The 72089-nt window shown below is 40.0% G+C and overlaps 1 protein-coding gene across 1 annotated transcript; it reads left to right on the forward strand.

Annotated features, from left to right (window-relative positions):
• The first annotated feature begins 24274 nt into the window (after window positions 1-24274).
• On the forward strand, window positions 24275-51228 carry GNAT3 (G protein subunit alpha transducin 3). The gene is made up of 8 exons (XM_068400928.1): window positions 24275-24392; window positions 31178-31220; window positions 36331-36472; window positions 40733-40890; window positions 44826-44954; window positions 49168-49297; window positions 49504-49657; window positions 51021-51228. The coding sequence occupies exons 1-8, from the start codon at window positions 24275-24277 to the stop codon at window positions 51209-51211; spliced, it is 1065 nt and encodes a 354-aa protein (XP_068257029.1). The 3' UTR covers window positions 51212-51228.
• The last annotated feature ends 20861 nt before the right edge of the window (window positions 51229-72089 follow it).

Raw genomic sequence — 72089 nt, forward strand, 5'->3', positions numbered from 1 at the left:
GCGGGTGCACTCAATCCCCTCAACCATATCATTGATAAAGATAATAACAGAACTGGTCCCAATACTGAGCCCTGGGGAACACCACTTGTGACCGGCCGCCAACTGGATTTAACTCCATTCACCACAACTCTTTGGGCTCGACCATCCATCCAGTTCTTTACCCAGCAAAGCGTACACCCATCCAAGCCACAAACAGTCAGTTTCTCCAGGAGAATGCTGTGGGAGACGGTGTCAAAGGCTTTACTAAAGTCCAGGTAGACAACATCCACAGCCTTTCCCTCAACCACTAAGCAGGTCACTTTGTCATAGAAGGAGATCAGGTTAGTCAAGCAGGACCTGCCTTTCATAAACCCACGCTGACAGGGCCTGATTGCCTGCTTGTCCTCTACGTGCCACATGATGGCACTCAGGATGATCTGCTCCATAACCTTCACCCGCACTGAGGTCAGACTGACAGGCCTGTAGATCCCTGGATCTTCCTTCTGGCCATTCTTGTAGATGAACGTCACATTTGCTAAACTTCCAATCAACTGGGACCTCCCCGGTTAGCCAGGACTGCTGATAAGTGATGGAAAGTGGCTTGGTGAGCACTTCCGCCAGCTCTCTCAGTACTCTTAGGTTGATCCCACCTGGCCTCATACACTTGTGTGTGTCTAAGTTGTGTAGCAGGTCGCTAACCATTTCCCCTTGGATTTTGGGGCCTTCATTCTGCTCCCCGTCCCTGTCTTCCAGCTCAGGGGGCTGGGTACCCAGAGAACAACTGGTCTTCTTATTAAAGACTGAGGAAAAGAAGGCATTAAGCACCTCAGCCTTTTCCTCATCCTTTGTCACTATGTTTCCCCACACATCCAATAAAGGATGGAGATTCTCCTTGGCCCTCATCTTGTTGCTAATGTATTTATAGAAACATTTTTTATTGTCTTTTACAGTAGTAGCCAAGTTCTAGTCGGGCTTTGGCCCTTAGAATTTTCTCCCTGTGTTGCCTCATGACATCTTTGTAGTCCTCCTGAGTCGCCTGCCCCTTCTTCCAAAGCTCATAAACTCTCCTTTTTTTCCCGAGTTCCAGCCAAAGCTCTCTGTTCAGCCAGGCTGGTCTTCTTCCCCACCTTCTCATCTTTCAGCACATGGGGATGGCCTGCTCTTGCGCCTCTAAGATTTCTTTCTTGAAGAGTGTCCAACCTTCCTGGACTTTTTTGCCCTTCAGGACTGCCTCACAAGGAACTCTGTCAACCAGATGGCTTGGCATTTTGGGAGACAGTCACTGAAAAGAGGTGTAGCAGGAACAGGGTCTAGACAGGGACTCTACAGTACTAAATGTTCCAAATGAAGCAGCACAATGGCTTGCAGTTTTTGTAGAAATACCTGATGAGTTTCCCAAAAAGAAACTCTCATCAGATTGGACTAATACCAATAAACATGTTACTGACATAAATAAAGGTAAATTAGTTCACACTGAGCTTTGCCTTGCCAGAAATAGATTGTACTTGAGATAAATCAATAACAGCTTGAGTAGCTGCCCACAACTATTTCTGTTAATGCTGTTCTGAGAAACTAGACTGCCTTGATCTTCTCTTTAACAGAAAGACTTAGAAATTGCAGTTAAAATGCACAGTAATATTAACTCGCTCCTATAGATGATTAATTTAGTCATGGGCAATGTAAGCAGTTGCTTAGGAAAGCAGATATAGAAAAAAAAATAGCTGCCTTCTCCCCTACCTTGTTTATGATACTGGAGCCTTGCAAAAATGGTTTGTTTTTCTGTGATGGGTGGACTGGTGCGTAGTGCTGGGGAGAAGAAGAGGAGTCCCTCCCAGGCACCAGGGACCATCCTTTATTTCCCTGTCTCCTGGCACGTAGAAGAAGCAGCAAGCCCAGCTCCACACGTTTTCCTACCAGCTTCCTCTTCCCTCCTTGTAGTGGGAGTTGCTCAGCCCCAGCCAACCTCCACCCACCCCCCAGATCTATTTCTCGGAGTAGCAAAATTCAGTGTTAACTCCAAGGTTTGACCTGTCTCTGTTGCATTTATTCAAGGTGGGGAATGGCTGTGCCAGGTAAGTCTAGGGTCTAGGAAATCATTGTGAGACAACCCTAAGGAAAAATATTTGTGCCTCCAGAATAAACAAAGATGAACCCTGTGATTCAAGGTTTAATGTCAGAGCTCTTCCTATGAAATGCGTTCTATAACATGTAAAAAGGAAGATTCAGTACAGCATGAGGTAGGGGACAGTGTAACCTGTTTTTCTCTGAAATCTTCCCTAGAGGATTACATTGCCCATACCTCTCTAAGGGTAGCTTCAGACTTTTCATTTAATTTCATGTTTCCATTAGAGGACATAGCTCTTCTCTTCCTTAGAACACTGCTTCTAAAACTCATCCTAACAGAAAACTTTCTTTATAAATGTATTTAATATAGATGTGTTTGTGTGTCTGACTCTGTTTCAGTCAAACACTTTTCCAAACAAGTGAAACAACTAGGCTTGTGGATTTCAACACCTCCTTCTCTGTCTGCATAGAGAAATTGCTTCCCCATCTCTTTCTTTCTTACTAGGAAGTGTGTGGTTTTAGTTTAACAGTATTTTTATTTTAGAGCAATGATGTATTTGGTTTTTCATTTAAAATGTTAGCTTCAGTCGGCTATGTTATAAAGTCCAGTAAAAAATTCTGATTTTAGCTTTAAAAAAAACCTTTCTGTTTTTGTTTCTAATCTCATGTGTAAGCAAAAACCTCAGAGGCAAAATGAAGGAAGAAAAAGGTTTTGTAGCCTCCAGAGAGAGAGAAAGAGACAACCTTTATCAGTTTGGGGCTGGGGGTATGGTGATGGGTTGTGGCTTAAGACATGGGCATACATACTCTTCATATTATTCAAACATAAACTCTGGAAGGTCTTAGGAGGACCTGCACAGTGTATCCTCCCAAGAATTTAGTCATATATAACCTTTGTCCTCATCATTGTCACTGACTGGAAGGGCCCCATACTGAGTTCATCTGAACAAGCCACTAAGGAGGACGTGGAGAGCCCATAACCAAGATGACAATAGCATCCGAAATTCTGCTGCTGCATTGGAGCTCTCTAGTGGAATACATGCTGCAGAGCAGCCTCCTCTTACTGTGTGACAACTGCCTAACAAAACACACCAAAATGCTGGGCTTCATTGTCATTCTGAGGCCCGGTGAAAGTAAGTGACGTACAAAAAATGTTGGCATGTTCCACAGCACTCTCTTTTCCAATACCTATTCTGAGCTTAACCTAACTCACCTAAAGCCCTCAACAGCATAACCTGTCAGAGGAGCAAGGGGAAAAGGTTTCTGCTGAGATTGAAGGTAGGGCTTCTAGATGGCCAGCGCATCATGTAATTTCACTTACATTTTTAGAATTTGGTCTAGCTGGACACAGATAAACATCAAACCCACAGGATCAGACTGAGCTTGAAGAAGATTCAGAATTCTCTGTTTATTACATACTTTTGCTAGTTACTTCGATGTTAGCATCATTTGAATAGGCACCACTAATGGTCCAGACAGAAGTAAGATGGGACTGCTGTCGTTTAGGTAACTGAGATGAACAGGAGGCAGTTAGCACTCTCTGTCAGCCACAGAGGGGTACTGTAGGCTAAAACTCTTATCTTTTCTGCTACCCCTTCTTCATAAGAGAAACCCACTTAAGTGGGGCTGCTGAGGGAGCCACAGCCCAGAAAGGGCAGACTGACTCATTTTCCATCTTCTTCCCTTTTTCCACTACTGTTCAGTCGCGTCAGAGGCTCTAAGATAGACTTACCTGCAAGGTAGTTGCAGCATTCAGTGTTAGCTGGATGCTCGTAAGCACCAGGTCCCTCATTTCAGATCCAGCATCAGTACAGGGCTCTAAGAAGCCCCCTGTCCAGTCTTGGTTTAGCTTTGCATCCCTCCACCTCCTGGGTGTAATGCCATGAAATGAAGGGACAGAAACTGAGGAAAAGATATAGGAAAGGAAACAATACACAAAAAATTAGAACAAAGTGGTATGTGCATTTCTACTGCATCTGTACAATTGTGAAGAAACAAGACAGCAAAAGGTTCTGATTCATGAGACCGGCATGCGAGGCAGGATAGAAGACATGTACAGCAATATGCTTCATAAGCACTGTCAACAGTATTTCTGAAAGCTTTTTTGGAAGCAAAGCATGTATTTATGCTTATAAATTTCTTGCTAATCAGTTAGTTGCCATCAGTGTAAGGAACCAGCCTCTACTTTCTGTGAGCGATTAGAGACCCTGTCATACATCACTAACAATGCTTTTATGCCTGGTGCTACCATAGCACTTAAATGCACCAAGTGGGTATCAGTTCTTTCTCTGTTTAGAGCAGAGCAGAAATGCAATACAAACCAGTTCATAACTGACAAAGCCAGTGCTGCACTGATTATCTTTTCTGACTGTCACATGGGACATAGGACTTCCCTGAAATCCTGTTTGAACAGCACCATTCTTGCAAAACTCTCTCTCCAGGCTCTTAGAAATTGTCATCAACGAATGAAACAATTGGAGATGTGAGGGATGGAAGATTAGGAGCTATAAAATGAGCACATTGCCATAAATATGAGGAGAGTTCAGCCCACCACCTGTGTTTCGTATCACCACCTAAGCAACGTTCTAATTTTTTATTAAAGGCTCAACAAAAGAAGGAAACGGACAGAAAGTAGCTAAAGAATTTCCTTACCTTAATAGCTGTTTTGAAGTCTTAGATACATCCTTAAAAAGCAACACATCCTAGGAATTTCTGAAGCAAAGTTCCATTCACAGGTAATAAGGTAATAAGGCTCACCCAAATTTATTTGCTCCTATTGTGAAAAAAAAAACACAGGATAAGATTCAGATCACCTACTTTGGTGCCAGTGACAAACCTGAAAAGCAATTAAGAAGCTTGAGATGAATAAAGGGAATCTTGATGCTTACGCTCCAGCATGATGTAACTCTGAACATGGTCAGGTTCAGATGACATTTTTATTTTACACCATAAGGTCCTTTAAATTATCTTGATCAGAGCAGCCATGGAGGTTCCCACCTAATTCTCATCCCAGTTCAGACCTGAAAAGGTGAGCTTAACTTCAAAAAAAAGAAGGGAGAAAGCCCTTCTGCTGTTTTTGCTGGTTGGTAAGTACAAAATAAAAAGAAAAAAATGCATAGTCTTGAATGCCTATTCACTACCGAGTACCCAACCACTAGCTTCCAGAGCCATCTTACTTTATGATCTGCTTCTTACCATCTCCTTACCATCTTCTTAGTGGCTGACACACCAGAAGGCTGTGCTGCCATTCAGAGAGCCCTAGACAGGCTGGAGATTTGGGTGGGGAGAAATTTAATGAAGTATAACAAGGGCAAATGTAGAGTCCTGCATCTGGGCAAGAACAACCCCATGTATTAGTACAAGTTGGGGACAGACCTGTTGGAGACCAGCGTAGGGGAAAGGGACCTGCGGACCTAGGATCTAGGTAATCCTGCTCCGGCAGGGCGATTGGACTAGATGACCTTTCGAGGTCCTTTCCAATCCCTAACATTCTTGATTCTCTGATTCTGTGATCTTCTGTTCTTAATGGAAAAGTCTAAGCTAAATTTCACACTCAGCACCTCTTTGGAGAGTTCAGCATCTCTCCTGGAGGTGACTGCCTCCTACCGTTGATTGTACCACGAACCTGGGTGCCCAACTTCAGCGCTCTGACTCACCTCACAGGGCCAGGTGAGTCCTCCTACACACTAGAGTGGCTAATTCAGAAGGTCAGAGTCTGCATTTTGAATCTGGATCAGATCAACGACTGCATACTGAGGTAACTAGGGAGTCCTCAGTTATTCTGGATGAATTTCATACACAGCTTTCTGTTTCTTTGATACTGCTTTGTTCACTCTGGACACTCCTTGAGGCCTGGAGTCCTGTTAAGAGCAATGCATGACCACATGATTGGAGGCTATAGGAAAAATCCTCAGCCTAAAAAAGTTTCTGAAATCCTTGTAATTTTCTTTAAAGTAAGTAAACAGACATGTTTTAACCTGGCATACATCATTAAGGCATGTGGTACAATATACCACATGTACGCATAAACATATACAATACAGTGTAACATTCAGGAAGGAAAAGGAAACTATCATGAGGATCTTTGCAAGTAGCCAAAAAGACTATTTGAGGAAGAAGAGATCACTGAGCAAGCTAAATATGTGTAAAGGCACACATTCATGTGAACGAGGAAAGAAATCATGTTGAAAAAAAATCTTCAGATTTGCCCTAATTTTTATAGACACCACAAGTAATGAAATGTAGGAGTACACAGAACATCAAAAACAGTTCCATTCTGTCTCTCTAGGTTAAATATGGCTGGATTTAGCATGCCATAATGGTCCCTGGCAGAAATTAATCTCACTTGTTCCTATAAAACAAAGGGATTTCCATAATCTTCATATATAGCTTGTCCCAGTGCTTAACTACCAGTACAGTTAGAAGGTTTTCATAAGATCTAATAGAAACCTTCTGTATTATAAATTATGACTATCTTTTTTTGTTTCCCTGACCTGAACATCTGATCTCCATTCTCCTCAAAATGCATGTTTGGTATTTGTAGGCTATCATGACGATTTCCACACTTCATTTCCTCACACTTCATTAATGACTTGGATGAGGGAATAGAGTGCACTGTCAGCAAGTTCGCTGATGACACAAAACTGGGAGGAGTGGCTGACACACCGGAAGGCTGCGCAGCCATTCAGAGGGACCTAGACAGGCTGGAGAGTTGGGCGGGGAGAAATTTAATGAAATATAACAAGGGCAAGTGTAGAGTCCTGCATCTGGGCAAGAACAACCCCATGTACCAGTACAAGTTGGGGACAGACCTGCTGGAGACCAGCATAGGGGAAAGGGACCTGGGGGTCCTAGTGGACAGCAGGATGACCGTGAGCCAGCAGTGTGCCCTTGTGGCCAAGAAGGCCAATGGCATCCTGGGGTGTATTAGAAGGGGTGTGGTTAGCAGGTCAAGAAAGGTTCTCCTCCCCCTCTACTCTGCCCTGGTGAGGCCACATCTGGAATATTGTGTCCAGTTCTGGGCCCCTCAGTTCAAGAAGGACAGGGAACTGCTAGAGAGAGTCCAGCGCAGAGCCATGAAGATGATTAAGGGAGTGGAACATCTCCCTTATGAGGAGAGGCTGAGGGAGCTGGGTCTCTTTAGCTTAGAGAAGAGGATACTGAGGGGTGACCTCATTAATGTTTATAAATATGTAAAGGGCAAGTGTCATGAGGATGGAGCCAGGCTCTTCTCAGTGACATCCCTTGACAGGACAAGGGGCAATGGGTGCAAGCTGGAACACAGGAGGTTCCACATAAATACGAGGAAAAACTTCTTTACGGTGAGGGTGACCGAACACTGGAACAGGCTGCCCAGGGAGGTTGTGGAGTCTCCTTCTCTGGAGACATTCAAAACCCGCCTGGACGCGTTCCTGTGTGATATGATCTAGGCAATCCTGCTCCGGCAGGGGGATTGGACTAGATGATCTTTCGAGGTCCCTTCCAATCCCTAACATTCTGTGATTCTGTGATTCTGTGATTTGTTAGTCTATTTTCCGAACTTAAAAGGAAATCTGATTTTTTTTTCACTATGACCATTATTTTCATAAGCTCATTTTTTCCTAATGCTTAATACAACTTGTCTTTGCTTTGTTACTTAAACACCATAACCCCATTGTATATTCTTTATTAATTAATAATGGAAAAACACATCTAAGCTGTCAAAACTATTACAAATAAAATAATTTTCATGGTCATACTTTCAGATTGCGTATATTACATTAGACAAATACATCAAAACAATTTTGCTGTATATTTCTTGTAAAATTAGGGCATCGTGTAGGTCTGTTGCCCATTACATTCGCCTGGTGTTTACTTACAAAGTGGTAAGGTGAATGTATACAATGTTTTTGTCTAGAATGCTCGTGACATTTTCCACCAGAAAATGCGTAACAAGGAGAAAGAAGGCTATTTTTAGACTTTTGCCTCCATTATGAGCTTCTGCACTTGGCTCAAAGAGGCTTCTCTAAGGAGATGATAGAGCCGAGCACTGTCTCATATGAAACTCCTCTTGTATTTCAGCAGTGTAACATTATCTCTGGGAATGACTCTCCCTGACTATGTTGACTTGAATATTATCAGCTACAATTCCTTTCAGGTATAGTTATGCCTGTTCCGACAATTCTCCAACTCTAACACAGGCATCATATTCAGAAGACGTTTGTATATCCACTTTCTTCTTTCCCTTAGTATCTTTGGAGAACTGAGGCTTTCAACATTTTCCTGCCCCTAGAGCTATGTCTCCATTTTTTTTTCCATGTAATTTCCATGTACGCCCACACAGACTCGAAACAATTCAGAACTTGGCCTGTAGTAAAACAGATGTTCTTCTATAGTGGATTGTACGTCTGTGTAGTCAGACACAGAGTAGTCAATTTTCTTTGCCTGTAAAGTTCATTTATATTTCTTTTACTGCTAGAGAAATCAGTTCTGTATTATTTCTGTTGGTTTGGTTTGGTTTTTTTTTCCATTTTGAAAGCCAGGAGTTCTGAACAAATGTTTTAATATTCAGAATACAAGCCAGTGAAGCAGGTAGAAATTATTCCAAAGATGGATTTCATTCTTAGTTATTAATTAGATATAACCCCTGACAGAAAAATGTCCTTTCAAAAGTGAGATGTCCTTTCAAAAGATGGATGGTTAGACTATACAATTAATCTAGTAAAGTGAAATCAAATGCATTATCTTGCATGCAGAATAGGGGAAAAAAACAACCACCCCACACACAAAAGAGTTTGTGTCAACACAAAGATGCATGTGGCTATCATCACAGGAACATTCTCTATCTCCCATTGCACTTGAACACCGTTTCCTCATTTTATGTTCGTAGATCAACCACTGGACTATTTTAATGAAATATGTGTTTCTATCAATAAAATTCATCTGTCACTCCTATTCCAGTGTGTTGGAAATTATCACTAGCTTTGGCCATTTTCCAACTTTCTATCAGTCTTCCAAACTTCTTTGGAGCCACTCATGAGATTCACATGGACATTTTGCTCACCAGGTCTTGGAGTTTAGCAGGATGTCTTCAGAGTGACTGCCACTAACCACTGCAAGCAACCTCCAGTAACGATTCAAACATGTTCGTGCACTGAAGTCTGGAAAGGCTCCTAAATTCAAGATCTTTACACAGTGTTTTCTCAAAATGAGAAATTGAACTTTGGTTCTTGGAGTCTCTCTGGACATTGATGACTTTGTCATTTGTCCAATGACTTTGAGAAAAACAGTTCATCCTTGGCTTCTGTCATAAAGAAATCTTTCCCCAGATACTTGCATGTGAGAGGGACACTATTCAAATTCTCCCTGGAGAATTGCTGAGTTTGGAGTCATGACAAAAACGCTGGGGGATTCTGATGAAAAATATATGCTTCTGACGAGAATCCTGCTCAGAAGAACCTTTTTGGGAGTTACAGTGGGAGCACTGCAGATGGAGATAATACAGATTTTAGCATTCTTGCCGAAGATTTTTAGCAGCAAAAGATGAGACCTCTATACTATATGTTGAAAGCGTGAGAGGAAAATGAACTCTGGAAATTCCTATTATTTTTCATTGCCTATAAAAAGAACAGAAAGGGACTAGTTCAGATGCAGAGTTGTACACTGCATCATCTGTAGACAGCTGCAACTAATGTCAACAAATGTGTTTGAACGTTGTAACAGCAGTGACAGAACGTACTTTTATTAAGCATTCATGATTCTAATGAATTATCGGTAAAGAACACACATCATAAAAGTGAACAATAAATTATTATTTATATATATTCATATTTATTTTTGATGCCACAACACAAATGTGCACTTTTAAAAGAATATGATATAATCTACAAACATTGTTTTGTTTTCATAGATACAAACTTGTGCAAACAGGATGCTCAAAATGGCATCTTGAGCTATCAAATGGTGGTAAAGTAAGAGGATCTTTCAGTTCTTTTTTGCAGTGTCACATAATTAGAAATGCCCCTGGAGAACATGATGAGCATTTCCCAAAGTACACACATGTCAGAGAAATATCCTCTTCTGTCTTTGGGTATGTCTCTTGGGGATCTTTTAAAAGCTACATCTCTTCCTCCTACTCTTACAGTTCTCACACAACTCATGACATTTTTACCCTTGGCCACTGTGACATCTCTGGTACACAAAAAAAAGAGAGGAAAAGTACAGTATTACCCATACTGTAGGTCTCTCTTCACAATGACTTATCATCTGTTTTCCTTTGTTATTTGGTGTTCTTTCCCAAAAAACTCTTCTCAGTCTTCGATCTTGGATGTGGCAAGACACCTTTACAATTTAGCCTTACTATAAGAGGATCATATGTTCCAAGAGGATGATATGGGGAGGATGCTGAGCAGGTGACTGATCAGCACCTTGACCAGAAAATGCTAGTTGTGGATACTGATGCAATCACAGTCCAGAGGCAGACTAATAATTTCAAGAGAGTATCAGGGAGCTCATCATTCCTTGTTCACTTCTGAAGGCAGCATTTTCCCAGATGTTAACCTCAAGCATTCCCCACAAATCAGAAGAGGATATTATGAAATATACTGGTAGGCTGTCACAGTTTAAAGCTGGGCTGGCTGTTAAACCGATGGCAGATGCTCTCCGTTAACCTTTTCCTCCCCCTAGAAGGGGAGGGAAAAGAGAAAAGGGAGAGAGACGTATGAGTTGGAAAGTTAAAACAGTTTTGATAAACAATAACAATGAAAGAGTATAATAACAATAATGGGAATAACTAAATGTATGCAAACATATAAAAAACCAAGATCGAGCTACCCCAATGACAGTCACCTCACAACCTGGAGAAGAGGAGACTGAGGGGTGACCTCATTAATGTTTATAAATATGTAAAGGGCAAGTGTCATGAGGATGGAGCCAGGCTCTTCTCAGTGACATCCCTTGACAGGACAAGGGGCAATGGGTGCAAGCTGGAACACAGGAGGTTCCACATAAATACGAGGAAAAACTTCTTTACGGTGAGGGTGACTGAACACTGGAACAGGCTGCCCAGAGAGGTTGTGGAGTCTCCTTCTCTGGAGACATTCAAAACCCGCCTGGACGCGTTCCTGTGTGATATGGTCTAGGCAATCCTGCTCCGGCAGGGGGATTGGACTAGATGATCTTTCGAGGTCCCTTCCAATCCCTAACATTCTGTGATTCTGTGATTCTGTGAACTGGCGCTGCAGGGCAGGCTCCAGGACTAGACTCAGAGGCAGATGGGAACTGGATTCAGGAACACACAGATTGGGATTGAGGGCAGGAGAAAAACAGAGTCCTCTTCAGACGCCGGCCATAGAAGAAGAGAGTATGACCCTCATGATCCCTCAGCTTTAAACTGAGAATGACGTGTATGGGATGGAATACGTCATTGGTCACTTTTGGGTCCCCTGTCCTGCCCGCTCCTCTCTGGAGGTGCAACCCTTCTACGGCCCTTCACTTGGGGATATTGAGGTATTTAGCAGTGACCTTGGTTTCTATAGGAATAAGTATAAGCAAGAGCTTTTCTGCATGCCATTCGTACTGTTACCTTAGTAATAACTATAAACTTTGAGCATTATCAGTCCTAGAAGCAGACGCTGTCTGCAAAACATGCAGTTAGTTTCAGAAAGTGCAGTTACTTAGAAGAAACTTAGCTGAAAGGAAAAAAATTAGTGAAAGGAAAATTGGTCTGTTCTAGTCCAAACCAGGACATGGGCAAACTAGGAAAATAGGCTGCTCTGCTTCTCTCTTGATAGCGCTTAGGGTTGCAGCAGGAGTGGAAGGGAGCTGCAAGATGCCCAGACAGCACCAAAAGGACCACTTTGCTAAACAGTCTTTGTGTTCCTATGGTACACGGGTATGCCTTCCTTGTGCACACAGATCAGCATAGATTGTACTGTGAAATAAGTAAGATGCTGCAGCCGTCTGGAGAGAAGTGCATTCTTGAAAGTGTTTGACATTTATTGACTAATGCGTTCTAACAGTTGAAGACATTAATGAAGCCATAAGACAAATAATGCTTCTACTGACTATTTGTTTTCTAAGCCTATTACTATGCTGAAGGTACTCTTAATTCAAGGGATTTCAGCCGATGGGGAGAAAGAAGAGATAGCTATAATACAGGCTTAAAAATCCATGAAGCTAAAGCATCTTGGCAGCCAGCATCCTGACATAAAGGAACTAAGCAATACAATAATATTATGTTAGTACCGCATAACATACTGGAAAGGCTTCCTCTAAAGTTTGGGTCACACCTGTGATCTAAGTGATTCTTCTGCTGTGAGCGAAACTCCCATCTCCGGTGTTGCAGACTTGTGCATATTGTGGGCATAGAAACCACCTCAGCCTGTTCTCACACTCTAACGCTAACTTAGGAAGCACAGGAAGGTGTAATGCAGAACAAGGCTTTTAGAGTCAAGATCCAGAAAGGCTGATCATGAGACAGCTTGCAAACACTTTGTCCTTTACATCATGTCAGCTTCAGAACGTATGGCTTACACCTACAGTAACCGAGAACAATTATCACTGTCCACCTCAAGTCTGTATTAATAAACTGTGACAGCCTTCAAACCAGATTGTAAGTAATCTGCCTTTAGTTGTGCCAATTTTCTTTGGCAAGCCAAGTCTATGAATCATCCAGGGAATGTCATGAACACACCAAATTCTTTACTGGGACAGTCCTAACAATTTACAAGCACAGACAATCCAGTTCTAGGACAATTGCCAGACATTCTTGAATTTACTAATATAGCTTCTGCCTATAAATTTAGCAGATAACTGAGTGCAGGGGGCAAATACTAAGTGAGGAGACTTATTTCTTTCTGTCATATGCCACAAGATAATCCAGGAGAGCTGGTCATCTGGAAAAGCAACCTGCATCGCTAAGCTATATATGTAGGGAATGGTTTAACTACAAAGTGGAAATCTGAACAGAATATAGGGTTGAATATATATAAGGAGTTTGATCACAACTGCTTGGAGTCCAGCTCTGCAGTCTCTGCAGTTCAGAGGGACTTAAAAATTGGGCAGGCACAGATGAAATCTAAGACCCAAGCAGAGCACCACACTGAAGCACGAGGCATGACTGTTCAGCCAGAAGGACCATGACAGCTATGTGACCCCCCTGCCACAGAGCTGGAAGCACACAGGGCAATGCACGGCATCCAGCCAGCACTTCAATGCAGAGATGACTTTCCATCAGGTTGACTCTAGAGCAGCAGAGGGCATGCAGATAAATAAAGAGCCTGACAGAGTTGTGTGAAGTATCAGTAACACAGCTTGCCAGCTGCATGATGCTTTAAATAAGGGATGGGCACTACAATGACTGCTGGAGGAAATCTCACCCTGCACCCCATGAAAGCACTGCCACAACAGATTTAATAATAAATATGAAAACACGAAGTCAATTGCCAGAACAAACAAAACATCTGGGACACGGGACACTATAACATGGGATAACTCAAGTTATCCCACAGAGTATCTTAAATAGCTGCAGCCCTACCTTGCAGAATCTCTAACGAGAAAAATACTCAAATGAGTAAATTGGAAAACACAGACACTGTCTGAATGACTGGCAGATTCTGTTCTGCACTTCAGTTAGCAGCAGACTCAGATAAAGCCAACTTTGAGGCATGATAAATGCTGGAAAGAGAAGAAATTAAGGAGAGAGACATTTGCACAAAGTATCTGTAGACACCAAGAGAACAAGACCTCAGGAGACTAGAAAGTAATTCTACTTAAAGTTACGAATTTGAGAATAAAACTAGAAGGGTAATATGTAATTCTGGAAATGATCATGTGGTTTTGAGGAACAAAAACTTCACCTTTGAAGGCATAAACTAATGTGCTGCCTGAAGGCATGAAGGTGTTCCCCATCTCAACATGTTATTCGATAATTACCAAATTATGTTCACGCTTCCTTTTAGGCAGTTGAAGTTGGACACCATTGAAGAAGGAGACCCACTCCCAGAAGTGTTCTGTTATGGAACAACACTTAAACACTATTGGCATTCACAAAATGTCTGGCTAGTCTTGTAGGCTCTTCCATTTCCTTTGCACCTAAGTCCTGACCTCATTTCTTATGAGACCTGAGGATTCAGAGGTTTATTTTTTTTCCCATCGACTTATTGTATGTGGGCGGACTTCTCCACACATGTGGTTAGGATGTCCTTTCCAAAATACCCAAGGAGTCTGGTCTGTGCTCATTACATTCAGGAGAGTAGTAAAAACATTTTGTTTTTGTTTTTCCTTCCCTCTCTAAGAACAGAACATTTTTGGGGCGGAGGCCGGCCTAGCTCAGGAAGAAATGCTCAGATTTTAAGTTCCTCTTTAAGGGGAGTGGGAGCTGAGCAGAATGAGATAATTTCCGTTTTCCCTTGAATTCTTCCCAGGACAATACATATTTTTCTAGGAGAAGTGTCAGCTAGAATTGTATTAATTAGAACAGTCTTTTATAAGCAGAATGGAAGAATACAAAAAAACATCATTAATTCTTACAAATCCCAAAGAGTGAAAATTCCCAGTATTTCCTCCACATGCTACATGGGTCAGGATGAGGAACATCATGCCGCTATCTCACAGTATTTCGGGATGCCATCAAGACAGAGAGTACTTCAGGTATCTTGGTTGAAGACACTTGAAAGTTAAGCAGATCTGACCACAGAAGACGACAATGTATAGGGCTCAATCAGAGGCTAAAATGGTTACAAACCACAAAGATAATGAGAGACAACTTTGCTCCTCTGGAGAAATAACTTTCCTTCCAGAAGTTATACTGAGCAGGAGACAGAATTTTCCCAGAATAATTTCAATATTATAGACAGATTTCCCTAGGAAATCTCTCTCTCTCTTTTGCCTTACAACATTTTTCTGGCATGCTCCATTCTTTGAATTAATCAGGTCTAACACAGAGTTACAGTGAAATGTATCTTTAAAAAATTTACCACCATCCTCTCTAAAAACCTACCAAAATAAGGATCTTATTTAGTTATTATTATGGCCTGGAGTGTGAATGAAAGAACAAATATCATGCAACAGATGTTATCCAGCTTCCATAAGTATGTAGTATAAAAATTCATATAGAATAAATCAGATATCTTCAGATGCAGTGCATTATCTCAGCAGCAGAATAATCTCTTCCACAGTCTTTTCTATAGGGATTATTACAATACAGGAACAGCTCTTATGGAAAAAGAAATTTTGTGGACACGCTCCACTCAGCATAGTTCAATTCAGCTGACATCCTGGAAATCGCTCCAAGCTCTGAAGCTACCTACTTACGTCCTCTTCAGCATTCAGAAATCATATTTTATCCAGCCACTACACAGCTGTGTTACAGTACAGAGCTGCTTGTATTCTGCTGAAGAGACTGCAGTCACAGGCTGCCTTAGCTGGAACAAGTCTGCCAGATAAAAGGGAAGGAATGTTAGTCTCCTGGGAAAAACGTCTTTTTGTCTTTTCCATATTTTTTCCTACATGTTAGTTTGACACCAAAAAAAATGGTTAAAATGTTTGTTATTCAAGTAGCTCTACAAGTGAAATCACAATTGTGTTTGCTTTTACTCTTCATGCAAGGCACTGTGAGACTTGGCAGGTCTTAATATATGGGTGTACTGGGAATTCGAAATGTTCATAGTGGGATGTTGACAAAATATTTCCCCATTGTTTTAAACTTTTTTTTTTACATTCTATGTTGACTGTTCACCTTGTACTAGAAACTAAATCCTTTTAGCAGAGATAGCAGGCATCACCCATTTTCTCGCCTTTTTTTTCTTTTTTTTTTTTCCCCAAAAAACACGAGACGCATCTCTTGCAGGAGTCAGCAGGAGAGAGTGCCAGACACTCTGGTGGGGAATACACATGAATCAGTTCAAAGACCTCAAAGCATTTATTCGTTATAATGCATTATATTCTGAATGTTCTTTTTAACTTTCTTGGGTGAATCAACAATAAGCCAGGACAAAATTTAAACTCACCACAGCAAAGAGATCATTTATTAATCTTTGTAGAAAGGTCAGACCCTGAGATAGTTGCTGTCCTCGTGAGAAATCAGGGGGAATCAGCAGCGCTCAGTGCAGTTCATAGCTCTTTCAAATATATCACAGACATCCCGTAAGCGTGGTCTGGAGTCAGAGTATTGGTTCAGGAGAGACTAAGGGGTTTGGGCTTCTTTTATAGCTTTGCACTGGACGTTGCTTTTTCACTGGTGAGCCAAATCTATACATCAAGTTTCGAACTTTTGGAATGACCAGTTCTTAATCTGAACATAGTAGCTCAGCCACACATCTACTGTCACAAAATTGGTATAGGTTCACTGAGAACATAGCCTATGTTCAGCTGAAGTATTGGTGAGCTTGCCAAAATTATGTGCGTCTTATCTGGACTGATACTCAGCCAGCGAGCCCCCACCCAGCGCTCAATAATCTTTGCTCACACAATGTCACATATTCCATTGCATCAGCATGTGTTGCAGATATAGAACAGAGGACAATGAGCGTACTGAAGGTAGTACAGTTCACCTATCTCATAGTGAGTTTGAGATTTTCACAAAATGGGAAAAGAATTATTGCATTTGTTAATATTTTGGGGAAAAAAATATGTTTGACAGGATTGAAAATGTAACAACTCTTTATTATTTTAGAAATATTTCCTCTCGAGATTTGTAATGTTGTTTCTTTCCTTCTTCTGCTTCCTTTTCTTTTCACTGCTGTAACCAGTAAAAATGAATGACTACACCATTCCTTTTCCATTTCTTATATAACTAAATGGCTTTGCAAATGTTACAGTGTCAGTACTGCGATACTACTATAGAGCTAAGGAACAAGATTTCATTTTTTTTTCTGCTATTTGGTAATGTTTCCTAGACAGGAGATGACAAACTGGGGTGGGGGGAGAACCAGAAAATCTTAGACTTCACTCATTTATATCCAGTGCAGAAAAAGGAAACCGAAGGATTAGGAACGAGAAGAGCAAATAAAAAGAAAATTTTATATTTTTCAATATTTTGAGAAAAAAAGGCAAAATTTTCAATTTAAGTAAGCTATCAATGTATTCTTTGCTTTTGAATGTTTTTTATAGAAACAATATTTTCTTCCCCATGAAAAATGCAAGTTATTTTGTTTTCAGTTGGAAAATTTCAGGAGCCTGAGTTTAAGAATAATATTGCTTATAAAGGAAGCCACAGAGCTGAAGACTCTACAATCATATCCTTTCCCCACATTAATACAGTTAACATGAGTATTAAATCTGCAAAATATTCTCGTTTTGTCAAAATGTGGACATAGCATGAAAAAAAGAGCACAAAAATGTGAAGTATTGATAAATAGACATGTGTCTCAGCTGATATTAACCACATCATTTTTTTTTCTTGCCAATTATCAATATATTAGTTATTCTTACTTTGATAAGGTTCTTTTCCATGCCATGGAAAATACAGATGAAAGTTCACCTCACAAACATCCAGGATGATATCTAGAACACTAAGTTCAGTTATGTGATCCCTCTGAAACAGCTACATTAGAGTTATTTCAATTTGTGAAAAATCATGAGGAGAGATATGTAGATCTGATTTTTTTTTTTTTTAATTGAAGCAAGAGGATCCAAATCTTCCATTAAGAAAAAGGGAACCTGACAGAGCCAAACTCTCCTGAGAAAAGAGGTAACAGTCACATGATCCTGCAAAGGAAATTCCAACCAGAGAAATGGAAAAAATTCTTCACACTGAGTGTTTAAGCACTGGGACAGGCTACTTGGAGAGGCTGTGACATTTTCATCTTTGGATACTTCATAATTTAGCAATGCAAAGCCCTGAGAAACTTGAACTTTGCACTTATCTCTGCTTTGAGATGAGGGTTGGACTAGAGACCTCTGGAGGTCCCTTCCAACCTAAATTGTTCTATTATTTTATTCCAAAAATCTCAACTAGTTTTACTTTAAGTTATGAAGCTGGTCTATGAGTTCCGCAGGCCTCAAGGAGTTTCATATGACACTCTGCAATGCCTTTTTCTTAAGGAACTTCTATATTTTAATATAAAATCATTTCAGTATCATGTGTCTGTAGAAGGCACGTTTGGAAAAGATGAGCCATCCTTGCTGGTAAATGATCTATCTCAGGTATCGCCTGACTTTCGTGTCAGTGTATTCTGTTTCGACTCCGCCAGCATAGGTGTCTGAAGTATAAACGGACCTCCATCCCATAACATCTCAACCTTCTCTGTCAATAATCTCAATGTATCTCACTTTATAATTGTGCACATTCACAAACAGAAGTGCTTCTCATCCAGAATAGAACACAGGAGACCAACCCATGAACTTGATCTGCAACCACGAATTTCAATACATTCCCCTGCTGAGAGGACAGACAGTCCAGAGGAGGTTTTCTGATTAAGTCTTCTTATCTTATACATATAAGATAACTGAACAGAGGGTAATATCACGGTAAGATCTAAATACTCTTCTCTCCATCAGATCTTGTGGCCAGATTCTTAAAGATAGTGTGCCCAAAGAAGTGTCTGGATTCCCCAGTAGGAAACTGAGGAAGACCGAGCTCTGACTACCCTTGAGTCAACAATATTGAGCGTATCACATATGTGCACTGGCAGAATGGATGGCAGCAGTGCTACAGGGAAAATCAGAGAACCTGCAGAAACTGCTGCCAGTGACACTGGAAGGTCTGCTCCTATCATGGAGACAGAATGATGAATAACAGAAGTAATTCAGTCTCCTACTGTAATTTCTATAAACATTCACAGTAATATGAAGCTGGCTGGTAACACCAGTTTGATGATTGTCACATTTGCTTGGTCTATATCAGATACTTCAGTCCCATAGTACAGTTGGTGTTGAGATTGGTACATTTTCCCTTTGGCTTGAGATATAGAATCATCGAATGGTTTGGGTTGGAAGGGACCTTAAAGATTATCTAGTTCCAACCCCCCCTGCCATGGGCAGGGACGCCTTCACTCGACCAGGTTGCTCAAAACCTCATCCAACCTGGCCTTAAACACGGCCATGGAGGGGGCATCCACAACTTCTCTGGGCAACCTGTGCCAGTGTCTCACCACCCTCACAGCAAAGAATTTCTTCCTAATATCTAATCTAAATCTACCCTCTTTCAGTTTAAAACCATTCCCCCTCATCCTGTCACAACATGCCCTTGTAAAAAGTCCCTCTCCCGCTTTCTTGTAGGCCGCCTTCAGATACTGGAAGGCTGCTATGAGGTCTCCCCGGAGCCTTCTCTTCTCCAGGCTGAACAGCCCCAACTCTCTCAGCCTGTCTTCACAGGAGAGCTGCTCCAGCCCTCTGATCATCTTTGTGGCCCTCCTCTGGACTCGCTCCAACAGCTCCATGTCCTTCTTATGCTGGGGGCCCCAGAGCTGAACGCAGTACTCCAGGTGGGGTCTCACGAGAGCAGAGTAGAGGGGCAGAATCACCTCCCTTGACACGATTCTTGTGATGCAGCCCAGGATGCGGTTGGCCTTCTGGGCTGCAAGCGCACGTTGCCGGCTCATGTTGAGCTTCTCGTCAGCCATCACCCCCAAGTCCTTCTCCTCAGGGCTACTCTAAATCCATTCTCTGCCCAGCTTGTATTTGTGCTTGGGATTGCCCCGACCCACATGCAGGACCTTGCACTTGGCCTTGTTGAACCTTATGCGGTTTGCACAGGCCCAGCTCTCAAGCCTGTCAAGGTCCCTCTGGACGGCATCCCTTCCCTCCAGTGTGTCGACCACACCGCACAGCTTGGTGTCGTCAGCAACCTTGCTGAGGGAGCACTCAATCCCACTGTCCATGTCGCCGACAAAGATGTTAAACAGGACCGGTCCCAATACCGACCCCCGAGGAACGCCACTCATCACTGGTGTCCACTTGGATATTGAGCCGTTGACCGTAACTCTTTGAGTGCAACCATCCAGCCAATTCTTTATCCACCAAGTGGTCCATCTGTCAAGTCCATGTCTCTATGAGATCTATGGATATGATTCTTAAGAGGAGTTAGATATTTATCTGGACAATTTTTTGTGGGCTTCATGTCACACTCAAGCTTCAACAGTTTCAGTTTTGTGACTGAGTCACAATGCGTTGGAAGAGGACTACAGTGGCAAGAGGAGATAGCTTGAGAAGCCTTCCATGGCAAATCTACTACCCAAAGATTCTCCACCTGTTACACTCTACTGCTAGGCTGGAAGGCCAGTTCTGAAGTCAACCCTACCAGCTTCTTCCAGGTCCATCTTACGTTCTTGTGAGTCTCAGAGATGAAAAGCTCACAGAAGGATTAACATCCATCTGGTGTATCCCTTATAGCAGTTGAGCAATATGGGCATGCTTACATTGTACAAGGCAGATGACAATCCAAATTGTAAACATCACATAGTGAAGCACAGCCCTATGCAGAGATAGTACCTCAGCTCCACAAACATTTCAGTCCCATGACTGTGGCCAAGTGCCAGAGCCAATAAACCTTGACTCTTTTAACAGGTTTCAAAAGCTCTGGCTTTGTGCCATGTTAATGCAGCTTGCCATGGATCCACACTAATACCAGTGCTGACTGGGAGCATGTAAGGAGTCTCTGTACCTGCTTCGTTATGTCTCTAGAATATCTGTCATTCAGCAGGTATCTCTGTACATCAGTAGTTACAAAAATCTAGATGTGCTTGTCAATGTTCAGGCTGTAAGGGAAACTTTTTTTCCCCACGAAAACGTTGCCAAAGAGCAACAGAGTAATTCAAAGTTGTTTTGTTTCTTCTTGTGCATCAGAAGCAATTCAGTAGCCAACTGAAAGAGCTGAAGGGTTTCCTTTGATTGTAACAGTCATTGTAGTGAAGAGTTTTCAGGCTTCCTTTATTCAGGAGAACACTGGAGGAAATGTATTGAAAGTTCCTAAATTTAGAGAATTCTATTCTTGCTAAAACTTCCTCCTTTTTCATCAATGTCATTCCTCCAAATTTTATCAGGGAAAAGGGAAAACATTAGTTACAGTGAAACATGGAAAAGATGAACAGACTCCAGCCTGAACAGTTTGTAAATGCAAAGACCTAGAAAGAAAATAAGAGAGAAAAAAATTGAAAGTGTGAATTTCCTAAGCCATCCCTCTTTCTTTGACGGGGAACAGCATAGTACTTTCAGAAGAAACTGAAAATGAAGACCTAAGTTAATTGCAAGACTATATTAACAGAACAATCTATATTATTTGCCAAACAAAAATCCCAAACCAGTACACCTTGAATATGAGTTCCAAAATAAAAATTTGGAATTGGAAACCAGAATCTCAAATCCATGACTTCTGAACAGATTTGAAAAAGCCTTTCAGAAAGTCTCTTAGAACTCTTACTAGCTACAGAATGCCTTTAGTGGACACTATATTATCAGCACCACCTAGAGCGCATCACTAGAAACATCATTAGAAACTCCAATATCATAAAACTAATATTCTTTACAAAGCGTGATTGCATTTCAAAGGAGCATTTTCCAGACTTACTCTCTTTCAAAGACTTCCATATCAAATATACATGGGTGATACAATAGAAAAGAGGCAGGGAGAGACTATATTTTTATTATTGCATCTAGAGTTGGAGAAAAGATATCACAAAACATTTTAGATTCAACTGAACCCTATAAGGCAGTGTCTATTGCTTCTGGCTTAATCATCAGCAGAAATTTCCCCAGTTAAAATGTAGTTAGTGATGATGATGATGATGACGAGGATGACGACGTCCAAAGCAGAATAGAATCCTGTTCATTCTCCAGAGAAACAGAAACTGATTGCTGTGGTTTTTCAGTAAACTATTTAGTTAAGAGTTTGAAGGTAGAAATTAGCAAATTGAATGGATAAGGTGCTATAGATATTGCATGTTTATGAAGTAAATGTTTTTATCTCTATATACATTCTGTTTACAGCCTGTTTGTATCAGACACCTGCTTATTTAAAGCCAATTCCTGTATGGAGTCATAATAGCAACAGAGAATGTTAGGAAAAATGCTATGGGATGCCCACTTGATTTTCCATTGCTTTCCATGTAGGAAAAATTATTTAAAGCTTTCATTTTGATTTATTTACACTCATTTTCTTCCAGTATAATTGATTGTGACCTAGTTTACCATTACACTATTCCAGTTCACTACTGTAAAAATTAAATGCAAAATGAATAGACTTATACTAGTATATGCCTGGAACAACTCAGTAGTGAATTGTGCCCTTAATCTGGAGATGATGTTCATCTCCATGATTTGTGACTATATCAGTTAATTTGTAAATGCTGTTAGTGTTCAGAAATGCTCAGACAGACTTACTTTCCAAACCCACTGAAATCCATAGGAGCACTGTACTTGCCTACGGTTCTGACAAACAGACACCTGGCACTGATATTACACTTCCGAAGCTGCTTATTTTCATTTTTTAAACAAACCAGTTGTTAGTATGGCTGCATAAATATATTATTATGGCCTATTTTAAAGAATAAACAAAGTAGGCATATAGGTTTAACAAAACAGAGCATTCCCTTGCATTGCAAATGTATATGCAAAAATTCAGCTGTTAGCAGGCACTGATTACTGATTTCTGGCGGAGTAGTGCAAGGAGACTGAAACCAGGGCTTCCTGCTCTGCTGACTGAGCAGCGTGTACTGAAAAAGCACAACTTCAGGTCTTTACTGCAGTATGTGGTCTTAATTTTAAGTGTGAGAAGACACTCATTATTGACTGGGACGAGCACAGCAAAGGACCTGTCTTTTCTCAGAAGACAGCACTCTCCTGCTCTGATGGCACAGAACTCGTTAGGACCACTGATGATCTTTATTTCTCTCACTCCCATCTTCCCTTCCAGTACCGGTTGCCTTCCTGTTACATCTGGGGTCCACCTACTTCTTCTGTGTGAAAGTTTCTTTTCAATAGGATGGGATAAGTTAAATGTTTTGCCTCTGGCCCTCTTCCTTATTTATCTTCTGACCTAAAAATATGTTTAATGTCACTCAAACTGAGCTGTATGCTTATACCTCCCTTAAACATTATTTACAGGCTAAACCTTATAAGCTTACATACTATAAAGTCAGAGCGTTATTGAGTATTACTAGTCAATAATTGTAGAATTGTAATAAAATTTCATGTTTGTAGGCTTTATATAATTGAAATACTTTATAAAGTGAATAAGTGTAATATCACAGTTAATTATAGTCTTGCACACTAGTGAGATTTATTTTCTTGACATTCTTAATTTGAAGAAAAGGGACGAAAAATAAAGTATTTGGGATCTTAGTCCTGATAGTAATGCTACTCTTACTGACTACCATAATATTGCAGTAGAGTATATTTTCTCAATATACTGCTGACACCACATGCCAAGTAATATTTCCACCATATTGCATAAAACACTTCCATATTACTATTGCACTAAGAATAAACAAAGATGAAATTATTACATCAGTGGGAAGAATTTGACTTGTGTCCTTTCTAACACAAAAAAGGTGTGTTTCTTTCAGCCAAAACTGATAACTGCTAATAAAATCGTAGAAAAATGGAAAAGACTCAGCCATTCATCAAGGAATGGCTGCACAAGTGCATCCCAAAGGTGTTACAAATTGCACTAAAGAACCCATTACTATTACGAGAAAATAAATGTACTTGCCATAATATGAAAATGCAGCAAACGATCTGTATGTTAATTAATAATTCAAAATAAAATATATCTTAACTATATAAATCCAAATTCTGTCATTTTTAAATAAAGAATACATATATTTAGAGTTATGACTACTGAGAAAGATGAAAAATAAATTATGCAAATGCTTCAAAGACATATAAACCTTTTTTTGCTTCAGGGCATAAACACTGATTCACAAGCTGATTTTTTTTTCCTTGAGCAGAGTTATTGCCAATTTTATTTTTTCAAGACATTCTTCACATTTCTTTGAAGCGTGTGAAGCTGGAACCTATCCAAACAAGGACAGAGATCTGTCCGTACCTTGGTTTTGCTCTTGAATGGATCATTTTCATTCTATGACATCATAACAGTATGTTTTTATGTCCCTGTATAAATCCTTGACTATAGCATCTCCAGATCACATGACAGGTGAAAAGGGACCGTTTGATTTGGAGGCTGAACACAGAGGTTGAATGGGATTTAAAAATTTTCTTTAAGCACAGGCTGTTGTCCCTCTTCTGAATTAAAGCAACTAGTCTGATAAGAAGTAAATCATCTGGACAAACAGAGGATTTTTAACGCCTCAAGATGGGCAGCGGAGCCAGTTCCGAGAGCAAGGAGTCGGCCAGGAGATCCAGAGAACTGGAAAAGAAGCTCCAGGCAGATGCAGAGAGGGAAGCCAGGACAGTCAAACTACTACTGTTGGGTAAATAGAATAGAAGTTGCTCATAATTCTTTTCCATTGGGGGGTTATTTTGCTCTGGAATTACATTTCAATACTATGAATTTCCCACATCTCATTGTTTTATTTGAAGAAGACAATCCTGTAATATGTGCACAAAATGTTTTCTTGTTGTGGAGATTCATGAAGTCAGGAGGAACAGGCTGGAAATGGCCATGTCACTGCATGTATTCAATTTTAAATATTATAAATCCTTGACCTTGAAAATATTTGAGAAATGAGAACCTACTGTTAGAATAAATGTTATGATGCTTACTTACACAGAACGTAGCACAGACATCTTTTTTTTTTTTTCATGGATCTATGCGCATCCATTTGCAGGAGGATTAAGTGAGATAACTGGCTACATAGGAAATCCACAGGTCTCACAAGGTATTGATATTGTTTATTTTTCAAACTGTTGCACTTCATTTTTTACAGAAGCAGAAAGTGACTTAGAAGGGGTTTTTTTTGATGTATAAAAATGATATTGTGGAGAGTGGAATGGAAGGTAAAGAAATGAGATTAATACAGATGAATAGTCTCACAGACTACTACTTCTAATCCACACTACGATCAATTTATTAACAGCCAGGGGGTGTAATAGCAAAAAAAAATTATTTTTTTTCTTGATACAGCTTTATTCTTCTCTCTTTTTTTCCATGGTACTGCATACCCTACAAGAAATATCCAAGAGCACAATAAGACTACCACAGTCTTAATATTTTTCTTCTAACAGTATGATGATGGTCATGAAAGTTTATATTCGTTTCTCCAAATGAATAGAAAAACAGCCTTTGATCATTGAAATGTTTCTATTTTTTCCTTCATTGTAACCGCAATGCTTACAAATGCTTTTAAACTGCCATTTATTCAGACATAGCTAGGTCCCTTAGGTAAGGTAAATCAGCTTAACTCTGTTGTTTTGTAGCATCTTATGCAAAAAGTCTATTTATACCTGCTGAGAATCTAACTATTATTAATAAAGAAATAAGAGAAAAACACAACCATGCAAATTTCTCAAATAACAGTAAGAAAGTAGCATTTTGATACACTTTATATACCATCAGTATTCAGACTGTGGTTTACAAAGCTTTTCAGTCCAGTGGAGAATAGGAAGATTTTCTGTGCCACATTAATACAAAATATTGCCCCTACAGAGGCAAGCTTGAGTCCATCAAAAAACAGAATAATATTTTCATTTAAACTTTCATAAAATTTCAATACTTTCTATATATTCTTACAAAAAAAAATTGGCATATCAATTTAGAACCAGGGTCCATCTACTCCACCATCCTGTCTCTGACCTTATCCGACACTGATCCACGAGGAGGGTGCAAGAAGTCCTTTAAGAGGAATTTATAAGAGAAAGGGGAATTTATAAGATACAGAGAAATTCATAAAATAATCAATGTGATGATATATTTTGGTCTTCGAGCTTTCATGACTTGGCAGTAGTACTGGAGGCTGTCTTACACCAGGACACAAACTAAATTACCCCTCCCAGAACATATGTATGTCTTTAGTATTAAGGATTTTAGTTTTAAATATTTCCTAATGTAAACAATCAATCTTCTTCTGACACTATTCATATCAGTCTCAATATACCTTTAGCAAAATACTTTGAGATTAATTGCAAGCTATGTGAAAGAGACTTCTATTTCATTCATTTCAATTCTGAACATATTTCAGTTTTGTCAACCATATAAGCACTCTTTCCATGAGATGAGATGATCATCAGAATCCAAAATACCGAAGTCTTCTTTATTGAATATGTTTCTACAATATCTTCCTTTATTCATGTCACACATGATAAAGATTCAAATTTGTCAGTGGGTAACATTTTGGAAGGTTTTTTCTCCCGAGGAATTGATACAACAGATCATAAGGCCTTGGTAGAAAATATGTTGGAGAGAGAAAACAAAAGATTATAATATAGACTTAACAGTTTGAATTTTCTTGTTCTTAAAAAAGCAAGAAGTGAATAAAACATGAGCCTGTTTTGAGACTATTGCACAGCTAGAGCGAAAGTGTCTCTTGAACACCTGGAATCACAGCTGCTGAAACAATGTGTATAAGGGGCACCATATAGCCCCTTCCATAATCAACCAGTGAAAAGGCCAGATAGGAGAGGATTAAATCTACTATGTTCAGATCTGTACCTGTTACCTTTCTGTACCTCTGAGGTGATCTCAGAAATTATTAAAATTTTACACTTCATAAATCAAGGCCAGCTCCACTCAAGCCAACCAGCCTAGTCTTACCCTAGTCCTAGGTTTCTGTTCATTCGGACTGTATGTTGCCTCTATGTTACAGACCAGATGTCACCATTGTTTCTTTTGCAGTAGGCAGATTGGTAGAAAATACTCAGAAAAAAATGGATATGTATATCATAGGTTTTTCAGTGACATCATTATGCTCTTACCCTTAAAATGTAACAAAAAAATGTGTTCTGACTATTGCCTGAGAGGACAATTTAATATCTAGGCTGGTCTTTCTGTGTCCTCCAATAGGTCCCTTTACAAAAAAGAAATTATATCCAGAAAACAAAGACACCGCATTTGTTTATGTTAAGTTCCATGACCTGGGCAAACACATTATCTGTGTTGAGGTGATAATTTACAGTTTATATGACATGCACATAAAAACTGCACATATAAAGTGGGGGAGGGGGAAAATTATGCCACTTTCTGACGTTCTTCACAAGCTGTCCAGGAGCCAGGAGGGTTAAGTCCTCTCTGTTAGGTGTTCCTATGTTGTCAAGGCCACTCCTCCCACCCCAACCTTGTCCACAAATCTAGCCTCTACATATTTATACTTCCAAAAAATCTGGTTGTTTTATAAGTCTGGAACAAACTCCAAGGTGAAAGTTTTATTTCCTTTGTATCAGGGCTATATCTTGCCTACCACATCACACGCAGTTTACATACTTCGTAGGAGGCCAGCTTGCAGTTTCTTTGTGTGCAAAGTACAGCGCACATTCGAAACGTGGCCAAAACAGCTGATGCTCACAGTGATGTTTCACAGAAATAAGAACTTAACTTCAGTTTACATAATCATTAAAACTTTGAACTTATTTATTTTCAAAGTATTACTCCATGGCCTCATTGCCTACAGTTTTCAGTGGCAGGACAAAACTCATCCACATTCGAGCTGGTCATTCTCAGCTCACTTTACTGAGAAATACTCACTCTGAGGGCACAACTCACCCAATTGAATTTAAACATTTGCTTCAGGGTGACAAAAACTGAAGCTGTTTGTTTGCTTGTTTGTTTGTTTTTGTTTTAGTAGCAAATATTTTTCTCCACTGACTACAAGAGGTCTCTGATACGTAGTCTGAATGTAGAAGTTTATAGTATAGACATTTAAAACCAGGTAAAATCAGGTATTGTAGTACTGAAGTCAGGCTTTAGTTCCTGTTATTAACACCTGCACTGGAAGCAAAGACTTTGAGCACAAAGACGACCCAATAATCCTACTGATTGGAATAGAGTGATTTTCTTTTTGGGGGGTGGGGCAGCATTTGAGAGCCTTATTCCCTCAAGAGAGTTAGATCTTAGATCTTTTCTCTAGTTTCTTTCTCTCATAGGGAAAGTTTGTCGAGTTTAGTAAGATGACCAGGAAGATAAAATTTCCAGCCTGGATCACAGTTTCCAGAGCTTTGAATGGCACAGACAAGACTCAGGCAGAGGTGTGAAACCTTTTCTGATTTTAATTTGAAGATTTTCTTTTCCTGCTTTTTGCTGGCTTATATCTATGTCAGTAGCTTTTTTCTGAATTTTCTTACCTTTACTTCTGGAAAATTTCTTAAACCAAACCTTTACTTCTACCCAAATAACAACTGTAAAGAGATAATAGCTCTTGATCTGAGACACAAAAGCAGCTTAATATATAAAAAGAACCTTCTTCAAAGGCTCAGCAGATGCTAGTCTCAAAAGGGGCTTGTACTCTCCCCAGTTTCCACAACTATTCAAACAAATTCTGCTTAGAAAAACAGTAACATCAAGTTACAGCTGAGGTCCTGGGTTCTGTTCTCCTTTGAATTTGAGAGATTCTCACTGGCTTTCAAGGCACCTCCATTTTTTTCTCTATTTCTCCACTGGCAATATGTCTTGGTGGCCTGCAGGGAAGAGGTTAGGCAGTCCCAGAGCAGCAGGGAGATCCATGTCAAGCTGCTGGGGGATGGCTCCTTTGCAGCTTGGTGCCTGCAGCCATGCTGCACAGCACTTCTTCGGTCTCCTCTGCAGCCCCAGCATACCCAGAAACATAATGGGCTTTAGATGTGGGGGAGTGCAGTTTGAAATGATGCTCACATGCACTTAGTGCCATGGTCTAGTTGACATGGTGGTGTCAGGGCAATGGTTGGACTCGATGATCCCAGAGGTCTCTTCCAACCTGATTGATTCTGTGATTCTGTGAAATATCCAAAGCAAGAAGAGAGGCAGGTTACAGTCTGCCAGAGTGCTGTGTGTACAGCACCTTGCAGAAGGTGGATGTGGCATGCCCTGGGGCAAGGTGAACATGATCTCTGGGGAGAAGTGTGGGAGCAAACATCCATTGACCTTACTGGCAGTGGGGACATATTTCAGCTCCCAGGACCGAGACCAGAGTTTCAGGCACTGACTGAGATTTCTGTGCCTTTATCCATCTCAAGGAAACTTGGCATCCAAATAGAGACAGAGAAATCAGGGGTAAATTTGAAAAATCTAGATGATCTTAAATATGTGAAATGCAAAATATGGGCTATGGCATGTTATCACTGGTCCCTATCAGGCTGAGCTACAAATCTTCACGGTTACAGTTTTTCAAAAGCTAATTAAACTTTCTAGCCTTCAGGACAGGACTAAGTTTGGCCTAAGTTCTTTTCTTTTATTCAGAAAATCTGGGCTCGATTGTAATTGCCCTTTTCACTTCCTCTGAAAGAGAAGCTGCCTTCAGCTCCCTGTGCAGTCACGTAAGGGCTATCACGATGCACTTTTGCTGCTGTTTCTGCCAGAGGAAGGTTACTGCGGCGGGTGGAAACGCAGCCCTGTCCCTGCTCTCCTGCCCTGGGGCCTGGCCAGAGGAGCAGGCTGCACAGGAGGGGGAAGGAAGAAAGGAAGCAGGTGCAAAGTAAATTGTTTCTGACCCATTCCCTGGGGTGCAAATGCTGCTACGACTAACACGATACTCCAGAGTGAAGCCAAAGTCTGAGAGTCATCTGTTGTTTAGATAAAGGCATTACTGGATCATAAATTAAAGATGAGCAGAGGCAGAAAAATGTACTCAAAAGATACAAATTATGCCTCCCACTCTATTTTAACTTCGCCTTTCCGATCTGGAAGAGAGGTTCTTTTCTATATTATGCTTCCTGGCAACTTTCCATGAGGTGAATGTACCAATTCTCAGCACAGCTTTCTCTCTTCCCTACAAAAAGTGTAGCAAATGCCACCTTGCTGACAGGGCTTTACCAAGTTCTTCAGAAGGGCACTGAAGGGATAATAGATGATCTAGAGCAAATTTGCATTTTTTCCAAACTCTGGCAGATGGCAGCATCAGCCCATTTTGCATAGGCTCGTTTTTCTTTCGCACTTTCTGCCATTCACATCACGGGCTTTAGAAAATGCTTTGCGTATGGTTTGCTGTCTGTTGCGATTCATTTGAGTAAATTAATCCCTGTCATTTAAATGTTATTAGCTTTACAAAATCTGTTTGGAAAGTCTGTAATCAGTTTATTCCATTCACTGAGAAGCCCGCAGTTAAAATAGCTATGCCCCAGATTTGCTCTTTTGTCAAAAGTATTTGACACTATCCCGTGAGGTAAACGATAATCTGCAAAGAGAAAAGCAGTGATGAATCCTGTCCCATGGATTCACAGCTGAAATTAAATCCTCTGATCAGGTCCTTTCAAAATCTGACTCTTGTTTGGCAGTTCTTGCCAAGCCTCACCACTCTGACAGACAGAAGTTAAGATGATAGTCACTGGCACTGGTTTCCAGTGGAGAAGGTTTGCATTGTGATTACTCACTTTGCGTGAGATAAGGAGGGCAGATTAATCGTACATAATCTGACCAAGTACATAATCTGACCAAACCTATGCCCTGATTCTGTAACTGGCTGTGCAAGCAAATGCCTGTACCTCCCCGCCAGCTATGGAGATTTCCTGCAGAATCACTCCCAAGCTGGATCTGTTGCATTGCTCTGCAGGTTTCCCACTTCCAGCCACGCTACCTCATAGCAGAAGACCACAGGGCAGAGGAACTGACAAAACACCAGAGTCAAGACATTTGCTCACGTGCTGACTCTGTATCATGAGCTAGACCATATGCAAGTCTCCACGCTCTGTTTTTCCAGTTGCTCAGAGGTTGGCTTGGCTTACAAAACGTCATCATACACATTGAACGAGCAGCTACTAATCATGTAATGAACAGGACACTGTCAGAAGCTGTAGCTTGTTCATGTCTTTCTGCCCATCTGCCAGGGGTGAAATAAAAATATAACCCATATTTTATTTCCTTGATAATTAAAGAGTCTATATTTTTCTCTTAATTGACTGGATGTTCCTTTCTTTTCAAATATCCCTTTCCTTTTCAGAATTAACACTTTTACCAAGATTTCATTCTGTTTAAGTCTGAGTGGACACTAGGGAGGCTTATAGTTAGTACAATACGGATCTAAAACATCTATATTTCTCTTCATAGATACAAAATTCTGTGTTCCAGAGAGTTATTTTTAATACTTGCTACTTATTCATGTATCAATCACATATTCTCAACATTCCCCTTCTGCAGGTGCTGGAGAGTCAGGAAAGAGCACTATTGTAAAGCAGATGAAGTAAGTATATGAATATTCATATCCATTGGTGAATTTGGTATTTGTAGTATAAGCTATCTAGCTAACTTCTTGTTACAATATTTGTGCTTATTTGAATCGTTAAAATCAAGTTCTCATTCAACCACATAAAGAAAAACACAAAGTGACTAAGACACACAGCTGGACTGGTAATCAAATCTGTCTGATCAAATCATGCACTGGCCCAGCTCCTTACTGAAGACCAGGGAAGGTTCTTCATTGGTTTTGGTAGGAGTTACAGTACTGTAGTGAGAACAGGAATGCATAAGACAACCAGCCATGGCAGACCCACCTAGCCTAGTATCTCATCTCCTGCAGTAGCTAATGAAGGAGGTTTTCAGAAGATCATCAGACCAGACAAGCAAACACAGTGATACTTGCACTGGATACCCTGATAATATCTGATGATCTGTGACTCAGGCAGCATCATGAACCAGAGATGGCATCACTGTGTTTAATAGCCCTCAGTTAATTCATGCCTACATTTCTCCTGAATCTTTTTTGAACCAATGTAAACTAATAACATCCACAATATTCTACAGCAAGTAGTTCCACATTTTGATTACATATGATGTGAATCATCTCTGGTTGTTCAATTTTAATTTGGTCCCTGTTAATTTCATTTGATTTTACTGGATTGCAAGAGAAAACACTGAAGTATCCACATTGTATAATAGCACAAAGTCTTTTTTTTTCCCCCCAAACTGGGCTCTGTAGATCATTCTTGGTCTCCACAGTCTTATTCCAGCTGCTGCCAGTGGTCAGAAAAATTGTTCTCAGGTCTCCCACAGGCCAGGTGAGAACATATTTAGCCACCAGCCTGCACAGTGAGCAGCTGCTACCCATCTAGCATGGGTAGGAACAGTCATGAAAACTGCTTTTAGCAAGGAAAGTATCACCCCAAGAAGTTTTCATATAATAATAATTCTGGGAAAAAAACAGGCTGTACAAGCTCAAATGCAGAAATCCCTGCTCAAATTCTGACTGAGTATCTGGTTAGGAAGATCTTGTGACTGGACCATATATCTACTGCAAGAAATACTTGTAGATGGTTGTTCAAAGTGCACATGGTGCTACACAGATTGAAGTCAGCAGCTTTATTTCCCCTGGCTTCAGAGGAAGGTCAAATTTGTGTGTGTTTGTGTCACTATTTACAATTTACTATCACAATATTTTCACATGTAGTAAATCAGGTTATAAGTAAATTCATTCATGTTATTCTTTTAAGGGTAACTGGAATACTAATCATGTATCTGGTTTAAATATATAATCCACCTGAGTTCTGGAGATCATACTTACACAGGCAGCAAAAATACTCCTTTACCGTGTAATCTGCTAAAATATTGCTGTTGTATATAGCCTTATTTTCATAGACAGTGTCCAGGTCTGCTTCCTAGACCTGTCCAAATACAGAAAAAAATACGCAGGCATCGTAACTGTTTAGACATGATGCCACTTTGTAAGCACCAATCTCTCCCAGTGTAAAAATCAGACTGTTTTACAAAATCAGCAATAATACTCCAAATTTAAGTTATTCTAACTATTTCATACGTTCACCAATGCATTTTAAAGAGTGAAGTAAAAGATGTTATGCCATAAGGGCAATTTTCTACTATTTAAGCAGCTCATTTTGTAATAAGACAGATTCAGAACCATCCATCAAATACTTCACTGACTTTTTTGTTCCAGTTAAATGGTGGATAATTTTATTTCTGTTTTGATTTCCAGTCAGGAGACCCTCCCTGTTCAGCAAACCATTGAAATATATTGTGCTGAAAGCTACCCCAAGTAGAAGCAGATTAAAGATGTTCCTCTGCATTGAGCACTTTAAGAAGGCTGATAACCCTTAACAGCATCGAGGAGGGGGCAGAAAACTGCAAAGCTGAGAGTTATCTTTAAAGCCCCGTGTGTTTGTGAGCTGTCAACCTGATCATAAATAGGAGTTATTTTTCAAGAAAACTGTTCATGAAAATTATCATTTTTCATATCAAATGTCATCTTTCTGTCACAACCAAGACATTTTTTTTAAAAAAAGGGAAATTTTCCAGAAAAAAAAAAGTCAATTATTAACTTTTTCAGTGAAGCACAACATTTTCTAGACAAGACAGATAGCTGCTTCCCAAAGAAGTAATCTTGCTGGAAATACCATTTTCCACCAAAATCAGGGTAATTGTACTCCTATTAATATAATTTTCTAATTAATAAACTTCATTCTTTCCAGACTGATGATTTCAATCAAACTTAAACGCTTCCACTATCTTTGCATAATATCTTCTGATGCTCAAAACATAGATATGCTGCAAGGCTCTAAAAAGGCTAGGATGGTTATGAGGGATAACTAAAAAGGAAAAAAAGTTTCTCTGGATTTCTGTGCTTCTGGCTAGATAATTTCCAATGTGTGATCTAACATTTTTAAAACCAAGTTGAGTATTTCTGTGCTTTGCTCTAAATTAGCAGTACAAACCTACTATAAATAATTCAGCAAATAAAAAGCAGGAAACAAAATATTTCATAACTCATCATGCCTGTTGATATTGAATCAACTCCACCTATCTGGTGAGAAGCCCTCCTTGCATGAAATGAAAAAAAAAAATGGAGAATAACGTTTTCCTGCAGTAGAAACATAATTTAGATATTATGACTAGTAGCCTGACACCTCATGCCTTCAGCATCCTGCATTTATGTTTTAACGGTCATTTGTTTTTTCAAGGAAGATCAGGGAACAAAATTTTCCATTTGCTGAAATGCTCCTTCTGGCCATACAAGATATCAGCCCGTTTTACAAACCTTCATTAAGAATGACAGATCTTTAACAAAAGCAGCAAAATTCACTACTGATTTAACAGGCTGGCTAACATACATCCTGCCAGAGGACATAAATATATTATTTAAAAAAAAAACAACAACAAACCAAAAAAACACTCATGAAAAGCCTCAAGCACAACCTAGTTTTCTTTCTGTAATTACAGAATCTAATTTCATTTCAGAATCTTATATTCTCTTCCTTTCTTTGTTCTTCAAAGGGAAAGCATGAAAATATAAAATAGCTATTTGTGGACTGTGTTAGGGCCTTTCCTTCTCTCTCATCACAGATTTTTTCAGCCAAAGGCAAAACACCAGTCTTCCCCAGAAATCCTGTTATGGCCACCGCTGTGAGACACACAAAGTAATTAAACCAAGTTCATGTACTTCATGGGATTTGAGTTTCTATATATTTCATGCTATTACTTATAGAAAAGCTGCTGCTTTCACAGGTGGTAAGGGTAAGAGCGAGAAGAACATGCTTCAGTGCCAGTGCAAGGTTCAATATTGATGGCAGCTGAAATTATTTCTTGTTAAAGGTGATTTGACCCACTAAAGGAGGCCACCTACACCACTGGGGAGCTCCGTGCTCCATGGTGCTTCACATACAGGACATTGCATGATGTCCTGTTTTGCCCAAGCAGCAACACAGATTATCCAGTGCACTATCATGGAACTACATTAGACTCCTCCAAGTGAATAAGCCTCCCCTCTGAACAATTCTTATTATTTCACTCAAATCATGGTGTTGACACAAGGATACATAGATATTTCAGAGGATGGCAAAAAAAAAAGGTTCACTAGTATACCAGACTGCATAACACAGCTCCCCTTTATCTTTCTCCCAAGTTCAATAGGATTCCTTTGAATCTTGCAGATTTGTTCGAGTTCACGCTGAAAACAGCATTCAAAAAAACAAAGTTCCAAAACGCAGTTTATAGATTTGCCTGGTATAGAAGTGATTCGGGAAACATTTATAGAACCCTTTTTTCCTATAGATGCTATTCCTACAGACACAAGAATGCAGCTTCTGAATTTTCTGACATCCATAAGTCAGAGTGAAGTTAAGACACATTCAGTTGTGATGTGGGTTTTGTGTATGTGTGTGTGAGTGAATTATTTTCTAACAGGGCTGACTCCTCCCCTTGAAGGGAAAGTCTCCCCAAGACAAACACCTGTACTTATTCTGGGCTAACCTGTCAGATCCTTTCACATTACCCCTTTCTCCTTGTATAGCTCTGTCCAGATGGTATCTCTGGCAAGAGACAGAGAAAAAAAAAACAAACTCCAAACCCCAGAAATTATTTATTTAATAACCTGGCCTTCATCTCTGAACAGCTGAGGTGAGGAAGAATAGAGCCTTGTTTCCAGCAGGAGCCATAGCAGTTTGCTGTCTGTTCATTGAGAGTACACCACACCAAAATGGGTGAAGTTTTCATCCTTTTTCACAGCTCATGGAAAAAGATGTTGCTGAGTCAATCTGCACACTGATCTTGGAGAACTTTAACCACATGCCATTCTCCAGACAAAGAGGATTACGAAATTATAATCCGTCTCTCAGAATTAGATTAATTGAATTTGACTGCTAAGGTTCTTTGAAATACGGGGCAAATCCTTTAGAGTAATATGTACGCCCTCAAAGCCTGTAGATAATAACAGTAACACCTTGCAATAACTAGAAATTGTAACTGATGTACAAAGAAATATTAAACATTGTTTGTTTGTTTGTTTGATTTCTTGAGGAAGTGCCTCATAGTGTGGAAATATTTTTGCAATAATTTTTCTACTCTAGGTAAGATTTAGGTATGCAAAAATGAGAATGACTAAACAAGCAATGTGAAACAGGACTAACTATGTGGGATCTAAGTCCAGCTATGCATCTTGCCCTGTATCCACAGGAATGGGCCTGGGTCTTGTTCTGGATTCATACGTTACCCTGTATTGACCCACAAGGCAAAAAAACAATACATATTCACTCAGGCTGGGGTGTCCAAACTTAGCCTCATAAATTTACCCTCATATAGCTGCAGAAACTGCTGTTAACCTGTTCCAGCAGAACAGGCAGATCGACCATTGATAAATGCTTTTCCAAGGGACAGATGGATTCAGTTCTGGACTTGGCAGTGTTAGGTTAGTGGTTGGACTCGATGATCTTAAAGGTCCTTTCCAAACAAAATGATTCTATGATTCTATGATTCTATGCTGACCACAAAAGCATCTGACCTGACTTTTCTCACTTTCTTTCTTTGAATGCATCCCATAAACCTTCTGGTTTCTATTTTTGCACCAGGATCATCCATAAAGATGGTTTCACATACCAGGAACGCATGGAGTTCAGACCTGTCATTTACAGTAATGCAGTGCAGTCTATCCTGTCTATCGTGAAAGCAATGACTAAGTTAGGAATCAGTTATGAAAACCCAGCTAGAATTGTGAGTATGACACCCTTTCTCTTGAAATAGGCATTACAATACAATTTTTTGTAATATAATAGTAGAGACTGGTAGAACAAAGAGAGTTCAATATTTGCTTTATGATAGTGGAATCTAAGTATTGCTTGCATTATATGTGACAATATGTCCTTACTGTCATTTTCTCAAGACTGATGCCTGAGGTGTAACCTTTGCATAAACTGACATTTAGTTTGTTATAAAAGAAATGTTCAACTTGCAAGGACATAAGAAAGGGAAAAAAAAAAGAACCTTTTCTTAGCTGCTTAGTCACTTATTTATTGCTATTGGGAAATGTAATAAATATTTCCCTTTTATGAACAAACATTGGGGCTCAGCCATGTAAGGAAGGGTCATCTGGACATGTTGGGAATATTTCAGTTTGGCATTGCTCCTGGAGCAGAGACCTCCCCGTTGTACAGAAGCGGTCCTGGCGCATGAGCACTGCAGAGAAGTGGAGTCTGACCTTCCTGACATGGTTAGTGAACCTATGCACAAGCACTCAGAGGAAGAGCCACAGTAAGAAGACCTGCTGTCTTCTGGCAAACACCCTGAATTTTCAGGGACAGAAGTAAAGAAAAAACACATCCCTTTCTTCTCAGTGCAATGATTTAGTCTATTGCCTGTAATTCAGATCTTGCTGAGAATTTCTCAAAGGCCTGTCAGAATATTAGCTGGTTCCAGTTTTGGCAAACTCTACCTATTCCCTAGAGGCTTATCTTAGAGGGAATTACATCTGCTTGTCTGAAAGAGCTTTTCTTGTTCCAGAAGTCTACATTTCATTACAATGACATGTGGTACTATAACCTAAAAAATGATAAACAAATGCTTCAGAGGTTGCTAAAGCTCATACAGTCATTTGACAAAATAGGAACTAAACATTTTCTTCCTGTATTCTTTCAAGGGTCCATGAATGCAAGTCATTCAAACAAACGTAACAGTGCCCAAAAGCAGCACACAAAAATTAGCCCATGTGAATGTGCTGCAACTTGGTCCAGTCTCCTCAATCGTGATAGACACGTGTACTGCATAAGGACTCATCTGCCAGTCTACATGGTCTAAGACAGCTGAACCTTGCAGCACCTAGCCACAGGTCCTGGCTCAGCCTCTAGTATCCACTACCAGGTCCAGGCTCTGTTTACCATCTATAATTAAGATATGTTCTGTCCGTACCCCAGTACTTCAGCCTCTTTTCTCAGCTCGACCAAACTTTCTGAGAGGTTTATACATGTTCACTCATCATCTATCATCTATGCCAGTTTCATAGACGTTATTTTCAAGGGATTTCACAGCCTGGGGAACTGGGAATTGAAATTTTTTGTTAAATAATCCAGTTCATTTCTTAGCATTATATATAACCAAATGCAGAAAATACAGCTATTATAAGTTTATCATTTATAGCACAGTAAGCCTACTTTTACTGTCTTTGGCAGACTAGGCCTCTAGGAATACAGTTGAATACACCTGTATAAAATATTTGCAGTCCCTGCTTTCTTTTCCTCCAGAACCACATAAAAGCAACCTGTATGTGAGTTTTAAAGAAAATAGAAATGTTGGTCACATTTATTTGAATCACCACTAAACATTGCCCTTTCTTCCAAAACCAAACTTAGCTTACATTTTCTGTAAAATCATAAGCTGTCTATAAGCTTGAGTTGTTTTGATATAAGCTTTGATTTCAACTGGACTTTGTTCTTGTTGTGTTCTGGTCCATATTTAGCTGCTAAAAGTAATTTAGCCCAAAGACTGGGCTTATCTTGGCCACGAAAGCAAAGGGTTCATCCATGTTCCAGGATGGCCTGTAAATACTTCTAAGTGGTCCTGAGCATGCCTCAGCATGTAATTTCAAACAACATCTGTTTAGGTGAGAGTGGTATTTTTTTTCTTCCTAAAGTGCCATTGCAATCTATTTTTATGGAAATAATCTGGAGTATAAATGCCAGAGAGAAACCAAACATTATATAAACCAGGGTTACGATAAGCTCAATCTGCCACTATCTTCTTTTTTTACGTAAGCATCAAAATCCACTGTTGCCACCTTTTGCCTAATAATCAATGAACAGTTACCATACACTGGAGGCTCTGAGCTCAAGGCTTCTCATTGTAGGTTATTCAATCAACAAATCCAACCTTGTAGGAGGATAGTGTCATGGTTTGGCCTAAACCAGGCCAATTTTCCTTTCAGTGATTTTTGCCTTCAGCTAAGTCTCTTCTAAGTAACTGTACTTTCTGAAACTAACTGTATGTTTTGCAGTGTCTGCTTCTAGGACTGATAATGCTCAAAGTTTGTAGTTATCGCTGAGGCACTGGTAGGGATGATATATAGAAAGGCTCTTGCTGTACTTAGTCTTAGAGAAACCAAGGTCACTGCTAAATTCCTCACTGCTTACGAGTGAAGAGCTGAAGGGGGGTCGCAGCTGCAGGGAAGAGTGGACAGGGCAGGTGACCCAAAATTGACCAACGAGGGTATTCCATCCCATACACGTCATTCTCAATATAAAGCGGGGGGATCACGAGGGTCTCGCTCTCTTTTCTGCTATGGCCAGTGTCCAAAGAGGACTCTGTCCATTTTCCTGCTGCCCCCGATCCCGATCCGTGCATCCCTGAATCCAGCTCTCGACCATCGCTAGGCCCAGCCTGGGCCTTCCCGGAGCCTGCCCTGCAGTGCCAGTGGCGACGTGGCCGACATCGGGGGAGCTCGATCTTGGTTTTGTATATATTTGTATATATTTGTATATATTTATATAAATATTTGATTATTCCAATATTATTATTATACTCTTTTTCATTATTATAGTTTATTAAAACTGTTTTAACTTTCCAACCCGTAAGTCTCTCTCCCTTTTCCCTTTCCCTTTCGCTTCGGGGGCGGGCGGCGGGGAGGGTTAACAGAGAGCATCTGCCACAGGTTGAATAGCTGGCCCAGCTTTAAACCGTGACAGATAGATAGCTATAATCATTACATGATATGTGATATCTTGAAGGAGAGAACATTGCAACTCTTATCTTGAAGCTGAACAAGCGTGCGCCCTGAAGAGCAGCTCTGGAAACAAATGAGGGGCACACAGGAGAGAGTGTGACTCAGCTCTGCTGATCCCAGCACTGAGTGAGAGGATGGGGGTGTAGAATGGAGTCGGTTTTGTTGTAGAAGGGCAATTGCGTGGCTGTCCTCTTCTTTCAAATGAAGGCAGTTCTCTAGTGGTTACTTCCCCTTTTTTTTTCTTCTTCTCCATGCTAACTCAATTTCTCCAGTATTTTAGAAAACCTGCATTGTTTTATTTTTGATCAGTTTCTGACTTTTACAAAGTTTCCATAAACTGCAATTTCTATTGAAACGTATAGATACAGCACATTCCTAAAATAAATTTTTACAAATTATTGCAAAGATGTTTTCTATTTTTGAATAAAGCATACTCTCTGCCAAAACAGTGTCTGTCAGAATCCATTTCTACTTTTTCAACTACTGACTGCAAGTCACTTCAGTTGCCTACTTATACGGCTAGGAAGGAATTATATTCTATAATTATCCACTGCTGTGACAGTGTATCAAATGACCCTATTTTAATCGTGCTCTTTATTTACAGTACATTCCTAAGCTGTTAACCACTGAAAAGAAATATTTTAAATGTAATAGATTACTTGAAGTCTTTTCGGATTGACTGCAAAAGGAAGAAGTTACAGAATAATACATTCAAAATATCTGGGATTTTATTCAGTTATAGATTTCTTCTTCCCCAGATAAAAAAACATATAAGAAATTCATTCACTAGTTATGTTCACTTTGCCACATTTCTCACTGTGGCCTAAAGCTAGAAATTTTTTCTTCCAAATATATTAAAAAATACTTAGATATATATTTCTGCTTTGATATGATATATTTAAGCTTTAAATATCCTTTATAATTTAGTTTTTGACACCCTACTATCCTCTCTTACAATAAAAGCCCTCCTTCAAAGTTAGACCTTTTGTGAATACCTAAGGTAAGATGAAACTGAGCCCTTGTATGAACAAAACAATAAAAAGAGGAAAACTGCGTATCACGATTTAAGTCTAACCAAGGCATTAACTAAAGGAAAGTGAGTTTGTAAAAGGATGCTTACATGCACAGGTGAGTACAGCTACCTTGAAAAATTGGTGAAAATGAGAAATTTTCCCCTGCAACTCATTGTAAACCAAGCACATCTTCAAGGAGGTGGAGGGGCACAGTGCGTTTGCATTATATTTACTGAAATTTCTCTTTAGGAAGACGAAAGGCAACTGTGTGCCATGGCAACAACTCTGGAGGATGGTGACATATCTTCTGAACTGGTTGAACTAATCAAACAACTGTGGAGAGACGGGGGGACCCAGGCTTGCTTCGCAAGGGCAGCGGAGTACCAGCTCAGTGACTCGGCAGCCTAGTAGGTGACACCAGCTGCAGCTGCTGAACAGCTGGCTATTACCGTAAGGGACAGCGTAGGAAGGATTGAAACAAGAACTCTTCCTCATGTGCAGAATAGCCTACAAAAAGTATTGCTCATTAACCTGAAAAAGAATGAGGTTTTTTGCTAATGTTTATAATATATTAGAAATGTTTAACTGAAGGAAACAAGTGAAAACAAGCTTCTGTGAGTTTGTTTAAACAGAAAAAAAAAAAAGTCTACTCTCTCTACAGGTAATTCTAAGATTGACAAAATGAGGGAAAAGGTGAATTGAAACACCTTAGTTTTTACCTAGAGTTGTACTTTGAATGTACACATTTCAAGCTGCTAAAGATAAGTCTGGAGAAAACTATAAAAAATTTCCTCTAAACTATTCTGGCTTCATGGATGGCTGCTCCTTGGGCCGCAACCATCTCAGCATCCAGCTGGTCTTGGCCAGTGGTGCTGCAGCCCCTCTCCAACCTGATGGCCCCAGTTCCCTTTCTGCAGCTTGCGAGGTGGCAAGCAGACAAGCAGGGGATTAGGGCTGCTCAGCTCTGACTCCACAAAGGGTCACCATTCAGCTGGGGTACCTCTCCTGGCTTAGATGCAGTCAGTATGCTTCAACTTTTCAGGAGTCCCTGCTTTGGTTGCTTCTACAGCTGTTCTTGCAGGCTACAGTGCTACTGCTCTGCTGTTTTCTTCCTAAGCTCAAAGACCAAGAAGGGAGGTGTCACCTGGGTCAGAGTTTTCCTAGAGTGCATAAGTTTGACTCTGGACCTGGGGCAAAGGGTTGTTCCAGTTGAGGTCCATCTTCCAAGATCTGCAGTTGGAGGTTTCTCTGCTCCTGCAGCTCCTCCTACAGGCTGAGGGCACCTGCAGGGTGAAACCTCACAAGGTGTTGGATGTCCCTTCTACTCAGCAGGGAAAGGCGTGATTGGAGCCAGGCAAACTGAAGGCAGTCATCGCTCACTAACTGTAGATAGTAGAAGGGAATATACCATGAAAATATTAAAAATTCTTTGTCTCTTTATATCTTCAAAACAAGAATGAAGACCTTACTGCAAGATACCTAAACAAAATAAATATTGCCTGTGTTGATTCACGCCTGATTTGGCGGTATTTTATAAGAGTCTTGTACTTCTATAGCAATAGTGGAGAGCAACCTTTTGTTTCCTAACATATCCTTTCTGACAGGCCACACTGCAGTTCTCAGCACTAAAAGCCCATAACAAGTCAGTCATCACAATTAAAAGGGAAAACACTTCTTGAAATTAAAAAAAAAAAAAAAAGCAACAAAAAAAAAACTTACTGCAGAAAAAAAAATACATTACCTGTTCACCACCTAACATTCTAGTGTGTACACTATGCCTGGCAGATTAGGTTTTGTTGCCTAAAAAGAAGATAGGACAGTCTAAAGTAATTGCCTCAGTGTTATGGGCTGTGTCATGTTTTAACCTGCAATAGGTTTCAGTATTTAAGGGAGCTGGTACAGACTGTAAAGGAGCCAATAATCATTATTTTTTGGTAGAGTTACATTTAAAACAACAGTGGTATGTTTTTCATCTACTTGAACACTTCCAAAAATCCTGCTAATCCTCTGCTCCATCTTTTGGTACATGATGCTTCTGAAAATCCAGCCTTTGGCTCTGAACCATTAAAATCAACTTAATTTTTGCTCTTGCTGCTGGGCTTGTAATGATCAGTTCAAAACCAACTAGAATCAATCAACCATCTAACACTACATTTCAGTTTCTTTTAGAACCATAACCCTGTTTCTCAGCTCCTGTGAATCAGCTCCTACACAGAGTATTGATTTTCTGTGTAAGCTCTGACTTTCTGAGGTTATCTTCTCCAAGTCTTTTCATTATTAATTCATGCTAATGAAGTTTGATCACTGCCTTTTCTCTACGTGTTTTAATTGAAAAAAAATGAGATTTTTCTGAATAATAGCAAATCCCCTGCTTGTCAAATTTGCCTGGAATTTCTTCCTTAGACTCACCTGGAATTAATCCTGTTTTAAGATGGAGTGATGGATAAGGAAGGGGCAAAATCAGGATTATAAATTGTGACCTTAAATGACATTGTATAGCTACCAGGAGTACATGGTGCTTCTTGCTCGCTCAGTCATTGGCCTCGCAGGGTAGGATCCGTGTCACCTAAATCAAGCCAAGGGAAGGTCAGGCACTTAGACTAACCCACTAGTTTGCGTTCACTTTTGCCAGTGGAGAGCCGGCCTGCGAAGTGTCCCCTTGGAGCTGCCTACAGCTCTAGGAAGAATTTGAAGATGCCTCTCTTAATCCATTAACTAGATAATTAACTTGGTCTAACTTTTTATGCAACTACAATTTGTGTTGAATTGAATTTAGGTATTTGTGACTAAGAACTATCAGATCTTTATGATGAACTGTATATACAGGTGTTTATTTTAGTGCTTACATGCTTTATAAATTGCAAAATGACTTTTGTTTCTGCCTTCCACAAAGGTGAGCTGAGATGAGTTTCCCTCAGGCCCTACTCAGAGAATAAGAGCTATATTGCATTTTTTTTAAAAAAAACAGAATGTTTCTGGACTCAAGTAATGGGCAAACACTGAATTACTCATATCAACTTCCGCACTCCTTGCTGAGTGGATTCAGTCTATCCAACTTAAGATAAGAAAATCCCATTTCCAAGCATTGCTTACAAATCTCCATATGGAATATTCTAGCTTTTTAAATCTTTTATTTTATTTTATTTTATTTTATTTTATTTTATTTTATTTTATTTTATTTTATTCTGTTTTATTTTATTACTTACAGATGTATTAAATATTGCATACAAGGATGATGAGCTGTGAGGTTTGTTTTGGTAGTTGTCTGGTTAAACTGAACAGCACAACTTCATGCTGGGCAGACTTTGTGTTAGAGAAGAAAAAAAAAAAGGTATGAAGCCTAATAAACATTAGAGAGACTGTGTTTTGCTTGTAAGACACAAGAGGCTACAAATGGAAAGGTGCCAACTGGGACACCAAAAGCTTGAAAATGCTTCAAGTACTGTATGTGGTTTCTTGCTTTTGGCTTTGTTTTTTATTTGAGTATTAGTAGTTAAAAGGTAGGAAGCTACCCAGATTCACTTCTTCTTTTCCTTTTGTCAGTTCATAACCTCTTTACACAGATTCCTAGACCAACCAGTAGGATTCATAGGCTCTGTCCAGCCATTTCAAGAAAGCTGTGTGCCCCTGGAAGAGACAGAAAGGCTGGTGGTAGGAAAAGAACAGACTTCAAAGATCTGGTTTGGATCCTCATTTCTTTTAGATTTTATCTCTGTATGCCAGACATAAAACCACATAATCCACTGTCTTCCAAGAGGCTGTGAGAATACTAACGTAGGAGGTCCTCAGCTTCATTGAAGCTTCTGGTTTTGATTACAAAATATATTTTTTTTTAAATTATCAGGTACCTTCCTCTGGTAAACTGATAGGCTTGCAGGGAAAACAGCCCCTAAATGTGAATTCCTCAAAAATATTACACGTCCTTTTCACTTAGGAAGGAAGACACTGTTACAACAGGTCTGATAGGCTGCTGCTGAAAGATGCTTGTGGTTCTTCCCCTGTGGTGGCAATCCCCACTTGATGAAAGCAAATGGACAAAACCCCTTTCCTGACAAGATGGTTTTTTAGCATCCCTGAGGAAAATAAGGATTTTCCTGAACTGAATTTCTCAGAAAGATGTTTATTATATACAACTAAATTACACTTCCATATACAAGAAAAAAAAAAAGAAAAAAAGAAAGGCTCTGGATCATGAATTTACGTTGTATAAAAAACAACAGTATTGTATTTAAATGTGTAATTTACATAAAATATTTTCAAGCGGCTCAATACGAAGTGATTATGCAATATTCATTTCACCTTTTGAATTCACCAATTACCATTTCTTTTTACTCTTCTTTAGTTACCTCAATGACTTGGATAGGTTAGCAATGCCGGACTATGTGCCTAGTGAGCAAGATGTTTTGCACTCACGAGTGAAAACAACTGGGATTATAGAGACTCGGTTTTCTTTCAAGGATTTGAACTTCAGGTACAAAGCCATATTTGACAGTTTTCTGTGGTTTTATCTTCCTTAAATATTTTCTTTCAAAGTTTTGACCTATTATGATATTGGTAATCCCATTGTGATATCCTTGAATCCACTCTTATTTAATATTTTGGAACAGTCAGAAAAGCAAGCTATTTTAGTACTAGTACTCCAACTTTAAGCATATAATGGACCATTATTAAGAGATCTCAGAATATTGGATTCTAAAAGGACATTTTTACATATGTAAGTGTCTAAAAAGCATTATTTGTATCCTGCCATTTGAATAATTGTTTGTGACATTTATGAAATTTGCCTACCTAAATGTCCTTAACAGCATGTAAAACATTTGATGATTACTCATTTGCATGCACTCTCAACCTTTCACTCTCTTCTTTGGGGAACAGAAATAACTTCTCTTAACACTGGAATGCATTGCAGTTGGCAAAAAAATAATAATTTCTGTCCCATGGGAAATTTCAGTATTAGCATGCATGCCTTCACGCTCATCTAAGATGAAAAGCAAAACGTTCAGAAAAAAATCTTGAAAATAATGTCTCTGAGAAATTTCACTGAAAATAATTGACACTTTCAGATACTCAAGATTTTGTTATGCTTGGTGAACCAATTAAAAACATCTAATTCCACATGAAAATGTATTTTAATGAATTATGACAGTTTCAGTGTTCTATAATGCTTTTCTCTATGGACTGAATTCCATTTAATTCTTAATTTAAAGGCTGGGGTGCATATTGAGGAATGTAGTCTAGACAAGAAACTGCCTGTAGAGATAGACAGATGTATAAAGCACCAGGATTATAACTTTTACATTTTTCATTGGGTTTCTTTTTTTTCTCCTCATGTGGCAACTAAACATCCCCCAAACCATCTATGCTACCGCACACCACACAGATGCTTTAACACAACAGAGATTATATATACAAAATCAGATTCTGAAGTATATGCCCTACAAATAAATTATTATCACCTTTTAATACACTGATCACTCATGAAAATTCAGCACACGCTTAACCACAAACATTACGGTGCAATGTCATAGACATCATCTTTTTCTCTGATTTAACATATTTCCGGACAGATTTCTTTGTACATTGGAAATCTGAGCACCTTCAGTTACAATCACATTTTATGTAAGAAATAAAATCAGGATGGAGAAAGAAATCATCAGAGTGCAAACCCTCTTTGACATGAATTCTACCAGTCCTGATCTTAGAATATCAGAATTAGTGTCTAGGTGCAACTGAAATGCAGCACAACTGCGAATTAAGTTACCTGAGTGTCTGTAAACAAGAGCTAGGCTCCTAATGCCACCACAAACACAAAAACCATTGTGTTTAGCCTCTCTGCTGTGCATCACATTAGTGTTATGTGAGTAAATTCGTTGGTGGTTTTAGGCATTTCAGTAACGCGAGGTAAAATCACTACAAAATAGTCTGAGGGGTTTGAACTGCTACAGGGATGCAGAGTGGCTATAAATCCATCTTAACCAGCCAGTTACTGCTACTTTGCATTGCCAGAGCAATGCAAAACAGCTGGGGGATCCTGCTGACTCTGCACTTAGTTTGATAAGTACCATAGAAACATCTATAAAGAGAGGAACACTACCACATTCAGAGTGAGTTTTGGTTGATGTACTTAAATGAGGCTTGGGGTCATAAGTCATACATGGATAAAAAGGAAACATGAACAGATGCCTCATTCACTAAACACTTGTCCCTCTTCTGAACTGAATGAGGCAGAAAACATTTTGTATCTGTCCAGTAAAAGTCTAAATCCCAGTACTGCTCCAGGGAACTGAATTACAGTTGCACAGGCAACGTCTCTTGTTATTTGCTATCTTCTTACTGGTTACTTTGCTGGTTTGGTGTAATTTATTAACTTTCTTGTGCTCTTCAATTTATTTCACTAATGTTGACTTTGATTTCCAGAGCTCAGAACATACTTCAATATTTTTAAAAGAAGGTCTGATCTTCATAGGTCCTCTCCTGCTGCCATTACCATCAATGTGCTAGGAAGAGTTTGACTAAAATCAGGCAAGCTTTATTTTAGTCTTCAGGTTCACTATATGTACCATTAAGACAAATTAATATACAACTAGTCCCATATCTGTAGCTAAGTTTCAAAGAGCAGTGCTGGGAAAATATAGAGCTTTCAAGACTAACTTTAAGTGTCTTGGTAAAAGAAAAAGATCATCTCAGAAATAGATTTTCTACCACTCACAGAGACTTCAGTTTTACATGTGCATATGTTAAATTCTGGGCTGACATGAGAAGAGCTAAGCAAACTAAGGTTAGTACAACAAAAACTGCCCATAAGGATTGCCTCTGGCCTTGATTTTGCCCCATTTTAACTGACTTCTCATGAATATTCACAGGGCCATATGCTAAAAGCTTGCAGGAAGCAAATACAGATTCATATGATTACGTATGCTTTGCGTAACTTTACTGCAGACTAAATTTTGAAGCTTCCCCCCCCTCATAACCCTGATTTCAGAGTTACATACCACAAATCAAGGAAGACACGTAATGGCAGGTGACATTTGGGCACTAATCACAGTCAAAAGGCAAGATGCTTTATTCATACTGGCCTCACTCTTCAGTAGGCATACTGAACGCAGTGAAGATATGAGTGGTAGAATGCCATTACTGTTATCAAAATCTTCCTTCACAACAGCTTCCTGATTTTCTAATAATTCACATTTATAGACACCAAACGATCAGACAAAAAGACGAAATGTAGTAGAAAAAAAAACTTTCTCTAATTATTCCTCAGCTGCAGAAACAGTTCATCATGAGCATTGGGAAGGGTTTCATTTCTTCTAAGCAGGATCAAAAATGATAAGCAATAACCTCTGTTTCCATCAGCTGCATTGGTGATGGTGAAGAAAACAGAGGATCAATATACTGCAAAAAATGGTTTTTCAGTAACAAATTATTCTTGCTCTGTTCATTACTGACATGATTTTTTCATACTGAATCCCAATATTTTCATTGCTATAAAAATTGAGTTGTGTTTAATTTTCATATACTGCAGGAGATGCATCCAGAGAGTAAGATCTAATGAATTTTTGTGAAGCAAGGGATAATGCAACAGGGGATTAGGTTTTACAGTTTTAAGTTCAACAACAGGCAGCACAGGGAAAAGTCATTATGCACACAAGGAAAAAGTAAGGGTAGGATAAATTTCATTTTTTACATGTTTTTTCTCCTTTCTAATGCACTTGAAAAATACTCATGTTTGGCACCTTTTGTGTCAGAAAAATAGTGAAAAGAAAGACTTATCCCTTATCACTGAAGAACTGCAAATATAAGTGGGAATCTTGAAAGCTGGTGGCTAAGCAGAGCAACAGTAGCTTTGATGACAGCTCTATCTCAGTTGGGCCCTAACTATGGCCCTAACTAGGTCCCAGCTAGGAATGCCCAGTTGGCTTTGGACCCCATATAAAGAGTCCCTTAAAAGTTCATATGACTCTACCCAAAGGTAGTAATTTCTGGCAAAGACTGAAGGAAATGAATGCAGAGGAGGACAGCCCTACATTTTCCTCCCTACAAATGAAGGGATTCCTGCTCCCCATGAATTGCTGCTTGAACACCAACTAATGAGACTGATGGGGCAGAGACCCCCCACGCACAAACGCGTGCTGCAGGTTATACAGGCAGCTAAGTGATCGCGCCAGGGCAATGAATATATGACTAAATACAGATATACACCAGCCAATTAAACATAACCTGTGGGTCAACCCGTGACCAGCTTCCAGTCATATGCTTTATTGATCAATGTGCCAGTTCACTACACGCAAAACTATGAAGTAACAAATGAGTATGGATTTGAGAGTCTTTTGTTAATGTTTCACGTATGAACTCCATCCTGAATAAATCCTTGCCTGCAGGGCTTAGTCCTGCACTGAGCTCTTAAGCAGAGCCCCACCGCCTCGACTTGGGGTGTCACCTGAACGTACTGAATGTATTTCTTCCATGCAGGTATTTAAGCCTTTACATTTCATTTTATGCTCACTACAAAGCTGTATATAATACATAGTACTCCTTGACCTGTTGGGATAGAAACAGACCAATATTTGGAAAAGCTGGATATTTGATTGCCATTCATCTCCACTTGCACTCTGCACGTTAACAGCATGCCTATGTCCTTATTAGTTAGTGCTTTACATTGTACATATGTTATTTTTTCTGCAAAGGATGTTTGATGTGGGTGGACAACGATCAGAGAGAAAAAAGTGGATTCATTGCTTTGAGGGAGTTACTTGCATCATATTCTGTGCTGCACTCAGTGCCTATGACATGGTTCTGGTGGAAGATAAAGAAGTGGTGAGTCAGAAGAGACAAACAACCCTTTTTTCTGCTAAGTTTTAATGTACTTTCCGATGGCATACCAGAACTATTCCTGTTCCCTGATAACCATTTAAAGGCTATTATGTTGTATTGGTTCTTGCCAGTAAGGAGCATTACAGTAAAAATGACATATGGGGATGAGATTTGTCAGTCTCTCATGTTTACCTTTTGCACCTCAACAGAACAGAATGCATGAAAGCCTTCAGCTGTTCAACAGCATCTGCAACCACAAGTGCTTTGCAGCCACTTCCATTGTGCTGTTTCTAAATAAAAAAGACCTCTTTCAAGAGAAAATAACAAAAGTTCATCTGAATATCTGCTTTCCTGAGTATAAGGGTAAGTTTAGGGGTGTCAGAAGAAAACACATTCAGATGATCAGTGTAGGCCATGCATTAAAGACTGAGACTTTGACTCAGGTCACCTATACATAACCATTTAAATACTAAGCATCTTATCTAAGCATCTAGCCCTTCTCTCAAAAGAATGGTATGGGACAGACATGGAAAGAATGGTATGGGACAGACATGACCAAAATCCAATTCATCTCACCTGCTCATGATGCTTATCCTAGGGTGAGGTTGTCTTTCTCTGCAGATGCTTATTTCTCTCCATTGGCAGTAGAGAAAGCTAAGAGAACTAGAAGTTTCAGATGGCTGAAGTGTGGTGTGGTGAATGCAGTCAATATTTCAATACAAGTCAATGGCTTATCAGTCACACACCCCATAACTGAATCCAAGATTTTTGTCCCTGTTTTGAAAACTCATCCCATAAAGGAAGTCTGCCTTTTTTTGTATGTCACAGTAGTGTCTACTGGAAATAAAAACCAGCAGCTGTTCCCAGCTGATGCAAGAGAATATATGAGGCTATGTCAGAAAGTAACAGAGAAAAACCAAAATCTGTCCATATTTTGGTATTAACCTGATGTATTTGGAACAGGGAGTATACAGAATGAAGCATACTTAAACCAATATTATTATTAGAAGATGGGTTCTTCACACTTCCTGAAAACCAGCTCCTTCACTCCCTTCCTCAGGACACATCAACACAGCAACCCAAAATTTCTCAGTGCTTCACTGGGATAATCAAATATTATGTGCTAGGCTCAGTGGAGCTACTCTTTACACTTGCCTGAGGCTTCAGACAGGATGGGAGCCAGCAAGGCCCCTGGGAGTCTCATCCTGCTCCAGCCCTACAGCGAGTCGGCCGTACCAGTGTTCACACATGCTGTTGTTCCAAAGGAGTACTACTGAAAGGCAGAAAAGCTGCCTGAAGAAATTATGACTGAATATATAAGCATCTGATTTTTTCCCTTTTTCCTTCTTCAATTCCTCCTCTCTTCATTTTTGTAACTTCCCACCAGTTTTGTCCGCTATCTACCTGATTCCCTTTGAATTTATGCTCCTTCCTTTTTTCTTCTGTTTCTCTCACTTTCTGCTCTCTAAGGTCCTTAATTGTTTCACACTGACTTACTCAGGAGCATTTCATTTCAGAAATGAGGACTTCTGGTTAGACATTGAAATTTAAATTTAGGTGGGCAGTTTAGACACAAAATTTTCATACCTAATGCATGAAGTTAATTCCCTTTAAAAGAAAAAGCAAAGAAAGAAAGAAAAAAGAAAAAAAGAATTCTTGTCTCTTAGCAGCTGTGGGGAAGTACCAGTTGAAATGTGTCTTTTTCTTTTACTTTTCTCTCCACTAGGACTAAATACATTTGAAGATGCTGGAAATTACATCAAGAAACAATTCCTAGATTTGAACATAAGGAAAGAAGATAAAGAGATATATTGTCACTTGACTTGTGCCACAGACACCCAGAATGTCAAGTTTGTATTTGATGCAGTCACAGACATAATAATCAAAGAAAATCTGAAAGACTGTGGGCTCTTCTAGCCATTCATTCCCTTGCTCATAGCCTGACTTCATCTCAGTCCACTTTCCTCTCTTTACCCTGTGTGCTGACTGAAATAAAAAACTTTAGGGAAGAAACATTATCAATTAGCCTTTTGTTAGCTGTCAATAAAAGCCTTGGGTATAGCCTGAGCATTGCAGACCAACACTGACTTTCTGTATGTCATAAGAAGATTGAAAAAAATGTTCCTGCTCCACAGAGATGCCAGCCACTGATAAATCCTACTGGAACTAAAGGGAAATTCCTATTTTAATCAATATGATTTGAAGGTAATCAGAACTTCTCAGGAAACTGGGGACACCTCAGTATCCTGTGTTTTCTAGTGATGGGAGAAAAAAGATAATCTATAACAGATAACTGATTTTTAATTACATTTGAAGCCTTAAGAAAGCTATAGCATTAAACAGTATCAATACACAATTTCCTTTCAGTGCTCTTTTGTTTTCCTGTTACATACACAACTAAAAATGACATACCATTAATTCAACAAAGGCAAAACCTCCCAGACTTAACTGGTGTATGACAAAGAGCAGTGCAAATCTGGATGTTTAATTTCACTGTTTTGTTAGAAGAGCTGACAGACACGTACATAAAAGCTGCACATGTATGCTGCTATCTGGTTTGGAAAAAACAAAACACAGTAAGATGGAGACAAGATTTTTGAACCCCTAAGGGAGAAAAAAATTTTATAGTAACTGTCAGTTCCTGCCTAGGCCATAAAGGCAAGTTGAAACCTTTTTTTAAACAATTAAAGATAAGACTTATTTTTTTTTTTAATAATAACTAACAGTCTTGCTGCTGAACAGCTTATCCAGTGCCCTGTGACTGCAACAGTCATTTCCACCATTGCAGAGCAGCTGTAAGCCCACCAGTCCTCATGGCAAGGACACATCCTTCGGACTTTGGTGCAGAAGTCCATTCTCTATGCAAAGAACTTGTTAATGAAGAACTGTTCCCCTTTAACTCCTCCTGATTTACTGTGACTATAACTACAGAAAATATTTAACCATGTTAAACAGAATGAGAGTTCTAAACGTATTCAAGTGATTTTTGAAATTCGGTCCTGAAACAACACTCACTTTTGAGATCTGATCACTGACAAAATGGTTCCTTCTGTTTTTTTCTTTTTCTTTTTTTTAATACACTTCAACTTTCACCATACACTCACTGTGTTCTGGTTAATCTAATTATTGAAAACACTAGAATAGGCAACTTGGTCACTGACCAACAGCGTCCTGCAAGCTGTCCGCACGAGCAAGGTCATCGGCGTGCGCAGGTCCCCCAGCAGCAGTAGGAAGCGGAGAGCTGAAATACATTTTGCAGTGCTTGGATTTCTGTTGCTGCCTGGTCTGTGACGCTTCACTTGAGTAATTCCTTGTTTGTATTGAAAATAATGGATTTCCAGTGGTAAGGTTTCTGGACTCACTTCTAGCAATAAATTCAATTTAATTTAAAATTAATAATTTGAACTACGGTGACATCAACATCAATTTCTGGATGCCTTGATGGCATAATGAAAGCCAAGGTCTTTAAGAAACAAATCGATGAACAAACACACCTCTCAAACATACTCTTCAAGCAAACGCCTAAGAAATCGGACAGACTTTACACCGTAGCCCCAAAGTCAACACAGGTGAGACTGGAAAGCCTGGGTTTCCTACTTGTGCTTTAAGGAATCAGGCCGGCCTAAGTGTGCCCGAGTTTCTGGCAAACCAGAGACAGGAGTGAGCTCTGGGCTTTGCGATCCTCCAGAGCAGGGCTGCGGGTGCTGTCACTGCGCTCCCCGGGGGCTGTGAGGGCAGGACAGGGTGCGCGGGAGCTCCTGGAGCCCCGCCGGCAGCTCCGGCTCCCAGCGAAACCAGCGCTCCGGCCTCCGTCCCCAGCGCTGCACGCAGGTGTGCTGCGGAATCTGCTGGGGATAGACCGGCCAAAGCAGGCGGCCTGAGCCCGGATAACCGCGGCCGGGAGGAGCGCGGCCTGCCCCGGGCCCGCCCACCGCCTCCCGCCTCGCCGGCGGCCATGAGCGGCGCCAGGCGCGGCCGCCAGGGGCCGCCGTGGCACCGCCGCGCCCCAGGGCCGCCGCCGCCTGCGGGCCCGGGGGCCGGGGCCGGGCCAGGCCGGACCAGGCCGGGGCCGGGCGGGCGCAGCGGGGCAGGGCGCGCCGGGGACTGCGACCTCGGCACCGCCTCGAGTTCCTCCTACACACGGACACAGCGCGCGGCTGGCAGAGGGAGGCTGGGCGAGGGAGCCCGCGGTGCTGCTGACAAAGCGTTCACCCTTAGTGTCATTTTGTGAGGGAACCCGGCGTGTCCGAGTGCGACAGCTCCTGCTGCGTGGAGTGTAATCCAGTTCACCTGCAGCCTGCTTGGGCTGAATTACCTCAGAGCGAGCTGGATCGCTCGCTTCTCAAGACTGGCTGATCCTTTAAGCTCGTTAAGTGTCTCCGAATTTACCTTGCGGAGTCACTGAGCTGCTGAATCCAGGCACGCAGCCGAGGTCAGCAGTGTCAGACGTGCACTGACCAGCACCTCATGCTGAAGCCTGACCCTGCTGTAGGCCTGCGGTGACCCGAACTCTGCTTGAATTCCCAGGGAGGGCCAAAGAATGAAGCGTGAGGAGGGATACAATAAACACTAGCTATCAGGAAGAAATTCTTTCCTGTGAGGGTGGTGAGACACTGGACCAGGTTGCCCAGAGAAGCTGTGGATGCCCCCTCCCTGGCAGTGTTCAAGGCCAGGATGGATGGGGCTTTAAGCAACCTGGTCTAGTGGAAGGTGTCCCTGCCCATGGCAGAGGGGGTGGAACTAGATGATCTTTAAGGTCCGTTCCAACCCAAACTATTCTATGATTTGATTCTATGAATAGACTGTATTGAAGGGGAGGAGGAAGAGGGAACACCATGATATCTGCCATGTGGTTTTCGTACATGGTAGACTTTTTATACTTTTCCCTCCATGTGCACACAGAAAAAACATCTTCCAATTTTTGTTGGAAACAGGTTGTTATTCACAAGGGAAAGAAATCTTTGAGACCAGATGGAAACATGAAACATAACTTCCAGAGAAAAGATAGCCAGAGGTTTCTGAAAAATCTTCCCAGGAATGTGTCTGCACTTGCCATACAAAAAGCACTAAATAATAGAAAACAACTTTCCCAATCCCTAACCTTAACTGCGATTTTTGCCTTAGCTAGAAATGAAGTTGATCCCATGAGCAGAGAATGATGAAGAAAAGGTGTCTTTAACAGTTCGAAACCTACTCTGTATGTTCAGGGACCTCCAAGTTGCAGCAGGAACGGGGCCTCATGAGCTTGCTTTCCAAAACCCTAGTTGTAACCCTGAGCTTGGTCCTACCTCATTTCAAAAAGTAAAGGTAGACATGAGACAAGAGCCAACAAGGGGTTAAGGAAAAAAAGTTTTGAGGAAAATGCTATTAGTCCTCTTCCTTTGGTTATGGGGTCAAATCTTTAAATTAGATTAACAGTAAAATTTTGGCTTCCGGTACAAGATGTGGTCCTTGCTTTGCCCATAACAAGATGCTTAAGTGTAGCATATGTGACATATACAAATTCTCTGGGGTAGCAGTAGTATCAAACTGGTAATCTCATCCCTGCCCTTGTACTTCAGATCGTCTCCAGGAACGCAGGCACTCCAATGGGATAACAAAAGATTCACTGCATTTGACATCACACCTTTTTGTAACTCTCTTTGAGCTTCTCATTTCAAGAACTACAGTTCTGATTCTGTTATATTCGAAATATTCCATTTCCCAAGTCTTTTTCAGCATTTATTATGAGTATAGACTCTTCCAGGAAGAAAGAAAAGAATGGAATTTTTACAAAGAACATTATTGCTTTTGCTTACTTTGCAAACTCTTCAACAGGCAGCATTAACCTACCGAAGGAATGCTCAAAAGCTGCCAGCTTTCAGTGCATTGCCATTAAGTTGGTTTTAGTTTGTACCATCGTTGCAATATTGTACATGTGGCTTTGATAGTCCATGAATGTTTGAATGACTCATCTTTACTTTAATTTGAACCTGGCATCAAAAACCTCGCAGAGTGGCTTTGCTTTCTATAGCACTGCAAATCCAGCTCCACCGACTGTGTGAGATCGTTTTGTTCATGCATTGAACTGGTACTGATGGTGTGTCCCTCTGTTACATAAAGGGCATGAAGCACTGTGCGTCAACCTTAAACCTCGCTAAGAGGGTTTCTATATAGGCAAGGACACTAGGGTTTTATTTTTTATGTCTGATTGATTACTAATATTATTATCCCTACAGTTTCAAGAAATAGCCTAGACCTTGACTACTTTCACCTTTTCTGAAATTCAAAAGTTACAAGTGAAACATCCATGAGGTCTTATCTGGGATATGTATCAGTTCAGTGACTAGATAGCTCTACATGCGTTCTAGATTTCCCTTTCCTAGGTTTCTGTCAGTCTTCTTCCTCTTTTCTCTTTTAACTAAATATTCCCTTTTACTGCATCCCCATGCATTCTTCTGTTTTCCTGCATCTAATCCCAGCAAGCATCCAGAGGCATTAAGGGTCATAGAATGATAGAATGGTTTGGGTTGGAAGGGACCTTTAAAGATCAACTAGTTCAACCCCCCTTGCCATGGACAGGGATATCTTTCACTAGACCAGGTTACTCAAAGCCCCATCCAACATGGCCTTGAACACTGCCATGAATGGGGCATCCACCACCTCTCTGGGCAACCTGCTCCAATGTTTGACTCCTTTTATCATGAGAGGAAAAGAAAATTTAACTCTTCCCTTGAGAACTGGCAATAAGCAAAGCCTTAGAGAAGGCAACAAGTCATCCTCTGATGTACTCACTTTTACACTACTTTATCTTTGAAGATGAAACGCTGGCCAAGGCCCTGATTTAGCAAAAACATCGATCACTGAGAACGGGAAAAGAACTGTTTAAGGAAGTGAAACTGCTGTACTGTGGAGCTGCTGTGCTGAGGCCAAAATGGCCAGAGAGGCCACTCAAGAAATTCCCAAAGAATATTTTTCTCCCTGGGGATTACAAGGAGTTTTTCTACATTGACCCTAGGAGCAAACAACTGATGTGAAAGGTCGTGCTCCTTCTCAACTCTGAGTCAGCCACTCATTCTAATAAATTGAATTAAAGACTCTGCAGTCCACTGTTTCATCCACTGGGACATGTAAATCTTATTAGTGTCAATGAAGGTTGCAAGACGCTGAGAGAAGATAATGTACCCTCCTTATAATATATGTCTATAAGATACATTACATGTCCTAAAACCACTTTCTATAACATTGTAGAAAACCTGCCATAAATACAGCCCTTTTCCGTAACATTTTAAAAGCATAGGAATGGCATATAAATCACAGGACAGTGAGGCTCTGACGATGAGCATTGTGAAAGCTTCTTATCCTTGGTACAGTCCATTAAAAACAAATCATAAATTCTGAAGAAGCACATAGGAGGATCATCTGAGACCTAAGATCCAAGGGCACTTACATGCTTAACACACGTTGATCAAAACCGCTAACTGTGTTTACCCGTGGGTGCAAATCCTGTCCATGTAGGTGCAGGAAGCTGTAAAATGAAATTATACAGCCAGGAGATGCATTCATATGGGATCTCACTCAAAAGATACAAAACTACGATTTGCTACCTAGCAGCACTGTTCAGTGGCTGGTTTTGTGATAGTGTGATGTGTAGAGAGGAATGAGATGGACTGATTCTCTGCTGGGTTTATAAGGGGAAGCAGAGCTGAGGATATTTTTCCAAGTTGTGTGCATTGATCAAAGCTGTGGTAAAGAGCTGCAGCTTAAGGGGACAACATGTTCATTCCTATTACAAATAGAGATTTGTGAAAAGGAAACCTTAATGTCTCTCTCAAGTGTCTTTTTTCCCTGGAAAACAGATGTTTAGTTGGTTTGTGAGCTACACCCGCTGTAGTTATAGGTAGATCATGTCATGCCATTGAGTTTCGATCAGAGCTCATCATGAATTAAAAGTTAGTGGATTGTTCCGGTTAACATCAATAACATGACGTGCTATAGGGGATATTTTTTCCTCATGCTTAGTTTGATCTGATGACCGTTTTCTCCCGTATTGTGCTATTAGTGGAAAGCCGATACAAACCTTGTTTAGGAGTTCTGCTTAAAATTGATGTTCACTATATATTGTATTAGTAATAGAACAGCAATTAGCAGTTAGTTTGTATGTTGGCTCTTTGAGAATTTCCGCTGAATTTTTATGTATATGTGTGTGTCAATGTCTAAGTTTATTTTCTTCTCTCTTTCCTTGTTTTGATTTTACATGGGATCAATAATGACCCTATTGAATAATGTGCCTTGTATAATGTAATGTGCTTCAATTTAGTGCTTAAAATAGAGAACAGTCAGACAAAACAGGATTTCTTCCATTGGAAAAAAAGAAGCCATTAGTTAAATAGAGACTGTAAGTAGAACTTACATGAAAGTAAAATGACAGGTAGATCTAATAACACCATTACACCTCTTCTTTGGAATAAACAAACTATCATTTACTTTAGAGCTCATTTACAGCCAGTGTTTTTCATACTGTAAGTAATCTGAAATTCTAAATAAATCTCCCTCTGAAAAGCCACGGGAGGCAGAGAAAATACTTGTATAAGAGTTTTGGGGCTTCAGAGAATACAAACTAGAGAAACAAGGTGAAAGTGGCCAGGCTTAAAGGAAAGGGAATTAAATGAAGGACAGGTAAATTTCCAGACAAAATAACACCCATTTTCTCCCTTTCAAAACTGTTTTTATTTTTTTTAATTTCACATATTATTACTTAAAAGTTTCAAAGCTCAGACAAAACAGTTTGTTTTGCTGAAATAAAATATTTTGATAGATCAACTATTTCACTTTTCATCTGTGTAGAACTACCAGCATCTGTTAAAGACAAATAAAAGACAAATGTTGAAAATCTCAGAATCTTCCCTGGTGGGGAATGCTCATTCTCTGCACATCTCTAGCCAGCAGCATTCCTTTTCTCAGAGTTGCTTTGCCTTCATCAATGTTTTACTAAATCTGACTTTGCACCAGCAGAGATCAGGAGTAACCCCATCGTCAACGGCTAGACCCTGCAAGATCTAAGAGGGTTTTGTTTGGTTCAGGTACACAGTGGGTCCTGTGGGCACTGACTTAAAGGTGGCATCCAGAAAGCGCTCTCAAAATCAGGTCTGCTTGCTATGCCTTAGTCCTCCCAGCTCAGGGGCTGCACAGGTGATAGTGCTCGGTATTTTGCTGTTCTCATTTGTATTTTTCTTTAGGTTGGAAGGGACGGTGAGGAATTCTGCCCACAGTGTTTGCTTAAACTTATCATCTCTGAGCTCACAAGTATGAAGGAGCTGCTGCTTTCCCCTTTCAATATTTAATATGGAGTTGCTTTTAACTTCTGTTTACTGAATTTAGGTTTATTAAATTTTCTTTCATAAAACAATGTTTATATACAAATACCTTGGTGTTTATGTTATAACAAGATTTCTACCTTTTGAAAAGACTGTTAATGCAAACAGAAACCTTCTGGTTCCACCAGGCCCCAGTAAATGCCTGTTTACATTATCTCTGTGATCTGTAACAACTAAGCACCCAGCTGAGCCCCTGCAGATTTACAATGAATCCTTGAGGTTAAGATATCAAACATCCACTTGCTAATTGTGACATTAATCTCACACCGTCTGCTGCTAAGATGCTAATGCTTTACTAGTGCCACATTGCCATTTAAAGTCATTTCATCCTGTAGTGCAAGTCATGTGGTTCTGGCTGCTGGTACAGATCCAACAGATAGATTGTGAAGGAGTATGAGGCAGAAAGCAAAATGCAAACAGACTCACTGATTTTCAAGTACAGCATATTCAAAGATTGCCTTTGCTTTTAGATTTCTCAGTTCTTAAGTACCCAACATAGGGTGGTGGCTCTCTTCACAGCATACTCCGGTAGGTCAGCCAAATATCCGGGTGCTGGGAAATGTTTCTGCCTCACAGTTTACACAGGGCAAAGGGATTTAGACACAGACAAGCAGCTCTTGAAGCAAAATTCACTCCCCTGAGTACAGTGGTGAAGTTCTGTATAAAGTTCAGCAAGCCAGAGGGAGGTAGCAATGGCCAGCATGCTGCAGAAGGAACTCAGGGTAGGCGATAAGAAATGTTGTAGAGGAGGTTTTGCTGCAGAGAGGTTGACTTTTCTAGACATAAGTGGAACACAGGCATCTCTTTGAAGGAGAATCTAATGCCCAAAAGGACCGTGCTACCTAGGTCCCTTGGTGAAGATGGACTTGAGCGCTTTGCTAGACATTCTTAGCACGTGATAGAATCGGGCCTTGAAATGTTACTTGCTTTGTAAATGGGTTCTGCAACAAGAACAGTGTACAGGATTTGTGAAAGTAAGCAAAAGTGACAAAAGTCTGAAACTGCCTCAGTGTTTCCATTTTCTTAATGTTGTTTGAATGCTAAAATCAAATAACATCCACTTAATGACAGAGAATAGCAACATATCATGGAATTTACATATACAATCAAAATAATTCAAAAGTCTGCACACTGAGTAGTTATAAAGATAATACTGAAAAAAGGTATTGCAGAGAACACTTTTCTGAGGCAATAGAACATGTGGTAGCTTTAAAGATATTTTCATTACTAAAAAAAAAAAAAAAGGCTTATATATGCTTTTTTAGTGAAAGTTTGTATATCAAATTCTGACAGACATGAGGCCAAGAGATAGAAGTCAGGAAAGCTGCAGCCCATTCTAGGGAAAAGCTGCTTTCATCTGCAATTGACTGAGAGCTGTCATGTCTGAAAAAATGTTAGCCAAGAAAAAATTTGCACTTAACATCCTGTAAAAGGTTCAGCCTGTTCTCTCTCTCTTTCTCCCTCTCCCTGAACAGTTTATTAGGAAGTGGATCTTTCCTGCTCAAGTTGCAGCAGCCACAGGTGGAGTAATGGATTTGTCTTGTTATCCTTGCTGTTTATCTCCTCAAGGTTTCAGTGTTACATAGTATTGTACAATACAAAAGAATAATGTTAATGTAATCAGTGCTGTGAAATGAGATTAATAATGACTGTTCAATCTGGCAGGCTGAAACAGAGGGTTCCTCATGAATAGGAGGGATTCTCTATTGCTAACACTGAGTTTTCCTTTCCCAGGTTCATTAGCTTCGCTTTCTTCCTCTGAGGAAAGTGATTTGCAGTGAAACATTCTGCACTTTGCAATTTTGTTTGATGAAAGGAAAAACATGCAATGCAACGAGGGCAGATCTTGCCTTCAGTTTCTCCCAGACAAGCCTACAGCCTTCAGCAGAACTGTGCAAATCTCCATTTCATGTTTCCAAAGCACTGTGCGAACATTTGCTAGGTAATCCTTTGTGTTGTCTGAGGAAGGGTCCAGGTCAGCAACACCAGCTGACCACCAACCAAAAGAAGCTCAAACAGAGCATTAGGATAGAGTTTTCTCCCACAACTTGTGACAAGCAGTCCAAAGGCTTTTGAACCTTCTGGAAAGGATTTCTTGTTTTTTTGTCATTTTCCAAATTTCCTAGGGCAAGATGACCTGGATAATTTTGCTGAAGCTGACTATACCTTGGCATTGATTATACAGAGAGTCTCTGGAAACTATACTTCTAACTTTGACCTCTCAGCAGGCTAGCTGAATAGATGTGAGGTGCAGATGTTAGGCCAGCTCTGTCTGGAAAAGAAATGGCTAAAGCAAACTTGGCCTAAAAGATGAAGCACTGTCACTGGACATAAGTCAGAACAAAGCAGTGTGCCAAAATGTGCATGTGTGCATACATACAAGCATCTTTATACGAGAATATGAAAAGTTTATGGGTTGCTTTTGATACGTTCCGTTTTACAGATCCCTCCTGGGGGTAAAAAAATCACAACCCCTCCATCTGTATGCAATAGATATTTTCTCCCAAACAGTTCTGAACTGCAGCATGCCATTTTCTGCAGCTACAAAAATTACAGCACAGTTAGGAGGCTGCTAACCCAGCAGCAAGAACAACATGAAGCTTTAAAGTCATAATGATTTGAAGGCTTTTCTTAGCTTTAGCGAAGTGTTTCTTGTGAATCTAGTAACGTATAATAAGGAGTCAAACTTTATCCCCCCAAATTATGGGGCAGGCATTTAAAGAGACACTGCCATCATTTGCTGTAGAACTTTCTATTTAAGGCTCTGCTCTTCAGCATTTGCAAAGAACAACACAGATTCGTGTTTATCCTCCAGCTCCCTGAAGACTAGGGTTTCATATGAACTCGGGCTGTTATGAGAGGTATTGTTTATGAGTTTGTGTGGCTGCCATTAGAAACACAGGCCTGCCTTTGTGTGCATCAGATCTTTATGTAAAGACTGTGAAGAATGTGGGGTTCTACCTCACAGCTCAATACAGCCCAGGGGTTTGTGGGAGACGAGTCTGGGGAGGTGGGACCTGATGGCTGGGAGGGTGTGGGAGGGGTAAGGGCGATCTTTCTTCCTGGAAACCGATAGCTTTTTGAGATGTCAAGATGACATCCCTCCTTTCTCCCTTCCAGACCCTTGAAATGTTCCCTGTCACTAAATCAACTGCCCGTAGAAACATTCACCATGATACACACTTTGTGGCTGAACAGACATCATCTGGTAAATTCAGCCTCCTTTGGGCTACAAAGAAACAGCTCACGGCACAGGAGCATGGGGGAATTGTAATGGCGGTGACTGAAGAGAAGTCAAAGCTCCACTCAAAAGAAAGGGCAAAAAACTAGGAAAGACATTTCTCCTTCCTCCCCAACTCTCCTGAGTGCAGAGGTGCTGTGAGCGGCAGTGGAAGCAGCACAACATCTCGGGGCCAGTGTTACACACCATCTCTTGCAAACTCCATCAGAGAAGGGGTGCTGGGGCTGGAATTGAGCCTGTGGGGGACACGGTGGCCATACGAGGATGGCCACTCACAGGAGACTCTGGGTTGCAGAGCAGTCCCTTAGCTGCTCTTTGCAGGAGGAGGCTTCCCACAGAATGGCTCCTCCAGCTCAGCCTCTGGTTGCTAATTTTAAATGACTGATCCAGTTACGTTTATTCTGATCAGGGTTACATAAAACAACAGTAGTAGCCAGATGCTTCACCAGGGCTCCCACCAGGTCTAGCACTGGGATAAGGTTAGCTGTGCTGGGGAATGCTTAGAAAAATATCATTGACGTAGAGTAGACTGCTGATAAAAGAAAGGAGAGAGGCATCTTGTGCGCACTCTGCTTCTGTTTCAGTGAAGCACAGGAGCTTTTACCATTGCTACTTTAAAGAATAGGAGACTATATGTTCACTGAGCTCTCTTTCCTTTAGTTATTGCTTTTTAGCCTGCAATGCTGGACTCAGTGCCTCTGATACAGGATTTTATTTTAGACTTCAGGAACTACGTCATTGTGATGTCCTGGGTAACCTCTGTACAACAAGTTGGTGTGATGCCTTATCACAGAGCACTGGCCGGTGCCTGTCATGCTTCAATACCCACACTGCTGAACCTGATCTTTTAAATCCAACCATAATTAACAATTCACAAGTGGTTTTATAGGAAGCCCAGCACCTTTCATCTTCCCTAACAGTTGCTTCCAAAAAGATTTGGTGCTATGTGTGAGTCTAGATGAACAAGAATTACAGTACATCAGCAGCACCAGTCTGTAGCTCTGTGGAGCTGAGAGAAAAGTATTTTTACCGCAAAAGACTGATATATCATTTGTCCACAGGCAAGATGAAGGAATTACATGCTTTCACTGGAGCCTGGAAGGGTTTAGGATGCAGTGGAACAGGTTGTAAAAGTGGACACCAATCCTGCCTGCTCATGGAAGGATGGTGATCGACACCTCCTCCTGAAAAATAGTTTCCCTGAACCTACTTAGAATTCCCTTAACATCAGCCTCTGATACAAGGAAGCAGTGAAAGTCCGGGTTAGTACGCACTCTAGTAACCACAAATCCTGGTACAAGTCCCAGCAGTTCTGGAGGCACTACATATAACATTAAGGGTATGGAAGCTGGGTCTGCATGATAGACAGACAGTCTGAGCTGGAAGTGCTTTTGACTGATACCAGTAATCAGTGCCATTCCTGTCAGTGATTAGACCCAGTGCTGCCATTACCAAAGGCAGCATCTATCAAAAATGTTTTTAAATTCCTGATTTAGACTGTTGCAGCTGGAAACATTTTAAGCAACCAATGCATTTCCCGCTACAGATGAACTGTGAGAATGGAAGTTGCATTTCAAAAGAATTTCAGTATTTCAATGTTTGACTTGATTCTGATAGGAATCAGTGTTCCAGATTTTTCCTTGAAGATAAGTCTCAAAAGCACACAAACAAAAAAAGCTGGAGCCACTCTCAATGTTTACTTCTGGCAAAATTGAAATATTTTCACACTGACTTTTTAAGAAATGATATTTGGATAGTTAAAAAAAAAAAAGCCTTAGGAACTAAACAGAAATCAAAATGTCTTGCTCTGAATCTGTCCAAATAAAATATCTAAACACTACTGGAATCTTTTTCACTGGAGAAACTCTGGAGAGATCAATCTGATTTTACAATGTGTTTTAGATCCAGTTGAAAGCATATTCAAATGCAAAATCAAAATTGCTCTCAGCAGTTCTTCTTGGGATACAAAAGTTCATCTAATTGGCATCCACCAGGGTGCTTATTTGCTCATTCAAGATGAGAGACCAATTTACAAAGCAAAATTACATCCTCTGAGTAGAATAGGAACCCTGACATGAGACTCAGCTTTTCAATAAGTATTTTCAATGCAAATAAGGTTTCAAAGGACTGTTCTGAGAAAAAAAAACTCACACAAAGAAGTGAACAAGCTTCTTCCTGTCTCATTCTTGAAGTATACTGCATGACAGTTTGAATCACTAATATGAAGTATGAAGGTAAAATAAATGTTCTTAAAATTTTAAGGACCTTTACACATTACCGCTCTGTCTCTCCCTCTATTCAGTGAAGATGCAAACAAAGCATTGTCAGTAGGTTCATTCATTTTGAAATGAGAATGGAGGTGAGAGGGCTCTACTCTGCTTCCTTGGTCAACAGCAGAACAGGGGCTGACTGAATTGAAACTTTAATTAAAGCCCTGTCAAGACAGCATAACTTACTGTGAGCATCTTTTCGTGAGTTTTACGTCATATAAACCACAACTAAAGCACCTGTTACACAGTGACTCGTGATTACTTTGTGGCTTATGGTAGGTGTCTGTCTTTCTGCAGAGATTGTGCATGACAAAACCATATAGAAGACAGACCTAGTAGTGCAAGTAGTATTGCTGAGTACCTTACATTTAAGTACCCTTTAAATTATAAATAAAGCAGACAATGCTCTTCTGGGAGGAGTTACCCAGTTTATCGAAAGCACTTCTCGAGTTGCTACATTACACTTACCCTTGTTGCTATCCTTAAAGAACTATTCCTTATGTAAATACCCTATACCTTATATGAATACCACAGTCATCAGCTTGTTCTCTTTGTCACAGAGCGACCCAATACAATACATAAACAGAACAGAAAACAGACTGGAGAATGAGGTGTTGTATCTATGATAAATCTCCATGCTCTCCTTCTCAGCACACTGACATTTTAAGAAGACTCCATTCTAGCTGAGATAAAGTCCGTATTTTGCTGATGGGTGGAAAAAAGACGTAGTATTTCTTTTTCTTTGGAAGGCATTCAGACGCTGTGCTGACAGGCATAATAGAAATGCCCACATAGATTAGAGCAAGAGAAAGAGAGAAAAACTGCAGAGCCAGAGCTCTGCAGATAATCATAACATAATAGGAATATTAGATCACTGCAAATTTTTCTCTTTTTTACTGTCTGCCGGGCTCTTTCTCAGGGCAGAATTTTTTAGGATGTGATCTTGTTTTTCCTCTCCTCAATCGCAGAACATAATGTGGATCACTAGGAAGGTGCTCTGGACAGATAGCCACTCATCCTACCTCGGGGATCTTCACAGAATCACAGAATGTTAGGGATTGGAAGGGACCTCGAAAGATCTTGTTTGTATCACACAAACTACACTGCCTTGAGGGAGCGTTCTGGGCATGGTGACAAACGTACAGCTATGAAGTCTAATCTGATTGCTGATGTCATTTTACAGCCAGACTGTAGAAAGAAGAATGTGAAACCCACCTTGCATCAAAATATTTCAAGTCTATTCATGGTTTTATTTTCAGGTAGTTTAGCAGGGGATTTTGCTGTGGCGGTATTTTCCTTAAGCAGAAGATGCTGTGTGCACAGTCTGCTGCCTTTTCTCATCATGAGCTGCCCCTGGGGTTGTGCTGGAGGCACAGACTAGATCCAAGGGACCTGCCACCAAGTCGACTGCCCATGTTTGCTCCTGTCTTTTCCCTGTGCTCTTTGCAACACTGCATGTGAGCTCCTCCTGCCACGAGCCCTAGTGAAGTGCTGCCGTTCCCTGTACACTGTGGTGTAAATCCCAGATGATTCCAGTGATTTAGGAGATTTGTTTTGGATTTACACTGAATTTGCAGATAGCAGGGTGCTCTCCCGAGCCTCTAGTATAAGAAAGTGGCAAAGCCAATAGATTTCTGAAGAAAGTTCAAGCAGGTGACAAATTTTACATATTCAGGAACTTTCCCATTGATTTTCATGGGATGACCCACATGTACAACAACGGATGAATAGGCAGTTGCAGGCATAATCTCTGATTTGTTAGCAACATAGTATCATAGAGGTTAAACTGCATAACTTTACATTTGCAAGATAGAAAGCAGCTGACATAATAATTTCAAATCAATAAAAGCAGGGCATATAATAAAAATAGCTGTGTAAATTAAGAAAATATGGTATTTGAAGTTCTTTCAAATCCTTTCAAAACATTTTTATATAGTAAATTTAAAAATATGTGACTTCCTAGCAACCAGATTCCTTCCAAACTTCTGCAGATCTCAAGGTCTGACCTCTGTCTTTCCATTTCAGTTATCAGAATTTCAGTTGCTGAAGTCCCAAAGGCCTCTATGTTTTTGTAGGCATCAAGGACTTTCTAGGAATTATTTCCTGCTTTATTCAAGAAATTTGAAAGCTTTTTTGTGAGTGAAGGAATTTTTTGTGTGTTTGTCTGTTTTGTTTAAATCTATTTGAAACTTGAGAAAATTACAATGGAAATAGAAAAAGTGATCCAGCCTTACTTCAGTTCAGTGCACTTAAAAACATAAATCCTCTGTTAGGTGCTTGTTGTTATCCTTAAATCGTAAAAATGTCGTAATTCTGTGTCAGGGAAAGTTTTCTTTCCAAAATAACTTGTGTATAAAGGGTGGAATATTGGCTACCAAAGGAACACAATGAATAAGAGAATGTACATCACAATAGAATTTTTTCACATTCATATTTTCCATGACCTCCAAACTGTGCACACAAACACACGCACACAGAAAAGTACAGGTTACAGATGGCAAAGTAAAAACTTCTGCTCTGCCTGTTTTATAAGAAGGGAAAAACAATCAGTCCTCAGAAGCACCCTCAAAACTAGCAAGATATTAATTGAAAATGAAAGGTGGAACATTCAAATGATGTAAAAGAAATAAAGACACACAGGGTGTTTCAGAGATCAAAAGTCACATAACAGACATCCCTGTGGTTGAGTGGGGACAGGTGCAAGGGAGAAATGGGTCATCTGTACTCTTGACTGCCATAAGAATAGATGGCCTCAAGTTGCGCCAGGCGAGATTTAGATTAGATATTAGGAAAAAACTCTTCGACGGAAGGGTTGTCAATCACTGGAACAGGCTGTCCAGGGAAGTGGTTGAGTCACCATCCCTGGAGGTATTTAAAAGATATGTAGATGTGGTGCTTAGGGACATGGTTTAATGGTGGGCTTGGCAGTGTTGGGTTAACGGGTGGACTTGATGATCTTAAAGGTTCTTTCCAACCAAAACGATTCTATGATTCTATAGTAAACACCATTCCTCAGCTAGTAAAGTTCCCCGGTAGCATGGCTCATTAGGTCACACTCTTCAGCAAATGAACTGTATTCACACAGCTTCCAGATCTCAAATTGGCTTTTGCTTGTGGTATGGAGCGGGGGAGCATGGTCAACTGCAACTGCATATAAAAATACACCTTACAAGTCAAAATATTTATGTGGTTTTGTGAACAATATCCTTGAGTATGGTTTTGAAAAACAGCCCAAAACAATCAAAGTCTGAGAGAGGTTCCAATCTGTTAGGTGATCTGCTTCATTAGGGGAGCACTCCACCTCCAATTATGAAAGACTGGAAGAAAGCATGCTGTGGGTTATGTTAATCCTGCTGTTGTCCCCTGTAGCTCTTCTTTGAGTTTATCTCAAGGTTAAAATCACGGTATTGGAGACAAGCTTCTAGTTTAGATAGATAGAGGCTGGTCTGACCCAGAATAGCCGTTCTGCTTCCCAACGTGAAGCCTGGTACAGTCAACGGAACCAACTTTGGTAAGTTCAGCCCTTCTCAGAGCAGATACCCCACAGGAATCAGTGGCTCTGCTGTCCTTTCTACAGGCCAAAAAATCAATGAAGGAGACTTTGGTTGTTAATTTCAGGTTCTGAAAAGTTCCATGCCTGCGAATGTTGTGCTTCTGTTGTGCTGGTGAAACCTCTGCTGCTTGATATTAATGGTGTTCCATCATGCCATTTCCCTGCTTACCAATATGAGACATGATGTTTCTGGACAAGGAATTGATCTAACAGTGAGTCAAAAAAGCACTAGGAGCAAAGTCTTATGCAAAGTGATACCTGCCATATTTGTCCAGTTGTTTATGACTATCATGCTTTTCATTAACTTTTGTATATATATGTATACATTAAACTTTTCATATGTATAAATGTGTATAAACTAAACACTAATTACTTTTTCTGAGAAGACATGAAATATATTTTCATATGCAGGTATCTGCTTGTTACACGGTTTTATAAGATAAACAACAGCCTTATGGAATTTGTTTTCTGTTGTGGTGCATTTCCCAGAATCCAGTGCTCTTTTTCGACTCAATTTTAAAGTACATCATAATGGACTTTTTTCATATTCATATTTTCCATGACCTCCAAACTACAAAAATAAAAATAGTAAAAACAAAAACCTAAGAAGGGATAGTGTGAATATTCAGCTAAGTTCCAAACTGGTTTCTGCTGGCAAAAAAAGCAGAAAAGCTTTTTCTCTTTTATGACCAGTTTCATTTGGAAAGTCCTGTTGTAACTCTTCACAGAGTGATTAGTAGACTCCAATTGAAAACAATACTACTATTGCATATTAAAATCATAACACATGACCTCAATTTAAATTTAAATTGTATTTCCAAAGGTGAACTCACTTTGCAGTCTGATACACTTGGGTTGCAGAGTACAAGGGCTTGCACACTTTATTTCTCATTGACAGAACTGAGGTTTTTAGTTAGTGCTTTCTTCTCTTTGTAGATGAAAAGAAAGGAAAAACGAAGCGAAGTACACACTTCACTCGAATATCTACAATGATATAAATGATGCCACAGGAGACAGATCATAGTTCTATTGACATTTCACTTAGGCTCTACATCTATATTATATTCTTCTGTTGAAAAAAACTTTCATGGGTGTGACTTACTGATGTCTTCCTACCAGATGCGTTTTTACCCAATGTATTTAACATTTTCTCCTAATCATTGAAGAGCTACTGCCATTAAATAGTTCCTAGCATGTTATTTTGCCTCTTTGATATAACAGCAGGACCTGTGTGAGAATTTTTATCAAAGGCTCATTAATACATAGTCTTCAGTCTCTTCCAGAATTTCAGGCTGTGGTATATGCACTATTAGGAGCAAGGTATACCAAAACAGTATGTAAAAAGCGATTTGAAGAGCTGAATTCCTCTTTCAGGTCAGGAGTACAGCTGCTTTATCATTCTTTATCTGTTTCAGCTAGGGATAAGATGACATGTGATGCTGGTTATTTCATTTTGCTCTAGTCCAGATGCAAAGTGGCCCACTAGAGATAAGGAGAATAATATTCTCACTGTCTTCTATTTCTATTGGCAAGAGCAGAGTTTAAACTGTTTCTTACTTCCCATCTCCCTACAAAGGTATGGGGACCTTTTATTCTTATCAGAAGACTAAAATCAAAAAACACCAACAAATACTAGAGAGGGGAAAGGTCACAGACTAAATGTTTTCATTGCCTAAGCGAAATCATCTGGAGCAAAGCAAGATGAAATCAGCAGATATCCTGTAACATTTCCTAGGTTTGAAAGCACAATTCCTCATTGGAAAAGGCAAATCTTTTCAGGCAATAGAGCTTTTCACTCTGGCAGGAGATAGCAGCGTAGCCACAGTTGCAAAGCAGCCATTCCGAAGATCCCTAAGTAAAACAAGTAAATGAAGATGGAAGGCAGCAGTGTAATATACATCACAGAAGTTTCATTTTTTGTGCTAGTGGAAAATATTGCTCAGTCCACAGATGCCTCCACATTCCATTGCATTTCTCAGCATTATCATGTACTCCATGGACAGAGATACTAATTCTCAGTTCCCTCTCAGAGATCCATTTCTGTGTTAAGATACAAAGATATATTCCAAATTTCTAAAAATCAAAGAAGTTGTCTCTTTGGGCGAGTTAGACTTTATGCCTTTGCCTAAGGAAAGAGAGAGACAGAGATGCGTATTAGATTTGAGACAAGCAAGCTAATCAGTTTTCAGTCTTCTTGTGCTCCGCTATCCCTGCTAACACGAGAATACAGACCACTTAGCTGCCATCTGATGACTTTCTAGCAGTAACTCTGTAAGTAGGTACCTGCTTAATGCAACCCTAAGTGAATAATTTTTCGCACACTCATGCTTCAAGATTACAGTTCTGGGGAGAAAGGTACTGACTTCCTAACAAGATCTCTCATGTGGTCTGATTTTAGCAGACAACCATCCAGATTCTACCTACACCTTCACCAGCCAACCATCATAGAAAAGCCTTGTCCTGGAGGAACTGTTTGTCCATACCATAAGACTGCATTAAGCAGTAAGTAAGAGATACAGAAACTTCCAGCTTTCTTCAGGTCTTGCTGAATTTCCTGACCATCCATTCAATTATCAAATACCTTCTATGGCTCTCTTTACTCCCGTCATCTATTATCAAGTATCATTCAAAATAAAACCTGTTTCCCAGTCATCTTAATAATAGAGGATGTCACTCTGGTTGTGCCATTAAGCCATAAAGCACATAATCGCAACCAGCACTGTGTCCATCTGGTCCATCAAATGCATTGATCTGTCTAAATACATTAAGGTTCTTAATCATATTGGGATATCTGCATGTTCAGAGGCATACCTCCAGACTTAACATCTCCCAAACACCTTTCACAGAATCATCTCCCAGCTATGTTTATTGGAAGATAGCTCCAGTGCCAACAAATTCATGAACTATACATGGCAATATCACTAATTCTATGGTTTCCAAAGGAGAACAGGGTACAAAAGGTAGTATTATCATCCAGGATAAATGCAGTTGGTAGATGGGACATATTTCCTTCTAATTTTTCCAACATGGAAATTAAGCACTTCTCATAGAAATAGTGATTTTAGCTCACGTTTAATTTACTAACAAGAAGAAAGTACATCAAAGGCTGGAAATGAGTGCTAGCAAATCAGTGGTCTTCATGTGGCTTTTCCTGCTGGCATTTGAGGAGGGCAATGGCGTAGGATTGCACTGAAGAAGTTAGAGATCAGGGCAGGGGGAGCTAGTGGACTCTGACAGAAATCATGGACTCTGACAGTTCATCCAGGTTAGTTAATCAAACAGTCTTGAAGCAGCTGAAGAAATCTTATCCACCTACCTACCCTGAAATCTTTTTATTTTGCATTGAAAAGGATTGAGTCACAGCATATGGATTATTAATACGCGTTCTAGTTGTGCCTGGAAGGGAAGTAACAGCTTTCCTGAAGGAGGTTAACGTTATTGACTGCAGGGTGCAGGCAAGGAACCAGTTAGGAAGAGGTAACTGAGAAAACAAGGAGGCTGAGCCTCCTGAGGAGGTGAATTACTGCATGCAGAGAAAGGGAACACATAGTGAGTAGCCCTTCCCTTGGAGCAGCTGATTGAAGTAAAATTGTGTTGCTTTTATTACCTGCATTATCAAACCAATGTACCTTGAAAGCTGTACAGAAACAGATGAAACACTGATTTTAGAAATTTGAAAATCCCCTTTGATGTTCACTCCATTCCTTTTATTTCTGTATGAGAACTTAAAGGTAGCACAGAAGCAAAACAGACCTTTAAAAGAACCTTTGTTTATAGGCCTGCTAATCAGCACGACTCATCCACAAATCCATTGCTCCAGATAATCTTACTCCTTGATGGTTAGCATGCTTACATTTCAGACTAGCATCTCAATTTGTTGGGGAGGGGTAGTGCTTCATTACATTTCCTGAAAACAGTAATAATAAGAATTTCTTCTCAACATCCTCTAGGACAGCTCTTGGTTGCTGCTAGGGCTTCCACTTTCCATTCGAGGAGAAATGTTCACATCTATAGGTTCATATAGACTTGTAGATTTTTAATTCATCAGGGACAGGATGTTTCACTTCACAGCTTTCTTGTACTCACATATCTTTCTTCTTTAGCCAATCAATCAGTTATATGCAATTCTTTCTGTGCCACGCTATATGAAATTACATATCTGTAGGCAGATCTACCACAGAACTTGATTCTTTCGGTATATCAGAAAAATGGAGAGGAGTCATCTATTTTCTATCAATCAGTAGCTTAAATATATCTTAAATTCCTCTAGGCACATACAGAGTTTGGGAGGAATTTCAGATTCAATCATCTTGCTGAGTAGAAAGTATCCATTTAATTCAGATTTCTATCAAGGAGTATGCATGCTCCAAATAAA

This window comes from Nyctibius grandis, chromosome 5 (assembly GCF_013368605.1).
Source record: "Nyctibius grandis isolate bNycGra1 chromosome 5, bNycGra1.pri, whole genome shotgun sequence".
Taxonomy (NCBI): Eukaryota; Metazoa; Chordata; class Aves; order Nyctibiiformes; family Nyctibiidae; genus Nyctibius; species Nyctibius grandis.

What these genes read in the sequence shown, in the direction of transcription:
- GNAT3 (XM_068400928.1), top strand. Translation starts at nt 24,275, where the DNA reads ATGGGCAGCGGAGCCAGTTCCGAGAGCAAGGAGTCGGCCAGGAGATCC. An exon ending in TGGTGGAAGATAAAGAAGTG is followed by an intron (nt 49,298 to 49,503) that starts GTGAGTCAGAAG and finishes GCACCTCAACAG; the next exon opens with AACAGAATGCATGAAAGCCT. An exon ending in CTGCTTTCCTGAGTATAAGG is followed by an intron (nt 49,658 to 51,020) that starts GTAAGTTTAGGG and finishes TCTCTCCACTAG; the next exon opens with GACTAAATACATTTGAAGAT.